This window comes from Juglans regia, chromosome 5 (genome assembly GCF_001411555.2).
Source record: "Juglans regia cultivar Chandler chromosome 5, Walnut 2.0, whole genome shotgun sequence".
Lineage (NCBI taxonomy): Eukaryota > Viridiplantae > Streptophyta > Magnoliopsida > Fagales > Juglandaceae > Juglans > Juglans regia.
The window spans coordinates 10879861-10951949 of record NC_049905.1 but is presented as its reverse complement, the minus strand read 5'-3'; the positions used below and the strand labels follow the sequence as shown (position 1 = coordinate 10951949).

Genomic DNA, 72089 nt, shown 5'->3' with positions numbered 1-72089 from the left:
AAATCGATCTAATGGTTCCTCTTTGTGTCAAGTGTCTAATACTATTTACTATGTGTGGCTAAGATCTTATCAAGTGTTCAAATAAAACTTATCTAACTTAATTTGGACATTCCACATTATGATTTTGAAAACACTGCACTGTATGCGCTAATTGAGATTACTAATTACTCTGAAAAAATGCATAATAAACTTAGTACTGAAAAATTCTAAATATTCATATTGACCTATAGTGAAAATCATTTACAAAAATTTAACCATGAAGTGCCCCTAAAAATAATTTCGCAATTTCAAACAGGTGTTTCGTCCGAAATTATAAAAATTAGTTATTACACCATAAAATCCTAAATAATCAACTAGGTTTAATGGCATAGACCAAAACACATTCTGTCACTTCTAACTACCTCAAATAATTAAATTCATATTTCTAGCACTATAGTGAGTGATAACATTGACTATATTGACAGACTAAAATCTGTATGATTGGTCGATTCGTAAAAACTTATGAGGTTTTCACGAGATTCCTAAAGTCAAAAGAAATTCTACTTGTGAATTTTAGTGGGCCGTTACAACCAAGGTCCTTAAGCTTAAGTTTATCATTAAACAAGGACTTTAAAGACTCAACAGCTTTTATATCATTACTAATTATGAGAATATCATCAATATAAACAAGAAGGGCAATAAAAGATGAACCCTCAGTCTTGGTAAAAAGAGAATAATCAGCTTTGAATTGTTGAAAACCCAAGCTGAGGATAGAAGTGGAAAACTTGGAGAACCACTACCATGAGGCCTATTTCAAACCATAGATTGATTTGTTCAACTTGCAAACTTGGGACCCCCTTTAATGTGAAAACCAAGAGGTAAAACCATATGTACTTTTTCAAATAAATCCCCATATAGAAATGCATTATTAACATCAAGCTGTGTAAGATGCCAGTCTTTCATAGCAGTAATGGCCAAAAGAGATCTAACAGTTGCCATTTTAGCAACAGGAGAAAATGTTTCAAAATAATCCAAGTCTTCAGTTTGAGTGTAACCATTGGCAACCAACATTGCCTTATATCTCTCAATGGATCCATCAGCACGATATTTAATCTTAAAAACCCATTTGCAACCAACAAGCATCCTACCAGGACGTAAAGAAGTAACAGTCCAAGTATTATTAAGTTCCAGGGCTGCAATCTCAATTGACATGGCATCTCTCCAATGAGAGTGCTTGACAGCTTGATGATAGAACTCAGGTTCAGTATCGGCAGAGATGGACATGACAAAGGATTTATGGGAAGAAGAAATGTTAACATAAGACAAAAAATTGAAGATATCATATTTAGGAGGAAAAACTGAAGGACAAGAAGAACCTGTTGAAAAGGAAAGCGTTGAAGATCTTCTCGGAAGGTCAAAAGGTATAAGGACAAAAACTGGGGTGGAAGGTGTTTGAACAATTGGATCAATTGTAGGGGAAGATGAAGTGGAGTTGAGAGGTAAAGTAGTAGAAAGAGAAGAATCTAAAGTTGAAGGTACAGTTAAAAAATCTAAAGTTGAATAGTCAACAGGGAACAAGGAAGAAAATTCATGTTTATGTTGAGATGTAAAAGGAAAAATATGTTCATGAAAAATAAGATTTCTTGATATGAAGGTTTGATTAGTTTTTAAATCAAGAAGTTTGTAGCCTTTGATTCCAAAAGGATAACCAAGAAAAACCGAGGTTCAAGCTTTAGGATCAAACTTAGTTCTAGATCTTTGTAATGTGGAAGTAAAACAAAGACAACCAAAAGTTCTAAAATGATCATAAGAAGGAACAGCGTGAAACAAAAGCTCAAAATGAGATTTTTGGTTTAAAAGAGGAGTATGAAGCCTATTAATGAGATAAGTTGCTATTAAAAAAACATCGCCCCAAAAATTAATAGGCATCATTGTTCGAGCCACATTAAGGATATGTTAATGCTTTCTCTCCACAACAGAATTCTATTTAGGAGTTTCAACACAACTATATTGATGCAACATGCCTTTAGAATGCAAAAAAGAATCAAAATAGAATTTTGTGCCATGATGAGTGCGAATTGATTTTATTTTTGAGGAAAATTGTGTTTTAATCATTTTGTAAAAAACTATAAAGATATTTGACACTTCATATTTATGTTTAAAAAGATAAAGCCATGTAGCACGAGTCGAATCATCAACAATAATAAAAAAATATGTGTAACCTTCAATAGTAGGTACTGAATATGGACCCCAATTAACATCACAATGAACTCGGTCAAATGGCAGCAGACAAATGAGCATTATTAGGAAATGGTAATTTTTCTTGTTTAGCTAAAGGACAGATCATGCAAGGATGGCATAGAGCAGTCAATTTAGAAACAAAATTATTCACAAACAACATCCTAGAATTAGAAGGATGACCAAGTCTATTATGTCAAAGCTCATAATTGGAGCATTTGGAGGTATTAGAACAAACAAATGTATAAATTGTTTAAGGTAAACAGGCAATACGTGAAGTAGAAATAGAATTAGAAAGGTCTGACTGTTGCAGTATGTAAAGACCTCCATGCAATCTACCCACTTCAATCAACCTCCAATGAATCAGGTCTTATATGAGACAAATGTCAGAGGAAAATAAGAAGGAACAAGTCAGTGAATGTGTTAACTTGATAATAGAAATTAATTGAAATGAAAAGTTGGAACGCATAGAACATCTTGTAGAACAAGATGCTTAGAGATAGAAACAAAGCCAATATGCGTAACAAGTACAGATTGACCATTAGGAAGCTTCACATAAGCATTAATAGAGCGAGCAGAAGAAGTAAAACAATCAATAGATGGAACCATATGATCAGTGGCCCCAGTATCCAAAATCCATGAATTAGAATCAAAAGGAATACACTGAGTAGTAGAAATAATAGAATGAGTATTATTAGAAGGAAAAATAATACCAGAAAAATTATTTGAAACAACTGTATTGACAGCAAAAGTAGTTCGATTAACAGATTTAGGAGAAGGTAGCATGGACAAAAGCTGCTGATACTGAGCCTCAATCAATGAAAAAGGAGAAACAGCCGAGGGTTTACTATCACTTTGGATAGTAGTATTAGCCATGGACTATTGCCTCTGTTTTGGCTTGTAGCCAAGGGAAATCCATGCAATTTGAAACACTTTTCAATCATGTGACCAATAATTTCACAATGTTTACAAACTGGTCTATCCTTCCTTAAAAATGATTTAATAGATCTGGTGTTATCAATATGAGAAGAAAATACATGAGAATCAACATAAGGCAAAGAGACAGAGGAAATCTCGTGTTGCTGTTCCTCTTGTAAAACAAGAGAAAAAACTTTATTCAAAGGAGGCAAAGGCTCCATTAGTAAAATTTGTGCACAAGCAGGTGCAAAGGACTCATTTAATCCAACCAAAAACTATAAAACGCATTCCTGTTGAACATAGGAGTTCAACGTTCGTACAACACCACAAGAACAAGCAGGAATAGGCTTGTAATTAGAGAGTTCATCCCAAAGGCCCTTAAAATGAGTAAAATAGTTACTCACTGAAAGAAAACCCTGAGTAAGAGAGGAAATTGATTTCTGTAAATGAAAAATGCGAGATCCATTTTTCTGAGAAAATCGATCCTTAAGGTCTAACCAAATCTCATAAGCAGTTGAATATACAAGATACTAGAAGAAATTTCAGTAGAAACTGAGATTAAAAGCCAAGATATCACCATATTGTTGCATCGGAGCCACAGATTGAAATGAAAATTCGCCGAATCTGAAGGCTTAGGGAGAGATCTATCGACAAAACCTAGCTTATTATTTGCAGAAAGAGCCATGGACATCGATCAAGACCATGCATGGTAATGTTCTCCAAGAAGGGGCTGAGTGACCAAAATGACGATTTTTCTTTTGACAAAGAATAAAAGGAGAACAAACTTAATTGGGTAAAATTTGTGTTGTTGATGAAAGTTGAAAATTCAATAAAATATTATTAGAATATTATTTTTTAATATTATTTTTGTTTTAAAATTTGAAAAAGTTAAATTATTTATTTTATATTGTGTAAGAATTTAAAAAATTTATAATAATTAGATGAAATGAAATGAAATGATTTGACGTGTCTCTCAATCCAAACAACCCAATTGTTTTTGGGAAATTATAATATTTCATATATGAAACTACCGTAGAATTAATATATTGTAAGAGTTTTAAAAAATTGTAATAATTAGATGAGAAAATGATTTGACGAGTCTCTCAATCCAAACAACCAAATTCTTTTTGGGAAATTATAATATTTTGTATAGGAAACTACCGTAGCATTAATATATGGTCTTAATTTAATGCCCCGTCCCCGAAGGTCCAGAGAGTTATCTCTTGTAACCTAACTCCATCTTGCATACCAATATTTCCAAAAAGTACAAATCAATTTATTCAAACAAAAAAATATATGTTACTCTACCAGGACACCAAATAAATACCTCAATGAAATAATTTAAAAACTCCATAAATATTTAGAAATATCCATGACTCCAAATATCAAATAACATAAAATCATAAACCTACTAAATAAGACTCTCCAATAAACTTGTACCATCTGGCACTTATTCCTCTATGATCATCAAACCTTACTCTTGACTTCCAGCTAAGGCATCAAAATTATCTGAAAAATATTGTGGAGATAAGGGGTGAGTTATCAACAACTCAGTAAGCAGAAAACATATACTAACATGTAAACATGAGCATTTACAGAACTCAGATGTAGAGCAAAATATTTACTTTTAAAATGCATAATTAGAAACATTTGATTTCAGAATGCAAAAACAGAAACTTGTTATAAAAAATAACAAAGCGAAACTTGTAGAAAACAGTCTTATTCAAAAATCATTTGGCATATCAAAATCTGAGATCTCATCTTCATCATATCGGAGCATTACATCAAGACATATACTATGTTTAACCCTTGTGGTAACAATTATAACCCGTGGAAGGGCTGTATCTATCACTCGTGGTTGGGCCGTATACCATATTTAGCCCCGTGGAAGGGTCGTATTCACTATTAAAACCTGTGATTGGGCCGTATCTAGTATTATCACCCGTGGTTGGGCCATATCCACAATTATTACCTGTGGTTGGGTTGTATCCATTATTATCACCTGTGGTTGGGCCGTATGCCACTATTGTTACCCGTGGTTGGGCCGTATCCACTATTATCACCCGTGGTTGGACCTTATCAGAACAGAACAGAACCATCAGAATCAGACTTTAATTAGAATACAGAATCAGAATCTCATGCCAAGGTTTCAGATGCCACATCATATCAAAACCCAAATACCGAACAGTTTCAGATAATTTCACATGTCCGAAATAAACATAATCAAAACATCTTCATTTATTCACAACAAAACTTTTAGATCTCATGCATTAGCACATCTTTATTTCATCAAAACAAAAATTTCATACAAAATTTCATATTCGCTCTCTTTTGCACAGTTCAGAAACATAATACACAAAACAAAAAAAAAGTTCATGTTTATACCAGTAATGACAAAAATAATTTTATCTTTCTTGCGGATTTCATGAGTAATGCAGAGCAAATAACTGAGATTATTTTCACATTTCTTTTCAAAAACAAAAATTTAATGCACATTTTCATAAATCAACCTCCGTTTATTTTCTTTTTATGCAAAGTCTAGCATAAAAACCCTGCTTACCTAAACCATTTAGCTTTTTGAAATTTCTCCACAATGGTATTGAATGAAAATCAATTGTCACCTATAAAATAGCCAAGTACTCCCATAAATTTTCAATCGAACACGTATATCAATGTTTAAACCTGAAATACTAAGTAATCTATTTTTCCTTAAAAATGATCTACAATTCTCGTAACTCTAAAATATCGTCACTTCCCAAATTCATCAATGTTCACTTAATATTCACTTAACCTAATTCCCACTTATTCCCAAGTTTATATAACAAAAATCAAAACCTAACCAATTTAAAAAAGAAAAGTTGCTAAAATAAAAATATTACTCTGACTCAATAATTTAGAATCCGAACTCAAAATAATTTAGAAACCAAGACCGACCCAAAACATTTAACTTCTAAATAACTTAGCAACACACACTCAAAAACAAAAAGAACACCGGTAGAAAACAAGCCCAAGTGGCCCAAAGGGCAAAGTTGTAATTTATTAAAACTAAGCCTCTCTACCTTCTACGAAAAGGGCTTACGTGAAAAACATAAACCAAAGCTTCTTGCAAGGAGATACTTGCTAGACCTAGGGTAGTCATGCGATGGAGACTCACCAAAGAGCAGCTGCGAGGTGGTCGAGACACGGGCGGAGCTGGTGGCTTAGGGTAGCATGAGGTTGCCGACCAAACTCTTTGCGCAAGTGGCGTCGAAGTGGAGGGGGCTCGTGCCGTGGGGTGGCTGGGTTAACTCACAGTGGGAAATAATTTCCTTGTTTCAGTGTGGCAGATCAGGGCAGCACTTGTAGTGGTTTTATTTTTGATAGTTGGGCAATGGTCAGAGGGTGGAGCTGTGACGTGGGTGGCTGGCGACGCCGCTAGACTTCCATCATGTAGCGGGCTGAGAGCAGAACAATGTGCTCTGTGTTCTTGCTTAAAACAGGGGTCTTCGGTGGTTATTAACTTGCCATGCAACCCGTGTGCTTGACGTTTCACGTGGTGAAAAACGTGGTGGTGATAGTTTATGGTGGAGGGAGTCATGGTGGATGAGCTTACGGTGGCTTGGGCTGTTCTATAACTACTGCTGCTCGGTGATGCAGAAATAGAGGTGGTACCAAATGGCTGAGCAGGTTGGGGCTGTGACTGACTAGGTGGTGGGTTTGCATTGCTTACGGTGGGGAAGAATGAGGGGTGGGTGCTCTGTTTCAGGAAACAAAAAAAGGGGATTCACATGGTGGCTGAGCAGAGGGGCTACGAGTTGTGTGAGTGGGGCATTGAGCTTGTGGAGGTGATCACCATGGCTTGCAAAGGTGCAGTAGACTAACCTTTGGGCAATGGCTAGTGGCGACTTCTTTGAGAGAAAAAATGTGTATTTATAGGGGTGATTGAAAACCTAGATGAGAACAAAAAAGGAAGGGGGACGTGCATAAGAGATGTGCATGGCATGGGGACAGGTGTGGAGATGTGCATTGTTTGGAGTCTGGATATTGATTTTCATGGGATTGGGTTTTGGCGCAAGGTTTGGGCCTTTGGGTGATCGTCTAGGCACATTTATTAAAAACATTTGGGCCCACGGTTTGAATAGTGAAGGAAATCTATAAAAGGCTATTCCCTAAATTTTGGACCCCGACTCAAATAAAAAAAATCCAACTTGTTTAAAAATTATCTCCGCCCATAAAAAGGATTTTTAACCTAAATATCAAATTCAAAGAAAATCATAATACACAAAAACAGAGATTTTAGACCCTCGGCCTACTTAAAAAAAAATACATATTTGAAAACTTAAAAGGACTTTTCGCACATATAAATCCAAAATGTTTTTTAAAACAGCTTGGCACTAGGCCTGGGTGTTAAGCTTAAACTATCAAAATTATCAATCTCAACAGCAAGAAATTTGTGATTAGAATAATATTAGATACAGTTTTAAAATACGTAAATTCTACGTATTTTTTCTTTTTAAAAAAAAAGTAGAGTCCACGAATCTCAAATAAAGATAGTTCAACAAATAAAACTGAGGACTTCTTTCCATCTCTAAATCGTTCAAGAACTCCTTTTATATTTGATTTCTTAAAGGTTTAGAGAAGCAGTGATCTCGTGCATTTGCACTCATCGGTACACTTTATTCGGTTAAGAGTTAGTTTACTTACAGTCTCCATTTGGGGACTGCTGGGACTACTCATGCAAGTCTATACAGTTATGTTTAAAAAAAATTAAAATTGCAATAATATCCTTTTTAAAATGATGTTTTTCCCCCTTTTACCCTTATTGTGTGCAATCCCTCACTCATGACTGCAAATAAAATTTCTTTTTGGTTAAATATCAGTCCCAGTAGCACTGTCCATACAATTTTCCCAATTTTCCAAATAAAATACAAAAAACAATACAATTTTTTTCAAATCTCAAAACAAAAATTATATTAAAAAATTATATTCAAACCATATTATAACTTTATAATACTTTTATTCAACTTTTTCTATCTCATTTTTCAAAACTCAATAAAACATTTTAACTCAAACAATTTTACTAATATTCATAAAATTCTCATCTCATTTTATTATCCAAACAGCATGACCTTTGTAGTTTGTTCTTTCATTAGACTGGATGAATGGCTGAAATTTGTCAAATTTTAAACCTAGGCTAGCGGCAGATTCTTTGACTATTTTCTTGGAAGCTTCTTTTGAAATTTATGGGTAGCATATTAGCTGGGACTTGCCGCAACCTCCTGTCACTCGGGCAAGAAATTAGAGCAGCAACTTGGAATATCCAAGTTGCTTGTCTTAAGGTGTACGCATGCATTCCCTGGTTTAAGGCAACTACAACAAATCATGTCATTTGGGACAAAAATCTTCGTCCTAAAAGATTGAGTTTTTACATTTTAGGACAAGACTAAAACTTCTCAAGGTCATCCCAATATCATTGCCCTAAAAGATATTTTGAGACAAAAATTACAATTTCGTCCCAAAAAATATCTTTTGCGACGAACATTTGCTGGACCGTTTGAACGTGTTCGAACAGACATTTTTTTCTGGGCGGCTGAATTTCGTCTCAGAAAAGAGTTTGAACGCCAACAAAAAAACGTTCGAATGTATATGTATGTTCGAATGTATCCTACATGGGTGATCGATCGATATAGTCTGTTCGACAAAATAGACAAGAGAGAACGCTTCTTGTTGTTCTTCTTGTTGTTTCATACGCATCTTCATGTAAGCTTGTTTTGCCAATTGAGCCTTTAATTCATGCTATCTTGCAATCAATTCTTCGATCCTGGAATTCGCATTCTTTAACGCTATAGATGTACTTGATGTTGAGAAAGAGATAGATGGTTTTACGCAGCGACCCAAACCCCTCAAATATCATGAACATTGACCCAGAACTTGTGTAAAAATTTTAACATCACTTGTTGAAGAATTTTAATCTGACATAATTGCTTCAACACGTAGGACAACCATCTGCTACATGCTGGGGTCCTGCTAGATATTGCCGAGCATGTCTAACAGCTGATGTGACTGATCAACAACTCCATCCTATAACAAAGCACTAGAATCTCGAGACTTTGTCTCTGTGGTCCTACTCCAGACCCGATCGATACTCAGAGAGATGGACACTAGGGAGATCATGGAGTATCGGCCGGTAAGACATCCGCGTAGGTTGAGGCATCACGCATATATACTCGAAAGGAGATGACTGATGAAATTACCCAAGTACCCCTGTATATTTACGAGGCAAAAATATCTACCAATTCACTCAACAAATTTGTTAGATCTCAATATTGTAATTATTTAATCAAATGAACATATAAAGTAAATAAATAAATTGCATGACACAACCATTGGTATCGAAGGGAAACCCTTTATAGAACTCTAAAGATAAAACCCTACGAGGCAACCAATCCCAGAAAAATCAATTTTTTTTATTTAAAAATCAATTACAAGTGAAGTTCAATTACAAAACTTTTGTCAATTGATACTCTTACTTGACCAGACAAATGACCCATTTGTCTTCTACCACAGTAGCAGTCAGAACCTCTGACGATTTTCAAACATTGACTTTTCTCCTGGAACTCTAGTGGCTGAAACACTACCAATCAATTCGCCAGCATGGAGCACGATAACACATTGAGAGAAACAATATGAAAATTCTCTAATGAATTTTCTCACTATAATATGCACTTGAAAGTACTATAGAAAATATCTATATTTGAATCTCTACGGATCCTAACTAATAGGATCCCTTAAATAAATAATCTGAAAATCAATTCCAATTGCAGTAGGATTCTGCTGATGGAACAAATCTTATAGAAGTTTGATCTGTAGTAAGATTTTGCTGACGAGCTCAGTCTGTTAGGACTTTCAGGTGTAGTAGGAATCTTCTGCCAGAAGAACTCTGTTGGGAAACGATTATGCTGACACTTGGCGCTGATTCTTCTTATTAGATATATTTTCATTCAACTGGATAATTTCAGACTTATTGAAACTCGATTTTCCTACTTGTAATTTGGTGGGTAATTCTTAAAATCAATCTGTCGCAAAGACATCTCTTGACGGAATGTTGACACCCGAGATAATTCTTCTCTGCAGTAACAGATTTCAGATCAGCCTCTTTTCTGGATAAGTGCATATTCCTTGGGACTCAATTTTCTCACTTATGACTTATCTAAACAATTTCTAATACCTCTTAGATAAACTTAATATTGTTATAGATAAAGTTAATAAATAATTTACATTCATCCAAAATTACCAACTTAATGATAGGATAAACTCTATCATTTTAGTCACATAATCTTATACAAATTTATCAACTTAGACACCTAATCCTAGCGAAACTTTTTCATCTACAAGTGATATATTGCGTGCAGAGATCAGCGGACAAACATCAGCAGTGCGTACGGAGATCCGTATTGCCATGTTTGACTTACGTACATAGATTGATCTCATGTTTGCAACTCAGGTCACAATTAGTACTCGACTGACACAGCTAGAGACATGCCTAGCTGTAGTCGAGCCTAGTTGCAGTCGAGGATATGTGCAGGGAGTTGAGATCTTAGTAGTTTCTATTTTTTATTTACATTTTTTTTTTTTTTGCTTTTGGTATGAACAATATTTGGTGTTGTAAATTTAATTTAATTATGAATTAAATCTTTTTTGTCTTTTCTAAATTAATTATTGATTTCTATTATTTCTATTATTTAATTGCTAACTTTTATATCAATTAAATACTTATTGATAATTAAGTAAGGTATTTTGTTTCAATCAATAATTGTAAAAATTTTGTAACCATTCGAACGAAATATTTCATGTTTGAATCTTTCTAGTTTCCGTTTTAACACTTTAATATACGTTCGAACATTGATAACTTATTAGATCGAACGGTATATTAATATGTTCGAACGGTAAGTCAATGTCCTACTAAATATATTGACTTCAACTGCCAATTACCCGTTCGATCATATATAATATTTGTTCGAACATTGATTAACTTTGATGTTCGAACGTGTTTTATGATGTTCAAACGGTAAGTCAATGTCTCACTAAATTTTGGGCACCGTGCAAGTTGACGCCACAAGTCTGGTGCTTGGCTAGACAACAAGCTTCCTAAGAGGTTCTAGACTTCTCGACCTCTGGTGGCACTTCATGAAATGAAGAGGCCTTATTCTAATTTCTAACCATTTAGCCCATATAAAATAACTAAAATTTTAATATACAATTTAGTCCAAAAAGAAAAATCTGACCCACAGGCCCTAGTTGAAGTTCATCCTCAACTTAGGGTCGGGTCCACACTTGTTTAGGAAGTGAGATGATCTCATCTCAAAAGATTTCATAATTTCATTTTCAAATATTACTAAACACAAATACTTTTAAATTTAAATTTTTAACTTTTTCATTTAGACTTGGTTTGGAAAGTAAACTCATCTCAACTCATCATTACAATTTTTTTAAATTTCAATATAAAATATAATAAACAATTCAACTTTTTCAAATCCTTAAATAATAATAATAATAAAAAATAATATTCTAACAATATTTTATCATTTCAACTCAACTCAACTCAGTTTAACATCCAAACACACTCTTAATCATTACAATTTTCTCAAACTTTCAAACAAAACATAAAAAATAATATTACTTTTTCAAATCTCAAAACAAAAATGATATTAAAAAAATAAAAATTTAACAATATTTTAACTTTTAACTTTTTCTCTATCCTTTCTAAAAACTTAATAAAACATCTTAACTCAAATCATTTCACTATTATTTACAAATCATTTCATTAATAATATTCACAGAATTCCCCTTTCATCTCACTTCCCAAACTAGGTCTTAGAGGCCACAAAATGACACATCAATATGTTTTGAAATAAAAATGAAAGATTGGGATTGACCAATGTGGTATTGACACGTGTTAGTGCCTCCTCGGTTTCTATTTAAACCAAATGTGGTAGACATAAAGATAAGTCGAATTAACATGATCTACATTAGTTTTTGGAGGCCACATATTAAATATAAGAAAAATTCTATTTATAAGTCGGGTGGAGGATACATCTTCGTTTGACTTGACATAACTTGATTTACAAAAATATTTTAAAAATTTAAATTTTATATATCAAATATTGTCATATTGTAAAATAGATGGTGTTTCCTTCTAACCGGCTTTCAAGTAAGACTCCAAATATAATAGATAGTCTGGACTTTCTGAAGAAATTATCATGGGTTGGGAGGGCATTATTACATCATTAGTTTAACTACACGATGCAAGTATAGTTTGCAAACTCATTTCCATATCCAACTAAATACTTTACTCTGAAAAGATGCTATCACTTGCCTTCTCATTAATTTTGGTTGCAAGTGTATTCCCTCTTACACCAAAAATCTTTTAAAAAAATCCCACTTTAAGTGAATGGTCCTTTTCATTTTAAGAACTGATTCTAGATTTTAGACAGATTTTAGTCTAAGGCTGCGTTTGGATAACAAAAATATCTCAGCACTTTTCAAGTATTCTCGTACTATTAAAATACTCAACATGCCAAACAACTTAAAATACTTTCAATGAGACTCACAAACTCACTTCAATCTCTACTCATAACTATTCACAAATATTTTATAATATTTATTATTATTATATATAAATAAAAATAAAATCACTATAATATTTATCACTATTATATATAAATAAAAAATAAAATCAATAATATTTATCACTATTAAATAAAAATAAAAAATAAAATCAATAATATTTATCGCTATTATATATAAATAAAAAATAAAATCACTATAATATTTATCACTATTAAATATAAATTAAAATTAAAATCACTATAATATTTATCACTATAATATATAAATAAAAAATAAAATCACTATAATATATAAATAAAAAATAAAATCAAAATAACATTACTATAATATTTATCACTATTATATATATGAAAATAAAATTATTATAATATTTATCACTATTATATATAAATTAAAAATAAAATCATTATAATATTTATCATTATTATATATAAAAATAAAATAAAATCACTACAATATTTATTAATATTAAAAAATCACTATAATAAAATCACAGTAATATTTATTACTAAAAATAAAATTACTATAATATTTATGAGACCTACACATTTTTCAACTATCTATCTAAAAGTCAATAACTTAACATACTTCACACATCCAAACAACTCAAAATACTCTCAATGTGATCCACAAACTTACTCCAATTTCTACTCATAACTATTCACAAACATTCTCAACAATTATCAAGTATTCTCACTACCCAAACGTACCATAAGACTATTTACTTGGGTACGGATCCGGGTACCTAGCTATACTCAAACTCGGACTCGGGCGAGTAATATGGCCTGGATTAACCCGGGTCACAATCCAAGCTGGTATGCAAAAGAATCTAAGTTTTTGAATGAAAGGTGGAACTTGAGTATCTGAGTATAACAAGTTTTGCAAAAAAAAAAAATAAATAAATCCACTCTTTTTTATTAATCCGAATACTCGGAAATCTAGCTACCAGAGTTGTACCCGAGTTGGGCATAACTTGAATTTTATAAAATAAACGGGTTATCCACCTCATGTACCAGCCTTTGAAATCTGATTATTTAGGTTCTTGACCGAGCGGAGAAAAAAAGGGGCCAAACGAACAATGCTATTTAAGTTAGGAGTGAAAAATGAAGGTTCGGTTTCGGTCCAAAACTGAAATCGCACCGATATCTTGAAATTGTGTGAATCTTGACCGAAATCGGCCGGTGAAGGGGGAGAAAATTGTCTACATCGGTCTCGATGTAACTCCGATTGGTTCGTCGGCGTCTTTAGTGGCGACGGAGGTGGCTGCGATTTGAGAGAGATGATGCCGCGAGGTGCAATTTGAGAGAGAGAGATGGCGACAGAGGTGGCGGCGACTAGGTGCGCCGTTAGACACTAAGAGAGACGGCTGCGTGTGTTTAAACCCTAGAGTGAAACGGCGCCGTTTCCTTTATATTTTTTTCAAACACTAAGCTTAGTTTGGATCTTCAACTCCTCTCAACTCATCTCAACTCATCATTACAATTTTTTCAAATTTCAACACAAAATATAATAAACAATTCAACTTTTTCAAATCCCAAAATAATAATAAAATTAAAAAATAATATTCTAACAATATTTTATCATCTTAACTCAACTCATTTCAACATCCAAACATACCATAAGTCTCAAAACAACGCCGTTTCACTCACTGAAGTGAAACGACGTTGTTTCATATATGTATAATTTAAAAAAAAACATTTGAAGTAGCAGTCGGTTCAACGGTCTGGTCCAGGCTCAAACCTGGATCGAACTGCTGGACATCGGTTTTGGCCAAATTCAACCGCCGGCCGATCGGTTCTACGCCGGTTTCGAGCTCCGGCGGCCAGTCTGAGTCGGTCTCGGTCGGTTTTACTGTTTCTTGTACAACCCTTATTTAAGTCATGTTTATCAATTAGGAGTTTTTTGAAAATTCTTTACTTTGAATCTAAACATATTTGTACCAAAACAATTTTAAAAATAATTTTCATGAAAGCATCTAACAAATAAAAACCAAAACGGCTTTCTCAAAAACAATTATGAAATAGATCTCACAAAAATTTACTTTCATAACATAGTTTAAAGGATAAAGTTTTCATCCAAACTGCGTTGGACGATATTTCTTCAACTCAATTTAAAGAAAGACTTTATCCTAATTTAAAAAGAATCTATCACCTTTTCAAATCCACTCTTAAACTTATTTTTTTTCTAATTGAGACGTATCTTTAATGGGTCCTATTAGGTATAAAATCAACAATTAAGAATCGACTTTAGAGATAAGGCCAATAAGAAATAAGACAAGTTTATATTAGACACCTATAATGAAAAAGTTTCGTAAGCAAATATGCCTCAATTACTCCAAGGAAAGAAAGACCTCTATAGAGAAAATCTCCTTAGACTTAGAAGGACTCCACTACGAATAAAGACTATTAAAACCTTCTCTCTTCATGAGGATGACATCTTCTTCAACCTCAAGAAACCCTAATTTTTTCCATTGTATTAAGAGATATGTGAACCTATAAGAGATTGTAAAATCACCATCATAGTGAACTTCACCCCCAAACCACCCGTGGACGTTGGCTTTTACGTCAAACTACGTAAATTCGTGTATCTCTCTCTTTATTTATATTTTATATATTTATTTAATATTTATTCTCATGGATGAACGCTCAAGCACCACATCAACGTCCAAACCACCATTGCGGGTTGGGGATGACTCTTTTCTCTCGTTCAAATTTATGCTTTAACAGTTAGTGTTGTTTGTGAGATTGACTAATTCTCTCCATAGGAAATTGGAGAAAGATGATTCCTTAGCGCATGAGATCATCTTCGAAGAAGCAGATAAGATCTCTTGACTTCTCAAATGTTATTTTATTTTGTTAATACTGATAGAATGAGAAAAAAAATAGAAGAAGAACCCAGGAGGTGAATGGCGTGCACTACACACGTGCAGGATGCTATGGGTGGCAATTCGTGTTTGCGGGTCATATTCGTGTTGTGTCAACTTATGCACATTCGACTATATGAGTCAACTCAAACCTAACCCATTAAGCTAAACGGGTCAGACCTTCAAACCATAACACGATCCATTTAAATAACGGGTCATGACATGTCACTCGTTTTGATTCGTTTAATAATTAATTAGAAATTGACCAGCATGACGCAAGTCATTTCAACTTATAATCCACATAACTCATTTGACCTGATTAACATAATCTCACATAAAAATTAAAATTTATATTTATTAATAACCACAATATCTTAAAAAAATAATAAGACTACCCACTAACAATATTTTTTAGATTCTAATATATAATAAAATCAATTTTAGAATATTGGTTTTATTAATATTATAAATTTAATAATAATAAATATGAGCATACGTCCAGAATTAAAATTCCAACAATAAGACATAAATATATTGAGAAATACTAATATTACAACCAACAATAATAAAATTATAAATTTGAAATAAAATTTAAACGAGTTATTGCAGTTTGATTTTCAGGTTAAGCGGGTTGACCTGTCATTGACCATTTTATTATCTTGTCTTAATGGGTCAACCCACTTTGACCTGAACCCATTATCTTGAATCAAAACATGCTAATTTCGTATCATGTTTATATTGGATTAACATATTGTCACCCCTAGCATGCACCATACTGTGCAGTAAAGATGCACGAGATCGAGCTTGTAGCCACCACCCCCATATCACGGCGTGGTTCAAGGCCAGCTACCCAGCCGAATATCTAGATGGTGAAGACAACGCCTTCCCTTGATTCCTAGGTGCCATGGTGTGCTGTGCATATCGTGCACACTGCATGCGGAAGGTGCACGTTGCCATGCACCGTAGAGACCCACAAGCCAAGCGTCTGTGAGCTGGCGTGGCTGCCGCCACCTTACCCGCTAGCTTGGTGGTCCTTGGCCAAGGAGGCTTTGCTCGCCATCGTTCTTTGCCACCATCACCGACACTCGCCACATGAGTCACCCGACAGCAACACTGTTGCTCATCGCGAAAACCACCAGCCACCACTTGAACCTCTGGCACTTCTTGTCATCGGCAATGTGGTCCTCACCCTTGGGAACCTTGCACACAATGCATGGTCTGAGCAAATAGCAACAAGTTTTTGGAGATCCACACACAGGTGTTCGTGGTCTGGCAAGGCCATTGCTGGCTCTATCTATTGCCGACAAGGTGGTCCTCAACCATAAAGCTGAGCACGTCACAATCCCCCACCCATGGAGACCTTGCAAGCCATGGAAGCTTCCTCGCCCACAGAGACAACCCCAAGCAGCTCACACGGCGGGCAACGACTCATGGCAGGCAACCTCACATGGTGCAAATCCCCTCTCACCGTGAAGTTTAGCCAATCTTGCTGCAACCCTTCCTATGCACAACTTTTGCTCTTCACAATTACATAAGCATCGTAGCCATTAAACACACCACTGGAGACGATTGATGAGCAAACTAGTTTGGTTCCAACACCATCCCCCTCCTCCATAGCAACAACACTAGCTCATGCCGAGAGAAAGGAGACCAACCCTAGGCCGCTGCTAGCAAAGACAGAACCACCTCACATTCACACTTGGCTATCAATACTAGTGCGGTTGAGTGTCTTCTTCAACAAAACCCCGATTGTTGACACTTGTGTTATAGCCACCTCGCACGGGTTACCTCCGGTAACGAGCCTCTAAGCTCAGCAACTACCTCACGTAGGTTACCTCCAGGAACGAGCTTCTGAGCTCTACAATCGACTCACACGGGTTACTTTCGGGAACAAGTCAATAGGCTCGATAGCAGTCTAGAATGGACTCAGAGAGCCAACGGGCTTGCTGACCATCTAAGTCTAGGTTATGACGAACACATCCTAACCTCCAAATGACAAATTGCCTCAAGGGGCAAAAAATTCACTAGCACCAACGAAAAACAAAAACAGTCGCTAAATATGTTGTCTTTGCTCACGATAAACAATCACACACAACCATATGAACACTCGATTATCAAAAAAACATCCACGCATGAGGATGACATTTTCTTCAACCTTCAAAAATCTTAATTTTTTCTATTGTATTGAAAAATATATGATGCCACGAGAGATTGTAAAATCACCATTATAGTATATTCACCCCAACAACCTAGAGATGTAGACTTTTACATCGAATCACATAAATCCTAAATCTACGTGTCTCTCTCTTTATTTTATATTTTATATATTTATGTATTATTTATTTCTATAGATGAATGTTCAAGCACCATATCGGCATCCAACCATGAGTTGAGAATGATTCATTCTTTCCGTTTGGATTTGCTGCGAAAATTTATGTTTAAACAACCCCCTCCCTTTATAAAAGATTTCAAAAATTTTCATAAAATGTTATCTAAAATCAAAACACCCGCTAGAATTTGTTCACAATCACCGTTACCAAAGTAATCTTAGCCATTTCAAAGTTCACACCTGTCAATTTAGTAGAAGGCTACACTTGAGGCTCAGGTTCATTAAACCGGACATTTGCTACATGACTAATGCTGTTTGAACAGATGAGATGATCGATGTTTGACCGATTATTGTTTTGTTTTGTTTTGTTTTTTTAGATTTTTTTAGTGATTAGGTAAGTGAATATTATTGAATATATATATATTTTAAAAAAATATTTAAAATGTGTAAAAGATGGATAAAAGAAAAAAAAATAATAATATGACGTATGAGTTTATGTCTTTATTTTAATCGCTTATATATTTAATTTTTTTTATTAATTTTAATATATTAGTAGATTTTTTATTTTTTAAAAATATTTAAAAAATAAAAAAATAGAAAAAAATATAAAATTTATACCCATGGACACGTGACAGTTGAAGCTAGCGGAACATTAATATCACTTTAAATCTCGATTTGAATTAAAAATTCATTTCAATTAAATTCATCTAATTATTATAAATTTTTTAAATTTTTATATAAAATATAATAAATAATTTAATTTTTTTAATTTTAAAATAATAATAATATTAAAAAATAATATTTTATTCAATTAATTTAAAACCATCTCAATTTAACCATGAGTTTAAATAAAATAAAACAAAAAAATTGGAAATGCCCTTGTCGGTACTTATCGGTTGGATTCTAGGTAAGGACATGGTCAAGTAGTATCTACGTGGCAGACGACTTTTGGCTGTCCAAATAGTTGGTAACAAGCAACGCTGTAGCAGTATCATGTGTGTCTGTCCGAGGTGGAGGCATGGCAGTTTGGTCACATACAACGGTATGGAACCCATTTTATACTTCTTTATTTATTCAATTACTTTTACCTCTCTTGATCTCGATCCCTTCGCTCGCTCCCCAACTCTCTTTCTCTCGCTCGGTGAGTTCAACGCTAGAAATTCGTTTGATGTTTTAATTCAATCAGACGATAGAATGCACTTCATTGGTTTTTCGCACAGCTGCAACGCCACAGCATTCTTCTCCAGTTTTGTATTCTTCTATTGTGAATTTTTTCAGTCAGATCAAGATTCTGATTATTATTGTTTTTTTTTTTTTTTTTTCTCCTCAAGCATATATGATATGGTGGAATTTTAAATAACTTACTGAAATCGCAGAGAAAGAATGCCAAAAATAGGTCAATGAATTAATGTATGTGTCGGTTGGAATGGGATTCTAATTCTCAGGTTTTTCATGTATGTAAGGGTAGTAAATTCGAATTCCATTTGTGAAACTGTCAGGTTTGATAATTTCTGGATCCCATGTTTGCTTCGGAAGTTCCTTGAGGAAATGATTGGAATGTGAACCATTAAGTTAAAAAAGTTTTCAGCTTGTACCAAAATGGGGAACCTACACCGTAGGTATGAATTGGTGTATCATTCTTGCTTGATGTTCTGATAATCAGAAGAATAAAGTTTTCTTGGTTTTCATTATGCATGGCAGTGGAGTTTTTAGGAAATCAAGCAACGATGGCGCTAGGCTTATAATAATGACAATTATTGGAATCGTCTTAGGATTTTTTATTGGTGCTTCCATTCCATCTGTTTCTCTAACCAAGGTACCGCAGCTAACGCTGATTTTAATCAGTTTCTTTAAATACTTTCGTGTACCATTGCATCAAGTAGCTACTTTCATTTGATTGGTGCTTTAAAATTCACAGATCAACTTACCTTCAAGCCTTCTATCATCTCTTGACGTAGCCATCATTGACTTTCATAGATCCACTGGAAGCAAATCTCTTGAAAGTGTTGGATCTGGCAATTTACCCAAGGTAAGTTTTATACGTGGTCTCTTTGTATTTAGGATTAGGCAAGAGAAATGATTTGTGCCTGAACGGTAACTTGCCTGAACGGTAACTAACATTTTGCCTTTGTCTGTGCATGGTTTCTATCAGGGGGTTCTTTAGGCAATTTGCCTTCCATTTATAGGTTTGGTGTCAAATTGTTGGTTCTTATTTGCGTGTCTTGTAGGATATACTGACAAGACACGCAATCAGGGTTTTTTTTTTTTCTTTTTTGATAAGTTCTCGTTGCCAACTACTTTGCCCCTAAGTTACTTAGCAAGGCTCTGTAGTCTACAATTCAGCTAATATATTCACAGTGAGAATTGTATGGTTCTGTTTTATTGAATTTCATGATTCTTGATTCATTTTTTAATTATGTGGCTGAGTTTATTTAAAGATAATATGGTAATGGAAATCTATGTTTACTTAAGTACTTAATCCTATGAATATGGCAAGGGAATGGGAAGACTTCTTATTTAAACATGTCATGCCTGTAAGTTGGTACCTTAGCTGAAGGATCACCCCAGTTGCATGTTTAGTGAGAACTGATAATTTGCTGTTTCTCTACGGATCGTTTTGGATAATAAGAATTGCCTTTGTGATCCTTAAACGTAAAATTCTTGAAGCTGTGTACTTCATTGGTTGAATTTTTGAAATGGACCTTACATATTATCTTTATGGAAAAACCATTCCTCGAATATATATTTCTTGTGTGTCTGCAAATTAACTTTGAGAAAGAGTGAGGTCATCATAGACTTTTGGTCTGGTCTGTTATTTCCTGATTTGTCTGGAGGTTCTTGATGCATTGTGTAGCAATAACTCAACTTGGGATTAAATTTAAGGACTAATTACTAAAAATGGTAAAAAAAAAATATAGATTTCAAGATTAGGTTGCTTTTATGTATTCCTTTGCAGTTGAAGGTTTTGTAGTGTGGTTTATATTAAGCAAAAGTAAGTGATGAGCTCTTGTATTTTTTAGACTGATGATTTTGTTGTGACTGGGTTATTTGCTCTCAGATATATGTGCCAACAAATCCTCGCGGGGCAGAGTCATTACCTCCAGGAATTATTGTACCAGAGTCTGATCTTTTTCCACGAAGATTATGGGGCAAACCCAGTGAGGTACAATGTTAAAGGAGGAGGGCGAGGACCTTTTTTTGTCAGAAATTCACATGTCTGCATATGTATCTTAATAGAATACCAAGATTTCGATAAAAATCCACCTTTGAGGCTTTTATTGATGGTGCATGTGAACCAGCTGCCTAGTTTATGGGAATTATCTTGAAATAAAATTACTGAAATCTGCAGGATCTGAAGAAAAAGCCAAAATATTTGGTAACATTTACTGTTGGTCTTAACCAGAGAAAGAACATTGATGCAGCAGTAAAAAAGGTTATTAAAGGGACCAGAAATTCTTCTTTATTTGATTGTTTTGATCTTTTCAGCATGCTGACTGTTGAGGTTCATTTTTTTTTTTTTTTAAATTTTTTTTATTATAGTTTTCTGGGGATTTCATGATTATGCTCTTTCATTATGATGGCCGGACAAGTGAATGGGATCAATTTGAGTGGTCCAAGAGTGCAATCCATGTCAGCGTGAGGAGACAAACAAAATGGCAAGTTTTTATCTCTGTGCATTGCTTTCACTTCCTACCTTTCCTATATTTTGAATTCGAACTTCATTAATTCTTGCATTCTATTGCATGCTTTGGTTAGGTAGTTTCAACAATGGCATTTTTTAATTTTACAATTCCCGAAACTTATGGCCCAAATTTTTTAATTTTACAATTCCTGAGACTTATGGCCCAAATGGGTGAATCTATTACTTGTTTTCACAGTGTATGTTTTGCAGGTGGTACGCGAAACGATTTTTGCATCCTGATGTTGTTTCAGCCTTTGAATATATTTTTATATGGGATGAAGATCTTGGAGTGGAACACTTTAATGGAGATAAGTAAGTACTTGTTTATCAGTCTTTTCTCTCCTCAGATCCGCATGTTACATTCTTGCCTTTATGTTTCTCCATACCATTTACCAGGTACATTGAGTTGGTTAAGAAACATGGCTTGGAGATTTCTCAACCTGGTCTTGAGCCCAATAACGGACTAACATGGGAAATGACAAAGAGGAGAGGTAACAGTGAAGTTCACATGTAAGCTCTTCCCCGCTCTCTAGTGATATTGCTATATTTGTATTGTTGTAATGTGCAATTGGAACTTGGTGCTAAAGTTCTTTCTGTCTGGATTGGTGAAGGGTTACAGATGAGAAGCCAGGCTGGTGTAATGACCCACACTTGCCTCCTTGTGCTGCGTATTCTCTCTCTCTCTCTCTCTCTTGTTTGTGTGTGTGTGTGTGTGTGCATGCAAGTCCTTCAAAGTCAATAGAAACACAAAGTTTCTAGTCATGTACCAAATGCTTGTAGAATTGGTGCTATTTCTTTCTTGGCACTTTACTAGTTATCTTGGACAATTTACCCGCCCACCACCCACCCCAACACACTCCAAGAAACTACGTAATATAACTGGTTTAATAAGCATGCTGAATAATTCTAGGTTGGCTCGAGTGGTAAAGACCTTGGTCTGGTAGTATTCTTCCTCCAAGGTCCAAGGTTTGAATCCCATTGGGTGCAAACAATCTCTAGGGGTCATCAGACTAGGTGAATTTTTCCCTTAAATTATCCGAGGTGCACTTGTAGGAAACTCTTTGCCGAGGGTCCGTGCACCCCCGGGATTAGTGACGACGCTGTTCTTGAACACCTGGTGCCAATAAAAAAAAATGTCTTCCAGAATAGTATGACATCCGAATAAAGATATGTTTGGAAAAATAATCAATTTTGTAACCAAGAGAACAAGTTGGCTAAAGCTGTTTAGAAGATTTGCTTCAAATTTTGAACATTTTTGCTTAAAATTAATGTAAGATGAATTATCATGCTTGGATGAAGATTCACTAAGTAAAGGATGAGGTGTTTGTTGCATAATTCTTGATAAATGATTTCTGTGCCAAAAGTCTGGTTAATAAAAAATGTCTATATAGAATGGTTGTTTTTTTTGTGTCCAATACGACATTTTTTATTTATTTGATTTTTTCAGGTTTGTAGAAATTATGGCCCCTGCCTTTTCTCGGGAAGCTTGGCGTTGCGTGTGGCATATGATTCAGGTACATTGTGTACCAAGGATTTTGTAGTTAAGTTATTTGTAAATAAATGAGAAATGTGGTTTTCATCTTGAAATTTATCATCCTCAGTCACACCAGCTCATTTTTCACAATTCAAGTTGATTTCTATTTACGTGGTTTGCCTATAAAGCCACTTAAAATGTCATATCTGCTAGTGTGACTGAAAATTTTAAGGAATGATAAAATCTGGGTGAAGAGTAACATTGCTCTAGAAATAAAGAAAAAAATGATGTGTGCCTCGGGTATGGAAGCCCTGTGCAGGCCATTTGAAAAAAACCCACTTTTTCATGGCGGACTCAACTTTTTTTCAAAGGGCCTACGCATGCTTTAGGCCTGTATCATCACTCATTTATTACGTTGATTGTGCTTTGAGTACTGTCTAGTAACATTTATTCTAATGAACGCTCTAACATCTGCATGTAGAATGATTTAGTACATGGATGGGGATTAGATTTTGCTCTCAGAAGATGCGTAGAGGTCAGTGGCTTTTATTTAGTCACTTTTTTCCTTTGCCCTTTCATTTGCTACATTGACTGCCTGGTCATATCATTTTTTTCCTGCATATTTTTTCTTTTATCGTTGCTTGTTGATGTTATATATCATTCAATAGAAAATAGAAAATGCCAGTTAACTACTAATTATTTGTTGGTGGTACTGCAGATCTGATTCTCCTTTTAGGTTTATCACTGTGACCATTGCTACTTTTTATTCCCCATTTACCTATCGGAAAAAGGAGCTGCAAAAAAATAATGCCTATGCCAATAGTTGTAAAGTGATTTCATTGATTACAAAGCATAGTTTTTATAAAACTCAGGGCATTCACTTCTTCAGAATAGTATAAGACATTGAGGTTTACTTGTCAATGAAAAAAATACTGACTTATCAAAAAATAAAAGATTTACTTATCGGACTAAACACGTCAAGGTTTAGGTAGGCAATGATCATGTTGAGTCAGGTCTGTGTGGAGATTAAGAAATTTGGAGATGATTGCCAACCAATTGCAATTATTATAAACAATTAAACATTCAAAGTTAAGGCTTATAGAAAAAACATTCATTGTTTGGTTACACAGATGAGATGAAAAATATGTAAATAGTAGTGAGATAATTTGTGAATAGTAGTGAAATTGTTTGAGTTAAGATGTTTTATAGAGTTTTAGAAAAGGAGTGAGAAAAAATTAAAATAAAAATATTATAAAGTTAAAATATTGTTAGAATGTAACTTTTTAATATAATTTTTGTTTTGGGATTTGAACAAGTTAAATTGTTTTTTGTGTTTTTTTGGAAGTTTGGAAAAGTTATAATGATTAGGTAATGATTAGATGAAAAAGTTGAAAATTTGGTGATTGGATGTTGAGATGAGATGAGATATGATGAATGAGTTGAGACCATTTGTGAAACCAAACGGGGCCTCAAAGTAAAAGCATTGCCTGTTCATCGACCTGGATGACACACCTGAACCATGTAATGGCAGGATAACTTTGGGACTTGTTGATCTTCTGTTAGTATGCATGTCTGAAACTTTCTTTTCATCATAATCATATATAACAAGGACTAATTTTTTGATCGAAAACTGATCAATCTTAGATTAATTATGACCAAGCTTATGTGCATTATGATCTTGTATTCATCATGGAATCAATCAAGTAGGTTTGGGTTGTCCTATTCTATTAATTTGCTTTTGATAGAATAATGAAGTACCTTTCTCGGCAAATCCTAATCAGTTTTATTTTCTTTACACAGCCTGCACATGAAAAAATTGGGGTCGTTGATTCGCAATGGATTGTACATCAAGTAATACCTTCTCTTGGAAGTCAGGTCAGCTGCCAATAAGTTTGTGAGATATTTCCATTTGTGTTTAGTTGCTTGCATGATTTATGTTAGAACCCCTGTTTCTCTGGTAAATATATTCCATGCAAAATGGGAAAGCTTCAGGTTTTTCCTTCTCAGTCGGGTTTTTATTCTTAATTTGCAATAAACTTTCAGGGCCAGTCCGAGAATGGGAAAGCTCCATGGGAAGGGGTATGTAAAATTTATCATTTTTATGTAACACCATTTTGAAAAGATGTAATTTGCCACAACCAAATATAGAACCCATTACTTTGATGCTTTCATTTTGTAGCTTCCTGTCTGACTATTTATTTTATTTAGAATAATTCTTCTCATTAGTCACTATTCACTATCCCACACCCTATGAAAAAAAAAAAAAAAAGAGGAGAAAAGACTGTAAGTGTGGGCTGTGGAGGTGAATAGTGACTGATATATAGCAAAACCCGTCGAAAGAAAGTTTGTCAATTGAGTTTTAATTTCTCATGTCTGGTTGTTTTCTGCTGCAGGTGAGAGCAAGATGTAGAAATGAGTGGGCTGAGTTTCAGTCTCGCCTCTCCAATGCAGATAAAGCATACCTTGCTGAGAGTGGGAAGGATTAATTTTTTTATATTTTTGTACATGTTTTCCTTTTGCCTTAGCCCTTGTGTGGTGGTGTTTATGACCTTAGTGCTGCATACCACGATTTCTTTTCTTTTCATTTCCTTTAATTTTTTTAAAAAATGTCCTTTTGCACACTATCAATTTGCATCCTCTGTTAAATCATATAAAACTCTAAGCTAAGCATGTGTCGGGCAAATGCTTTTTTGCATGAAATGTCTGAAATGCTCGCGATTTTGAATAATTCTCAAGTGAATGTTTTATCCTCCCTAATTATAAAAAAACACCAATATGCGCTTAATTACGAAAAACCAAAGGGACAGCCGAGCTCAACCGACACATGGGGTGGTCGGCCCTCACGCTAACCGGTCTTCCCACGTCGAAGAATGAGTGGTCATGCTAGTGGGTCTAGTGTTTGTGTGAAGGTTTTAATTGCCAAACCACAAGTTGAATATCATTGACAAGAAATTGAACCGTTCTCTAGACTGATATTTGCATACGTTGTTTGAGGAAACACGTCTGGTCTTCTAAGCATTATTGTTTTGGTGTGATTACTTGTGGGAACAAACTGGGATGTCCAGATAAACCATCCTTGTCATGGGGTTTGGATGGTATTGCAATTTCGAATGTCTGTTTAATTTATAAAGCAAAGTGTCCCATTGAGTAGTATTCTTTACAAAGGAAAAGGGGTGGGCAGGAACATTCCACTTTTGTTCTCAAATACTTAATTGGTAAGAGCGGCATTAGCCTAGTCAAATGTTAGTGTTTAGCCGAATTTTGGCTAAGTAGTTCAAAAGTGGTCTGTATTAGAGTGGTCAAAACTTCAGGCTTCACTTTTGAACTACAGTAAATTCATCAATTTTTTCAAATTTGTTTTATATTGTTATGCCGGATCAATGAGAGGGAAGTTGAAGAAGCAAAGTGTGACCCTTGCAAGGGAAGTTCTTTTTTGGTCCAATGACAAGTCATAGGATGGCCAAGTCCTTAAAAGGATAGAATTCCACCTCCAAAAGCAAAACACAAACAATAGAAAAATATTCGCTTAAGTTCTTATCTGAAATTGCGGATCTCAAATGGGAGCGAGATAGACATATCGAGTGGATCTTATAAATATTAGATATTTAATAGATCCTAAAAGTAGACCTTACAATATTTATTGCTACGACAATATTAAAGATTGTATAATTTTTTTATAGCTAGAACATTTCTGTTCTAATTAACATCAACCTGTAAAGCTTTGCCCATTGAATTTCTCAATTACAGAAGATGCATTCCCACGTTTGCATTCATGCATCCAAAAGGCTTCATAATCAAACGATACCTCTATAGGTGAAACAAACCCATCAAAATCCTTTCGACAGAGAAGATGCATGCCAAACAGCCATGGTTGCCCCTGTTTAACTCTCCAAATATCATGTGCCCTCTCAAATTCAAAAAAGAACGATGTTTTCTCCAACTTCAGTGAAGGCAATAAAACCATCTGGTTTCCACACTTTCAGCATGGTGTTCTTGAATAAGTAGTCATCGGGGGAATCGGGGATGGTCATTTTTTTTTAGAAATTATTTTACGGAAAATAACGTTTCTATGACAGAAATTAATAAAAGATCAAAATTCTTTACGGGGCGTTGCTACTTGGCCGCCTCCATGTTACTGCTCATGTTACCACTCGAGCCATGTGGCTAATTATTAAAAAATAAACAAAACACAAATCGAAACTGAGCAAGGGAAAATTGCAATTGAAACCCTAGACAGACAGATTTTTGCTTGAATTTTGTTTAATTCTCTCTCATCTTTTAACACTTTTCTTAAAAGTCGTGCTAGCGTGCCGCCCAGCTTTGACCGCTGTGCATGCTCGCTAACACAGTTATTTTTTAACTTTTATCTTCTTTTATTTTTTATATTTTTTAATATATTTTAATATTTTTAAAAAATAAAAAGAAGATAAATACACTAAAAATTATTTTCTTAATTATTAAATAAAAAAATTAAAAATAAATGAATATATGAGCAGTAGGCTAACATTTTCCTTTTCTTAATCTATTCATTGAGTTTCATGGCTGCTGAAAAAAGGAAGAAAAAACCCCTAAGATTGGAACTCACTTCAATTATTGATCTTGTTTCCTGATTGTCGCAATTCAAGATCCCTCAAGTCCAAATTCTCAGCATCGTTCAAGCTTTTTTCAACTGGAATTTCAGTCGTTACAGCAAAGATATGCATTTTGAAGCCTTTAGGAATGGGGATGTGAAAGTTGAATCTTTAGGCTCTTTCTGGTTTTATTGATGTGGGTTTTTGTTTATTTTGTGAAATAAAATGAATTAAATTTTAAATAATTCTATATATAATTTTAAAGTGTATAAATATTGTGTAATCATTTTTTTTTAAAAAAAGTGAAATTTATTATTAAAAATTTAATTTTTTTATATAAATTTTATATTTTATTTATTTTTTTCAAAACGATTATACCACATTCGCATAAATCATAATTGTAAATATATTTTCTCGAAATAAAATTAGACCGTTTTATTCATTGAGATGAGATAATATATTCAATAGAAATGATTTATACAAATTTTAAATAAATAAATCTCGTACAAATCTTTATAAAAAAATAAACCTTATTTTAAAAAATATAAAAAAATTATTATTTATTAATAAGACTCATTATTTTATAAAAGATTTATATAAAATTTATCTATTTTAAACTTATATTTAATATTACTATGTGTCCAAACGATCATTTACGTAAGAGATTTGCTACACAACCTCCACCACACTCCACACTCCACACTTTTTAAAATTTTTTAAATTTTTAATATTTTTTTTAAATTTTTTTTTGAGTTTATTCTTTTTAAATTATTTTAAATTTTTTATTTATTATTTATATAATAAATATTTAATAAAAGAAAAAGATAATAAAAATTAAAAATAATGTGGAGTGTAGAGATTGTATGAATAGTAAGAAGTTGAGTAGATTTTTTATTTACGTAAAATCAGATCTGTTTGTTTCAAAATTTTCGAATACTGTTTACCGATATGACCATTCACAGACAAAACAGTGTCTGTTGTCCCCCTCCTCTGATCGTACCCTTCCTCCTCCACACATTGCTTTGGTTTTCCACTTTCAAACACCATGTTCTCCCGGACATTGTTATATACATTATAATATAAATAAAAACAAATTTTTGAATTAATAATGCTTGGCAATAAATGATTTTCCGGTTTTTTTTTTAAATAAATATATACATTAAAATAAATCCCAATTTTGTTTTTCAAATTTAACGTTTCAGAATAAATTATGCTAGTAATTTTGAAATTAATATATGCATTATAATATAAATAATAAAAATTCTCGATTTAATAATGTTTGGGAATAAATGATTTTTTTGAAAATTTGAAATTAATATATACATTAAAATATAAATAAAATAATTTATTGATTTAATAATGTCATTTATAAATTATTTTTATATAATTTTAGAAATTATTTTATACATTAAAATATAAATAATTTTTTTTTTCTAATTAATAATATAATTTCCAAATTATATTCCTTTATGAACCAAATTAATTTATATATTATTATATAAATCAATCATGCCTTTGAATTAATAATGTAATTTCTAAATTATTTTTTTGAATTTTCGAAATTAATTATACATTAAAATATAAATTCATCATTGCATAAACTTTTCACCCACTACATTTTGATATTTTTGATATTCACAAAAATATCAAAATTCTCATCTTATCTCACTTCCCAAATGAACCCTAAGTTTGTTTCAAAAGAGCCATAGGTTTGTTTGCCCGTACATCCCATTTCCTCGATTTCTTGGACTTCAAAGCTCCCAATTTTTTTTTATATATAATTTGATTTGAAAAATAAATTTTAAAATTTGATCTTACAAATCAAATCTTATCATTCAAGTGATGTGGATGATGTACTGTACATAATGACTTAAAAATAGAATAACTTATTAAAAATATTAATGCTAGATACAGTTCTAAAGTGTGCAAGCCTTGCCTACTCATTTTGAAAAAAAGTAGGGTCCATTATTAAAAATTGAGTTTTTTCATATAGGTCCTAGACTTACCCAATTTGTTTTTTCCAAAAATGTGAGACTTATTATTAAAAAATGAGTTTTTTATATAGGTCTGACACTTGCCCACCCTTTTTCAAAAGGAGTGCGCTAGACTTGTATACTCTAAAATTGCATAAATAATTTTCCTTATGGAAAGAGCATCGCGCGGTTTATGATTTCCAAGAATGTTTGAATGCATCAAAGGAAACTTTCTTCTTGTTTTTGCTTTGGCCTTTCTGGTTTTGGGATGCAACTTTCTCGGCCATGAAACATCGTTCTTTCTAAGAGGTCTAAAGACTCTCGACTTAACCGATTTTTATACAAATACTGATCTCCGTTTTAGATTATTAACCACAAAATCTACTCGAAGATGAAACAAAGACGAAAGATATCTACTAGAAGTCGTAATCAAATTTGGCAAAGTATTATTTTTTTATTCAGTGAATCGCCAGCTTGTCTGATAAGAGTCTTCCTCCAACTAAACATGGTTTAATTACCCCGTTGAATGGTATCCTGGACATCTTGCTTTGAAAGAACAACCCCCTTCAATTCATCATCAGTCAATGATAGAGTATGCCAACCTATGGAAATAATTAATAGTTCCAAGATCTTTCGCTTCAAACTTATGATTGAGATGGATACAGAGCATATAATATATGAATATCTTGCATGTCATCATCATGGATAATTATGTCATCCACATATTGTTAGGGGAGAATGATCAGTATATGTGTTGTTTGTGGATGATATGATAATTTTTAATAAAGCCACCCCCCAATCAGCACTTTCCTTACTCAACTGTCTCAATACTTACTCCAAATGGCCTGGCCAAAAAATCCACAGCAACAAATCCATCAATTCAATTAAGTGCCAATCCCAGCCCCCATACAACTTCATCCATAACTTCCATCCTTCCCTTTATTGCGAAGAACACCAAACCCACAAAAAACGATAATGAGACAGACAATGAAACAAATACGACAACACATGAATCAATCACACGCAATCACATGTAGAATTTAATGTGGTTCGACAAAGTGTCTATGTCCATAGAGTTGAAAAGGGTTTTCTTATAGAGAAGATTACAAACACATAGTGAGGTACAAGAGATTCCCTCTACTCTCAAATCTCAAATCTCTCTCTCTCTCTCTCTCTCTCTCTCTCTCTCTCTCTCTCTCTCTCGGGCTTCTTTCTCTCACAAGAATGCTCACAAGACACCTTTTGTCTCTCTGTCGTTTTCACAGTTCAATCTTACATATTCTGAACATAAACATAACATATATATATTGCATGGCATCAGAAACCCTAAGGCGGCAAAATAGGATTATTCACTCGAGAGGAGTGTCGAGAGCGCATCGAGTGAACAACCTATCCAACATTGGCTCAGGTTAACCATCGAGCGCACCTTGAGCAAACACTAGGGTTGTGCTTCGCTTGAACTCACTGTCGCGTGCGCCTTGAATGAACAATCTATCTAAACTTCGCTTGAGCCGACTGTTGAGCGCACCTTGAGCGAACTCTCTGCCTAATGTCTTCTTAGGTCTAGACCAGACTTCCATAACCCTACAATCTCCCACTTGGAGATTGGTTCTCCACATGCTGGCCATTGTCTTTAGCTTAAGCCCTACCCTATCACCTCTGCAGCTAATAACTCCCGTCTTCATGCCAAAAGAAGCACTAAAGTCGAGCTCAACTTTAGTCTCTCACATACATCACCCTCACTTAGCATATCTACTGCGTGACTCACAACTCCCATTGCACTGGGAATATTCGATCTCAAACTGACCCTGGCATACATCAAATAACCTGTTGTTGACGTCTCTTTGTCTAATCTAGGTGACTGATCCCACCTCCTACTGGTAACATGTTGTCTTTAGTCGACGTTCCAATCTCTTATGTAGTCTCTGCTTCCTTCCTTGGAAGTCCAATCAACTTCCTCTTAGCTAACTTCCACTTGCTGGATCTCGCGTCTTGCAAGATTTTACCTTTGTATCGTTGTTCACCACCTTCAGCTAGCAGGACATGGTTCAAGGTAGGTGACCACTGTGGAGGTCTGGTCGTCCTGGCAGCTTTGCGAGCTTCAGTTGTAGGTGTAGATGCCTTTGGAACACTAGATGCTCTGTTTCCGTCTCTCACACCTCTGCTCCGTACCGTGGTCTTGGGAGATTTCACTAGGCTTACATAAGGAATAAATAACAAAACTGACTTTCTTTTGCTTCCCTATCTAATTTGCATGACCAAGCTTGCTCTGCTGCAATCCTGTATTTTCCTGCATATCACTAGACTCTGATGTCAAATACAAAGTGTCAGTTCTCTTACCACGCGCCAAGACCAGTCCACCCTTTGTGACCTTCCATGCTCCTTCAAAAACTGCTACTGTATGACCGTTGTCGTCAAGCTATCCCACGAAGATCAGGCTTTTCTTTAGATTTGGAATGTGTCTGTCTTGCTGAAAAGTCAACACGCTTCTGTTCAGGAGTATGATGCACACATTGCCCACTCCACTACATCAAGTGCCTCTCTATCAGTGGTGTACATCTTTCCAAAATCACCAGCAATATAATTTTGCATGATCTCTCGATGTGAGGTGCTATAGAATGAAACCCTTGAATCCAGCACCTAATCGTTAATCGGACTATGCATTGCAAGAAATACAACGTCTTGTATTTCTTCAAAAACAGTGTTCATTGCCTCATCCTTAGTCTATTTTTTTTATTTTATTTTATTTTTTATTTTGGCAGTCTATTTTAATGTAGCCAGACTTGCCACAATTCCAGCAAGTGATCTGCTTCCCAGATCTCGACTTGCTCCAGCCCTTGTTCCTAGACCTATCATGTCCCCTACCTCGATCGTCAACACTTATGGCCAAACTGTACCAGAAAACTCCCCAGAGTCTTTCATGCGTACCTCCTCAATGAGAATCATATCATGTACATCATCATAATTCAAATTTATCTTGCTGTTTGAATTACTTAACCTCCATTCTCATGGCCTCCCAACTATTTCGCAATGAAGCCAATAAAATCAATGCTCCAATCTCATCATCAAACTCAATTTCCATAGATGACAAATGATTTTGATCGTATTAAAGTCATTGAAATGTTGGGCAACAGTCGTACCTTTGACCATTCTCATATTGAACCATTTCTTCATCAGATGCATCTTATTATTTACCGATGATTTTTCTTACATACCTGTAAAGCAGCCATAAGATCCGTCGTAGTTCTCTCCTTAATAACGTTGTGGGCCACTGATCTAGATAGGGTGAGCCGAATAACCCTAGAACCTGCCGATCCAACAAATTCCAATCAGCATCATCCATGCTCTTTGGCATCTGTCCCAACAGAGGAATGTGGAGCCTATTCCCATAAAGATAATACTCGATCTGCATCCTCCAATAACCAAAATATGTGTCATTGAACTTCACAATTCCAACTTTCACTTCTTCTTCAGCCATCGTTTAGCCCCGAACTCCAACCTTGGAGGCTGGATACCAGTTGTTGTGAAAATCACCACACTCACAAACAACGATAACGAGTTAAACAGTGAAATAAATGTGGAAACATAGGAACCAATCACACACAATTTAATGTGGTTTGGTAATGTACCTACGTCTACAGAGCTGCAGGGTATTTTATTCCAGAAGAGATTACAAACACACAGTGAGTTACAAGAGATTCTCTCTACTCACAAATCTCAACTCTCGCTCTAGGGCTTCTTTCTCTCACAAGAATGCTCACAAGACGCCTTTTGCCTTTCTGTAGAAAAAAAGCTCAATCATACATATTTTAAACATAAACATAACATATATATATAGTGCACGACGTCAGAAATCCTAAGGCAACAAAACATGGATATTCTCTCAAGTGGAGTGTCGAGCTTGCATCGAGCACACAACCTATCCAACATTGGCTCGAGCCAACCATCCAGCATACCTCGAGCAAACAATAGGGTTGTGATTCACTTGAGCTCAATGTCACGTGCACCTCAAGCAAACTCTTTGCCTGGATTTCGCTCGAGCGCCCTATCAAGCGAGAGTCGAGTGAACTCTCGACTTGACATCTTCTCAACTCAAGACTAGGCACCATAACCCAACACCCTTAAAAAGAAAAAGAACCAACTCCTCAATCAAACACCTTGGCGTCCCTAGTACAATTGGAAGATCGAAAAATACTTTGTTTGTTAAAATCATTGAGATAGTTCAGACCAAACTAAGTGGTTGGAGCTCAAGGCTTCATTTGGTTACACAAATGAGGAGATGAGATGAGATGAAAGTAAAAAGTTGAATAAAATATTGTTAGAATATAAATTTTTAATATAATTTTTTTTTATTTAAAAAAGTTGAATTATTTTTTATATTTTGTTTGGGAGTTTGGGAAATTTGTAATGAATAGATGAGATAAGATTAGATAGTTTGTGAAAAAAATCATACCTAAAACTTCTATCTAAAGCAGGGCGTACCACCTTGATCAAGTCATGGCATGTTCAATTCCATCCTACACCATATCTAGATTCTCATAAAAAAACATTCTAGTGGAGATTTCATCCAATAAAAAAATCAAACTTCACTCCAAAAGCATGGCGCTCCATCTGGCTACCAAAATCCAAAGGAGGTTTGGGTATAAGGCTTTCCTCTAACTTCAACTTAGCTCTCATCTCCAAGAGTGGTTGTAATCTCACTACAAAAGAACCAAGGCTATGCCACCAGTTTATCTTCTCAAAGTACTTGAAAGCATAATCTTTTCTAGAAGTCACACCAAGAATATCTAACTCTTAGTTTTGAAAATGTGTGTTAAAAACCAAACCTCTCATTCAAGCCAACTTTTGTCACCAGATAGTTAATGGCTTCAACACAAATGACTAGAAGGACCCCTGGATACCCTCGTTGCAAACCTTTTAGGCCATTACCCAGAGATAATTCCATCCCACTAGATCTTGAATTAATTGTCTTAGATCTAATGTTGGAACAACCCCATAGATGGAATGATATCCTTCTTGCAGCTTTGTTCAAACCTGAAAGTGTTTGAGAAATTCTTAAAATCCATTTACCCCAAGTTGTTCATGCCCATATGGCAGACAAACCAATTTCGACAAATCATCACCAGAGAAAAGTTTTGGTGAAGTTAGCCTATGACTACATCATCTCCCAACAAAATGTTCAAACTGCCCAAACCTCTCCTTTCTCAAAATCAGATTGGAAGAAGTTTTGGAAAATCAAGATTCAAGACAGACTCAAGCTGTTCCTTTGGAAGGTTATTTCCAACATCCTTCTAACAAGGTCTAGACTAAAATCTCCTCTATCCTTTTTAGAAAAAGACTCCCTTTATCATTTATGTCGAACAAAAGAAGAAACTACTGATAATTTATTCCTAAGGTGTCCTCATTCACAAATACTTTGGAGAAATTCTCCTTAAACATCTCTTCTTTTGCTACACAACCTCTGCAAAACTGGTTAAAAATGATCCTGGATCCTTCCAAGCTACTCAATTTCGATAAAGAGATGTCTAAAAAATTCAATCTCTTCGCTATCATTGCAATGGACTCCATTTGGTTTCTTAGAAATCAAGTCACTCACCATCACCCTTGAAAACTCCTATCCATTTTACATAATCAGTGATCAAGATTTTCAAAGAACACCAACTCATGTGGAAAGCAAAGACCCAAATGAAAACCATTCTACCTAAATGGATCCCTCCCCCAATAGGTCAATTTTCACTATGTCATGATGTAGCTGTTAGAAACAATAGGTCAACCGTAGTTGCCATCAGTAGATCAAACCCGGGAGAAATCATTTTTGCAAAAACCCAACCTATAGACTCGATTAATCCTAACTTTAGGGAAACCACGCGGCAAAGTTGGCAATTGAGGAAGCAACTCATCAACATTTAACCAACATCATTAATGAAGGTGACAGTCAAGTGGTTACATATGCTATAATCAAAATTTTAACATATCCAATTTGGTCCATCCTCAATATTCTCACTGCATCTCAAGCATACTAAAGTCATTTCAAAGCTTGCCTATCCAAAAAATTCATCCGCATCAAAACCGATGGGTGCATCACTTGGCACAATGGGCTGCAACAAACAATGCATTTGGCTGCAAACCCATTATTAGATTACAACAACGCTTATTACACTTTCATAGTGGGAAAGATCCACTTAGTTCTAGTATAGCTAGTTGAGTATTGGACTGTACAAATATCTTTATATTTCCCTATCAAATATGCTGCTTGCTTAGAAAAAAAAGGTGAGTTATGGTGGAAGTTGGAGGTGAAACCAATTTATGCAATGGTGAACGAGTCAGTTCAAGCTTGAGGTTTAGCCAATAGAGTGCTTGAAAGAACAACCCCCTTCAATTCATCATTACTCAATGACTAAGTATGCCAACGCCACATCGAATCATCTACCATATATACTTCCATGAAACCTTGCAATTTCATAAGAATCTTAGGGAAGTTACTTGCCTAAAGCAAATTATAAATCCCACCTTTAGAGAAAGAGAGGTGAAGCATTTTAAAAATAGTTATTCCTAGCAATACACAGAACACTAACACACCAGTTTGAGGGGACCTTGGTCCCACATACAATACACAAACGCGCACACACATACATATATATAGAGTTAGGGGTGTAACAGGTCCGATTTTAAATATATTTTAGAACTGAACTGGTATACACCGGTTTTGAGATTTGAAGAGTCGATACCACACCGGTTACACCCCTAAATCGGTACTTCCGGTTTTATCAATTTCAGTCCGGTTCGGTCCGATTTTTCTAGCATATCATATATAGCATACATGATATGCTCTATATATTATAGTATATAATAATATAGTGATAATATCTTATAGATATTATAATAGATATTATAATTTTATTATAGATTATAGCTATATATTATAATATATAATATAGTGATATGTTATATTATATTATAATAAATAGTGATATCGTATTAGTATAACTACTAATACTATAAACTATAGTAATAACATATAGTTATTTATATAGGATTTTAAATTTAAATTTTATTTTAATTAGTAATTTATCATATAATACAAGATTATTTTATATATAATTATATATATTAGATATCAAAATTATATATAATATAAAAAATTAAATATATATATATATATATATTTATATGAACCTGTTCGGTCCGATGTTAGAAAAAAGAAAATCGAAACTGGATCGATTTCGACCTATTTTGAAAAAAATGAAACCGGTACCGGACCAAACTCACCCGTTCGGTCTGGTTTACCCATTCCCTGGCTTTTGTTTTCACCCCTACATATAGTACCTTCAAGATAGACGTTAAGGAGTGGGGCATTAACGACATCAGTCAATGTACAAAACGAATGATTTCTTAGAGGGAAGAAAAAACAAGCATTTGTCAATGCCATGAAAATAATTAATAGCCTCAAGATCTTTTGCTTCAAACTACTAATTGAGATAGATATGGAGCATTACAAATACCATATTACCTTGCATATGATCATCATGGATACTTATGTTATCCAAATGTTGTTAGATCAGGAGAATGATCAGTATCTAAGTGTTTGACAAACAAGGCGGAGTCAGAGGAACCAGAGGTGAAACCAATTTATGCAATGGTACTAAACGAGTCAATTCAAGCTTGAGTTTTAGCCAATAGATCAGTGCTTGAAACAATTAGTAAACCTTTAGTTGTTACTACAAGTACAATATATTTTTGAGGCTCCTATGTACTTCAAAGTAGTATAAACAACTTATATATATATATTTGTTGGTAATATCATATACTTGATACTAACATGTAACATGTAACATGTAACAAGGTTGTAGGTTTTGCCTAGTGGTATGATCCCTGACTAGACTCTGCGCTGCTAAGCACACAAACTCTACTTGATCATTGGGTTTATCCCAGGCATATTCTACACACCACATGACCATTGGGTATGTATCACTAAACATATAAACAGTACTGTGAGGGGGTAAAATATCTAGACCCAAGACTAGGCCCAAGCAACAACTAAGGGATAAGAGGGAGGTGTCAGGAGGCATGGAGGGTCAGGAGGCATGGGGATTAGGAGTCAAGGAGTGTCAGGAGACAAGGGGGGTCAGGAGGCATGGGGGATGAGGAGCCAGAGAGTGTCAAGAGTCAGGGGGTGTCAGGAGGCAAGGGGGGTCAAGAGTCAGGGAGTGTCAGGAGGCATGGGGGGTCTGGTGTCAGGGGAAAAATAGGAAAGGGAAATGGGGTTAGACACGCGAAGCCAACTGTCATCCCTCACCAACTATCGAGGGGCATGTAGGAAGAGGATCATATAAAAGGGGATGTCCAGACAGCCTCAAGCTCTCTCTCAATGAGATCTTCTTATTCTTCTTCAGCAACCTCCCAAGGAAGACATCTTCTCCAACAAAAAGAGCTCTACATTTTTTTGTACAGTGAGAAATAAGAGGCCATGAGAGACTGTAAACAAGTATATTATAGTAGATTTTCCCTCCCCAAACTCCTGTGGACGTAGACAACAAGCTGAACCACGTAAATCTATGTGTCCCTTACTTTTACTTTCTCTGCACTTATTTTTCATTCATCGCTATGGACGTATGCATCGCCACCATATAGCCACACTGGAACACTGTTGGGGGCTCCAAACAACACCGATCAAGGTCCGAGTCGATCCAGTGGGCCGGGAATGACTCTTTCTCTCCTTCCGGCCTGTTGTTCAATTTTTACTGCATCAACTATGACGTCGTTTGTGGAATTTGATTTCCTCTCTTTGTCAGAGGTGGGAGAAGGAAAATTTTCTGGCATGCTGAATAATTACCGGACGAACAGATAACATCCTCCCATATAAGTATTCTTAGTTTTTAATTTTTACATTTACAAAAAATACTACTGCAGAAAATGGGTGAGGAAATCTATTCTTGCCCAGGAGAGGAACTATGCTCCTTACCACTGTTGCAGCTCAAGGGATTGGGCTACTCACCTTTCCGATCCCAGAAATTTATATCTTGTCAAGATTACATGCACGCAATGCATATACTAGCAGACAAATATTGGGCACTTAAGTGCGTAGATTTACACGAGACATTGTGCACCCACGTGCACAGAACCATGCACAAACACAAGCCATGCATGTTGGCACCGTGCATGCATGGTCCACAATGGGTTCACAATGCCATCCACCCAGAAGCCTTATTGCAGCGAGCTGTGAGGTAAAGTGACCCGCTAGCGGTCCACATGGTTTCTATCCAATGCACAGTGGCCCCCACCGGCGGGGCCACGCCCATCGGATGCTCAGTGCACCACTGGACGAGCTGTCGTGCACCCAGAAGGTTGCTGCAACTAGCCGCGAGGTCAAGTGAACCATCGGCGGTTTCTGTACAATGCACAGTGGCCCCCACTGGTAGAGCCACACCCATCGGTTGGTCCATGCACCATGGTGCAAAGCAACGTGTGCACAGATGAGCCACGGCCCCGCTATGGCCTAGCAAGGGGGCTACGTCGACTGTTGCCATGTGAACCGCCACCGCCGTCTGTCTCCTCGGAGATGGTCCACGATCGCCTGGCCATGACGGAGGCCTTTCCGCAGGCCACGTGCATGAGAATGCATGTGGTAAAAATCTCCTCTGCCCAGTCCTATAGCGGCACTGCAAAGCCAATGACGGCCACCCATTGGACCGCCAGCGTTGTTCGCCCCCTCCAGGTCTGGTTCTCGACCACCACAGTCACGAACGATGACAGTGAGCCACATGCACAGTGCACGAAGCGTGCATCAATGCACACGACAAGCTCATGGCACTACCATGAGCCCCATGTCCTCGCCTACAGTCAACCCTTGAACCACCGGCATCTTTTGCCAACCTCGAGGTGGTCCCCAACCATCGCAGTGGGCAGAGGTGGCCCACGACCACGCAAGTCCCATGCACTAAACTACACTGCACAGGGGCCTCCTCTGCTCACGACCCTTCATGGCCACCCCGTGGCGGGCAACCACCTTAGCCGCACGGGAGCAACCTGCACCGAGCTCTCCTTAGCTTGGGCAACCATCTCAACCATCGAGACTGACTTGCATTGAGCCCTTCTCAGGTCAAGCAACCACTTCAACTGCATGGGACTTGAATGCCACTACATAGGACTAGGATGCCACTATATAGTGCTCGAACACAGTCCCCACATGCATGGGACTCATATGCCACTACACTGGGCTAGGACACAGTCCCCACTTGCCTGGGACTTGGACGCATTACACAAGGCTCCAAGCAAGCAAAGGAGAAGCGACTAAAAACTTCCCAGTATTGTCTCTCTCAAAATTTGTGTGAATTTATTTCTACTGACAAAACTGCTTCTTGCGATGTGGAAGACTAGCCACGTAGCCCGACACGGGAGCGGCCCAGACATCCCAATATAACTATAAGGGAAAAATGTTTTGGCACTAATGTGCATGCGAACACGGTCACCTCACTTGGTGGGAAACTTCTCGACAGCTGACAACCAGTGTTTTAAGTGTGTGCCACGCATGTGAAATGTGCACCATGCATGAGCCACGCACAACCCTGCCCCCAGTGCATGTTGCATGGCCCATGCAACTTGCTCCACCAACTTGCTCGCCCAAGTCTGCTCGACCGATTTCATTCAAGCCTCAACAGTTACAAATCTCCGACCTTCGTCGTGCTCCGATAGAGCAATTCAACACGACAAGTGCCTCGTGCCAGCAAGGCCGAGTCACTAGACTCGCCGTGACCCAACAGTCGAACATAAGTCCTTCGATTTGTCGACTCTTGCACTACAAGCCGAGTCACTAGACTCACCGTGACCCAACAGTCAAACACAGGTCCCTCGACTTGTCAACCCTCGCACTACAAGTCAAGTCACTGGACTTGCTACGACCTAGAGGTCGAACACAAGTTCCTCGACTTGTCGATCCTCGCACTACAAGCTGACTCTCTGAATTCGCCATGATGCATTGGCTAGGGCTAAGGTCTTTTGAGCTCTGCCCCATTAATAGCAATTTGGACACAAATCCCTTGACTTGCCAACCTTCATGCTACAAGCCAAATCTCTGGATTCTCCACGATGCATTGGCTAGGGCCAGAGCCTTCTGAGCTCTGCCCCATCAATAGCCAGTCAGACACAGTCCCTTGACTTTCCGACCTTCGTGCTACAAGCTAAGTCTTTGGATTTGCCACTATGCATTCACTAGGGCTAGGGCCTTCCGATCTCTGCCCCATCGATAGCTAGTCAGACACAAGTCCCTTAACTTGCCAACTTTCGTGCTACAAGTCAAGTCTCTAGATTCCTCACAATGCATTAGGGTCATGGCCTTCCAAGCTCTGCCCCATCGCTGCTAGTGAGTTACCTACGGGAACAAGCCTTCAGAGTTAACCCGTGTTACCTTTGGGAATGAGCCGACGGGCTCAGCAACCACCTAAAGTGGATCTAGGGGTCATTGGGCCCTCTGATCGCTTTCCGTGGGTTACTTAACACAAACTCCGACACCAACAAAATTGAAAACAAAAAACATCGGGCAAACATATACTTTCCAATAATAAGAAGCATACATATAGACACACCACCGAACTACGCATCCAACGCGGTCGAGTACACCTCTCGCCACAGTCAAGCTCCTTGCTCGCATCTTCCATGGTTGAGTACACCTCCCACCACAGCCGAGCTCTGTGCTCGCATCTTCCGCGGTCAAGTACACCTCCCGCCATAGCTGAGCTCTGCACTTACATCTTACGGTTGAGTACATCTCCTGCCACGCCCGAGCTCCGTGCTCATGAGTAATGCAGTCGAGCCTCGCGCTTACACTTCACGCAGTCGAGCCTATCTCCCACTTGCCTTGCCAAGACAAACCCCGCACTCACACTTCACGTGGTCAAGCCCATCTCTCGCCTAATCCAACACTTAGAAATCTTTACGAACGAATGAACAGGAGCTAGCTCCCAAAATTTATTTCTTTATGGACTGCGGCGGATCAATTCAAATGCATATTTTACTTCTGAAGATTCTCAAGGTCTTTGTTAAGACAAATTGCCTTTAAGAATCGAGGGCAACTATGAGGGCGTAAAATATCTAGGCCTAAGACCAAGCCCAACCCACCAAGCCACCATTAAGGGATAAGAGGGAGGGTGTTAAGAGGCATGGGGGGTCAGGAGTTATGGACTGTCAGGAGGCATGGGGGGTGTGTCAGGAGTCAATGGGTGTAAGGAGGCATAGGGGGTCAGGAGTTAGGAAGAGTCAGGAGGCATGAGGGGTTTGCACTCAGGGGTGTTAGAGGGAAAATGGGAAAGGGAAATGGGGTCAAACACGCAAAGCTAACAGTCATCCCTCACAACTACCGAGGGGCATGTAGGAAGAGGATCATATAAAAGGGGATGTCCAAATGACTTCTAGCTCTCTCTCAATGAGCTCTTCTTCTTCTCCAGCAACCTTTAGAGGAAGACATCGTCTCTAGTAGGAAGAGCTCCAGTTTTCTTTGTACAATAAGAAATGAGAGGCCATGAGAAACTGTAAAAAAATATATTATAGTGGATTTTTCCTACCCAAACCCCGTGGACATAGGCAACATGCCGAACCATGTAAATTTGTGTGTCCCTTATCCTTACTTTCTCTGCACTTGTTTTCCATTTACCGACATAGATGTACACATTGCCACCGTACAACAGCATCGGAACACTGTCGAGAACTCCAAACAACACCGATCAAGATCAGAGTCGACCTAGTGGGCCGGGAATGACTATTTCTCTCCATCTAGCTTTTTGTGCAATTTTCACCACATCAACAAGTACTATACTTAACCATTAGGTTTTTCCCAAGTGTATTATACACCATATATAGTTGACCATTGGATGTCACTAAGCATATAAACCTCGATCACTTAACCACACTACAAAAAAAGGGCAATTTGATGGCATTTATATTAATGGCATTTATGTAAATGCCGATAAAAATAGTGATTTGCCTACATATTGTTTATGCGTCGATAATTAGCGGCGCCTATGCCTATACGCCTGTACTTAAATATACATTTGCCGGCGTTTGCATAAACGCCGGCACCTTAGAGTTGATTTGGCGGCATTTATATTACCGACGGTTATAGATATGTTGGGACAATAGTCTTTTATCGACATTTCATTTTCACGCCATTAATTAAATATACATTTACCGACATTTGCGTAAATATCGATAAAAGTATATAGGATTTAGCGGCATTTAAAGTAGCGGCATTTATTGATATGCCTCGAGAATAGATATTTAACGATGTTTAATTTTTACGCCGGTAATTTAATATACATTTTTCAGCGTTTGCATAAACGTCAATAAAATAGAAAGGATTTAACGGCATTTAAATTAGCAGCGTTTATTGATATGATGCGAAAATAGATATTTAACAACGTTTAATTTTTACTTCGGTAATTTAATATACATTTGTCGGCGTTTGCATAAACCTCAATAAAGTATATAGGATTTAGTGGTATTTAAAGTAGCGGCGTTTATTGATATGCCACGAAAATAGATATTTGACGACGTTTAAGTTTTACACTGGGCCAAGCACCAAGCCCTGATCTATAATTTTTTATTAAGTTATTATATATGGGAAATCTATTTGATATTTATTGGGTAAATTTTGAATAGGTCACGGGCCAAATATTTTATTATGACGGGATATGAATTTTTATTGAACTTGATCATTAAGTTATACAGTTATTTAAATGAATAAATGAGATCTTTTTATGTTGGAATTAACCCGAAAAATTTACAAGACGGGATTTGGTTAATTTAGAATTTCAGTCAAGGTCTATTAATATTTATTAAATACTTAGATTTAGAAAATTTCTGACAAGCCGAATAAATTATAATATGTGGTAACGGACTAATCGATTTATTAATTCTATACAATATACGTAGGCTCAAACACTTTGAAATGGACTCAAAAAGCCCAGCCCATGAGAATTAAGGGTTGGACTCCATGCCATGTATGTCTCCACGTTCATGCATGCACGTTTCGACTCTCTTCTGTTTTTTTCTCTAGGGTTTTTATAAAGTCTTTTTTTTTTTCCTTCCGTTACATGAGTATCACACATAGTTATACCCTCCCGTAAATCACCTTCAACCTAAGGGCCACCTGTTGCCCCCTGAGTTGCATTGAGCCTCCAAGCACTACCCAAGCCCCACCGCGAGCCACCCTATACAGCGAGCAACGTCTCAATCGAATCCCGCTATCCAACCGTCCCCCACGTCCAAACTCTGGCCCAGTTGCACCGCAGCCTCTGCCTCGCACTACCGTAAACCCACGCCACCCCAGCACATCCTAACACCACCCCAGAACCGCCCAACACCACCCCAGCACCGCCCAACACTCCTCCTCTGTTTCACTCACCAAAAACAGAGTGTGTCCACAATACCGTGAGACACAAACCAGCCACCCCACACCGCCAGCCTCCTCCACAACGTTTCCACCTACACAGAGATCACCGCTGGTCACCTTCACGCCACCCCTAAGCCGCCGTGTTCCTCTCAGTAAGCCACGACATCCTCGCTGTCTCTCTCTTTCTCCCACCACGTTCTCTCTCTCTCTCTCTCTCTCTCATCACTCTCTTTCTCTCTCACCCCCACAGTGCGCTTCCGCCGCTCCCAGTCGTGCCGACGTCGAAATTCACTTGTCGTCACTCGTGGTCCTCGCGGTAAGCCTCTTGCGTAACCTGTGCTTAAACACGAAATTACATTAATTAATTAGCATGTTTTAAATAAAAAGTCAGCTTGTTTCCGTAAAGCATACATAAACCAAAAATGCATGATATTAAGTGAATTCAAAAATTATAGATAAGTCTGTTTGGCGTTTTAGAAAGGGAAATGTCTCGTTCTAGAGATATAAGTGGTTGAAGTTTGGTGTATTGGTTGAGGTGCCCCTATTAATGGTTGTCCGAAATTGTTAGTAAAATGTTAGTTTGGCCCCATCAGTATTTTCTAGTACTTTCCCTTCAAACTATACACAAGAAAAACTTTGATTTAGACTGAATGGCATTCCCATGCAAGCACAAGTATTTGTATATGTTTAAGGGCATGATTATTACATTTATAACATCCTATTTAAAAGCTGCATATATAATCGTTCTGATTCTACTTTCGAACGTGTGGTTTTGGTTGGGCTTCATTTAATGATGGGTCTTGTTTATTTTGATTGGGCTTGATGCTAAGATCAGCTAATCATTTATGTGGGCCTTTGTGGTTGTGATGCGCACATTTTTCCTAAGATGCAGCGATTCATTTGCAATAATTTCAATACAAATAGTATACATTGTAGGTCTTTTAGCTAGATCAGTTATAGTTAATAATTTTTTCAAACCCAATTAACTTTCTTTTTTCTTAACAGGTCCATCTTAATCCTAAAATAACTTTATTTCTTAGCTTCCCAACTATACTATCATTAGACTCAATAGCAATATGGACAAGACCAGTTGAATGACAATGCGTTGAAATACGAAAGAATATGTTGATGGTGTTAATGAGTTTTTAAATTTTGCAAGTGACAACATGGGTATTAATGGGCTAATCTGTTGCCCATGTAAAAAGTGTTGTTTGTCAAGTATTGATGGTGCACGACCACTTGATTTACTATGGAATTTGTCAGGGTTACACAATTTGGCACGCTCATGGTGAGAAGGTAAATTCTACGCCTAATGTTGGTACTAATACCCCCGTCAATGATGAGCAAAGCCAAGAATGACCTAGTGAGATGCATACAATGTTGCAAGATGTTTTTCTTATATTTGTACCTGGAGTGGTTGGAGGTGGGCTTGAAATGGGTATGGAAGCTGAAGCGATAGATGAAAATTCTCAAGGTCCCAATGAGGGTGTTCAAAAGTTTTATAACATGTTGAAAGATGCCGATGAGCCATTATGTTAAGAGTGTACAAGACATAGTAGGTTTAGTGCTATTGTACGTTTGTGGAATATGGAATGTTTAGGCGGATGGAGTAACAATATCTTTGTAGAGCTTCTTGAATTTCTAAATGAGTTACTTCCATCGGGAGCATCGTTACCTAAAAATACATATGAGGCTAAAAAGTACATGAGTGACTTAGGGGTTGAATGCGTAAAAATCCTAGTATGTCCTAACGGTTGTATGTAGTTTTGGAAGAATAATGAAAATAGAGAAACATGTATGTTTTGCCAAACTTAAAAATGGAAGCAAAATGCTGATACAAATGGAAGGAATAAAATAAGCCCAGCAAAGGTTTTGCGTTGATTTCCTTCGAAGTCAAGATTGTAAAGACTTTTTTGTCATCGAAAACTGCTTCACACATGAAGTGGCATGCTGAAGGTCGAATAGATGATGGTGTATTACGACATCCGGCTGATGGGATGGCTTGGAATACGTATGACTCATAACACAATGATTTTGCATCTGACCCACGCAATGTCAGACTTGGATTAGCCACTGATGGATTTAATCATTTTGGTAACATGAGCATTTCTCACAGTACTTGGCCAGTTATTATCATACCTTATAATTTGCCTCCTTGGATGTGCATGAAACAATCGACTTTATGTTATCATTGATAATCCTAGGCTCATCTTCACCTTCTATGAAAATTGATGTGTACCTCGAGCCTTTAATAACAAAACTAAAGGAATTATGAGAGGTCGGATCACCGACCTACGATGCCTGCTCTAAAAGAATGTTTACGATGCGTGCAACCTTGATGTGGACAATCAATGACTTTCCTGCATATGGTGATTTGTTTGGATGGAGTACGAAAGGTCGATTTGCGTGTCCTTGTTGTATGGATAATACGTGGTCTAAGTGGTTAAAACATGAAAAAAAGTTTTCATATATGGGACATAGAAGATTCTTACCGATGGATCATAGGTGGAGAAAGCAAGCTAGTGCATTTGATGGTATAAAAGAAATTAATCATCCGCCTGTTGTGCCAAATGGAGATGACATTCTGAGACAATTAGAGAATGTTGAATATGTTGCTGACATGCAGAAAAGAAAAAGGACTAGTGAACACAATCATGACATGCAATCCATATGGAAGAAGCGCAGTATTTTCTTTGACCTACTATATTGGAAAGGAAATTTGTTACGACACAATCTTGATGTAATGCACATAGAGAAGAATATTGTTGATAATATAATTGGCACATTGTTAAACATTGATAGTAAATCAAAAGATAATTTGCAGGCACGCCTTGACTTAAAAGAGATGGGTTTGCAACCAGAACTTCATCCTATTCGCAAAGCTTCTAACAAGACATATTTACCTTCAGCTTCTTTCACAATGAGTAATGTGGAGAAATATGATTTATTAAGGATTATTAAAAACGTAAAGATGCCAGATGGTTACGCTTCAAACTTTTCACGTTGTGTTAAACCTCGAAAACGTACTATAAAGGGTATGAAGAGTCATGATGGTCATATACTAATGCAGCAACTACTACCAATTGCATTGTGCAAGTCCATATCCATATCTAAGAAGGTTGCATAATCATTAACAGAGTTGTCTGCATTTTTTAGGGAAATTTGTTCCAAGACGTTGCGAGTAGAAGATTTAAACCGATTGGAGTCTAGAATACCCTACATACTATGCCAATTGGAGATGATCTTTCCACTTGGATTCTTTACTATTATGGTGCATTTGACTATGCATTTAGTTGCTGAATGTAAGCTTGGTGGGCCAGTTCATTATTGATGGATTTATCCTGTAAATAGCTATGTTATAATTAGTATATCTAATATTAATGATTTGTACACAACTATGGCACAATTTCTTTGAAAATGATACTAGATTTGTTATCATGTTAGGTATTTACATCAACTTAAATTTCATATATGTAACAAAACTGCACCGGAATGCTCCATTTCCGAAGGATACTTATTGGAGGAATTGTTGACGTTTTGTTCTCGTTATTTGGAATCCGCACAAACAGTATTTAATAGACCATCTAGAAACCCTGATGATTCTAGGGGGGAGGTTGTTGATATTCATCTTGATATGAAGTCATGGACTCAGGCACATCGATATATCCTATTCAATGTCAACGATTTTATTCCATTTCGCAAGTGAGTATTCCATTAATAAATTTTTAATATGTACTACTCGATTTTTTTTAAATTTGTTGGTGTAATTATAAGATTCATTTCTAATACCGTGTAAGTATATAGGATGCATATGGAAATGATAAGGATGACATTCAACCAAAATGAATTATCGGAACACAATCTACAAAAGAAGCATTGAGACGAATTTTGTGAATAGTTGCAGAACCATGTAAGTTCTACATTGTATCTACTAGTACATCACACATACATATAACGTTTGTTTTAGTCACTCTCATAGATTTTGCTATAAATAAATTCTCAGGTTGTGAATATGGATGATACTCGAAGAAATGAGTTAGGTAAAAAAATTGAATTACATTCTAAAGGGCTTGTACAGATAGCAAGAGATTTTAAACGAATTATTATAAATGGCACCAAGTTTCGCACAAACAATTCTGAAAATGGGAGGACAACTCAAAATAGTGGGGTCAGTGTATGTATAGAAGATGGATCTACTTGGTACGGCGTGCTAACACTCTTAATTGAGGTGCAATATTATGATGGATCTCGATACATACTATTTAAGTGTGACTGGCAGATATGTCTCATGGTAGAGGTTACAAGGAGGACAACTTTGGTTTTAGTCTTGTGAATTTCTCGCGTCTAATACATACTGGGGAGCGGATTACTATGATCCATTCGTATTGTCGTCGCAAATTTCTCAAGTGTTTTATGTTGCCAATGAAAGATAACCAAACTGGGTTGTTGTTGTCAAGACAAAACCAAGAGATACATATGACATCAGTCAAGAAGAAATGACAGATGATGAAGATGAATACATACTCAATGAGCGAAATAACCCCATAATTGATGATATTATTGATGTAGCCACTGATGATGTTGTGTGGGTTCGGAATGACATAGAAGGAATAACAGTCGATCTCACTTGATCATTAAAAATGGAAATCCAAACTTGATGCATTAATATTAATGCATCCACTGGTATATGTTTTGTCACTAAGTTTGCATTTGTAATATTGAATTGCAACAATGCTAATTTTTTTTTTATATTTCTGTTGCATTTTTTTTTTTATCTCTGAAGCATTAATTTTTTGGACAGGTAGAATGGCACCAAAAAAAGAAGACAGAGACTCTAAAATCACTCTTGAACAACAATTCATCAACAACTTTACCACCGAAAACTCGACCGCTCCAATCGGCATCAAGTTGGATGGTTCCAACTATGTTCTTTAGTCCCAGATTGTCGAGATGTACATCTCCAATAAAGACAAACTGGGCTATATCAATGGTGATTGTCCACCACCGCCACTGATAGATCCATCCTTTCGAAAATGGCATACTGATAATGCCATTGTCAAAGGATGGTTGACAAACTCTATGGATCCAACACTCGTTGGCAATTTCATCCGATTTCCCACTGCAAAATTGGTCTGAGATGCCATTGCTACAACTTATTTCGATGGCAGCGATACTTCTCAAGTCTACAAACTCCACCGACGTGTGGCTCGCCTGCGACAAGCCGGCAGCTCCCTTGAGAAGTTCTACACCTAACTACAAGGACTTTGGCTGGAAATCGATTTCCGCCGTAAGAAGGACTCGGCTAGTGCGGATGCGAACACGGGCAAGGTGATTGTAGTGTCATCTAAACCCCACCTTTCCTTGATTCCTCAGGCTGAGTCTTCCCAGGATGCTGGACCCATATCCAATATAGGTAACTGTGGTTCTGGTTTAGTTACCTCCTCCTGTGATATTGATCGTGGTGCCTGGCTCCTTGACTCTGGAGCCACAGACCACATGACTTTTGCAGCTACCGATTTTACTATGACATCTCCACCGCGACGCACCAGTGTTGCAAATGCTAATGGGGTTATCTCTTCGGTCACAGGGGCTGGACCTATGTATTTGTCTCCTTCTCTCCAATTGTCAAATACATTACTTGTACCATCGCTCTCGCATAAATTTCTGTCTGTTAGTCAAGTTACTACATAACTAAATTGTGTTGTCCTAATTTATCCTACATTTTGTCTTCTTCAGGATATTCTCACCAAGGAGATAATTGGGCGTGGTATTAGAACGGGGACCTATACTACATGGAAGACGTCAGCGTGGGTCATACTCATCACATACAGAGTGATGGGAGGGAACGATAAATCTGGCTATGGCATTGACGTTTGGGGCATCCAAATTTTGGTTATCTGAAACATCTACTACCTGATCTTTTTTCTAATATGGTGCTATCTGACCTTAAATGTAATATCTGCATTTTAGCTAAAAGTCACTAAACTTCCTATCCACTAAGTATGAATAAAAGCACTATTCCCTTTGGTTTAGTTCACTCTAATGTTTGGGGTCCCTCCCCTATCTCTATTAGTTTTGGTGTTCGTTGGTTCGTCATTTTTGTTGACGACTATACTCGTATGACTTGGCTTTACTTGATGAAACATAAAGATGAAACTTTACACGTGTTTCAATCATTCCATGCGATGATCCGAACTCAGTTTTCACCCAAGCTACGAGTTCTACGCTCTGATAATGGCGGCGAATATGTTAATCAGCGCTTCCGCACCTATTTCGAACACCATGGACTCGTTCATTTGACATCGTGTCCTCAGAACCCTCAGCAAAATGGTGTAGCTGAGTGGAAGAACCGCCATATTCTCGAAACTGCACGAGCTTTACTACATGGAACTCATGTCCCGACTCAATACTGGTCTAATGCGGTGTCCACCGTCGTGCATTTACTCAACAGACTACCCTCCAAAGTCTTAGATTTTAAGACTCCGCTCCAGGTTCTGGCGTCCCATGTCTCCCTACCCACAGCCCTAATGCTCCCTCCCCGAGTATTTGGGTGTGTAGCTTATGTGTATCTTCACAAAAATCAACGAACCAAACTGGATTCGTGTGCTCTTTGCTGCCTCTTCTTGGGCTATGCCGTGCACCAGAAGGGCTATCGGTGCTATGATCCCTCTACCCAACGCACCTATGTGATTATGGATGTCACCTTCCTAGAGTCCGACACCTTTTTCCCCTCTCCCAACTCTTCACTTCAGGGGGAGACACGAGATGAAGAGCAGAATTGGTTGCACTTTGAAGCACCAAGCCCAGGGTCGGCTAAGCCCATAGGGTCGGATGGGCCTACAGAGCAGAATACACCTTCAGGAAATGATACGCCTTAAAAAATTGAACCAAGCTCCCCCCCTTCCTCAGTACTTGCAGACCCATCTCTTGAGAATATCCTTGAGGTAAGCACTCTCGACATGCCTTCAAATATAAGTGACTTGAATACATTACCTTTCAGGGAAAATTGTGGCAAGCCACCAAATAGATACTCTCGTGATATTGAAGAGCGAAGATCAAAATATCCAATTGCCAACTACGTGTCTACCAAGAGATTATTTGAACCCCTCAGAGCATTTGCACATGTACTTTCCTCAAGTCAAGTTCCAACTGGAGTTCAAGAAGCATTGTCTGATCCGAAATGGACTCAGGCAATAAAGGAAGAAATGGAGGCACTACTAAAGAATGACACATGGAACATAGTTTCGTTACCTAAAGGGAAGAAAGCAGTAGGATGCAAATGGGTATTTTCCATCAAACACAAGTCAAATGGATCAATCGAAAGGTACAAAGCAAGACTGGTGGCAAAAGGCTATACACAGACATATGGGGTAGACTACCAAGAAACTTTTTCACCAGTTGCAAAATTGAGCACTGTAAGGATATTGTTATCTCTTGCAGCTAACCTTGATTGGTCATTACATCAATTTGATGTAAAAAAAAGCATTTCTACACAGCGAACTTGAAGAAGAAGTGTACATGGACCTTCCTCCAGACTACATGGCATCCACTGAAACCAAAAATGTGTGCAAACTGCAACGAGCACTATATGGATTGAAACAATCACCTCGAGCGTGGTTTGGGCAGTTTCGTCTGGAAATGAGGAAAAACGGGTTCAAGCAAAGCAACTCAGACCATACACTGTTCCTGAAGCACAAAATGGGCAAGGTAACCGTGTTGATAGTCTATGTAGATGACATGATTATCACAGAGAGATGATGAAGAAGAAATATCTAGACTACAGAAGGAGTTGGCCACCGAATTTGAAATGAAGAACTTGGTAGGACTCAAGTACTTTCTGGGAATTGAAGTTGCCAGGTCCAGACAAGGAATATTTATTTACCAAAGGAAGTATGTGTTGGATGTATTAACTGAGGTAGGAATGTTGGAGTGCAAACCAGTGGATACTCCAATTGTTCAAAACCACAGATTTGGAGAATACTCAGATCAAGCACCAATGGATAAAGGGAGGCACCAAAGGTTGGCAAACTTACATACCTTTCACATACTCGTCCAGACATTGCATATGCTTTAAGCGTAGTTAGCCAAATCATGCATAATCCCAGTGAAGATCACATGGATGCTATAACCCGGATACTAAGATACTTGAAGTCCTTGCCTGGGAAGGGACTTATGTTTTCAAAGAATAGTCATTCAAGAATTAATGGCTATATAGATGCAGACTGGGCTGGAAATATCTCAGATAGAATATCTACTTCTGGTTATTTTATGTTTGTTGGTGGGAATCTTGTTACATAGAGAAGCAATAAGCAAAGGGTGGTAGCACTTTCCAGTGCCGAAGCAGAATTCCGTGGAATGGCAAAAGGGCTTTGTGAACTACTCTGGATTAAAAGGCTACTTTCTGAACTAGGCTTCGCCTCTACTTCAGAAATGGATCTCTTTAGTGACAACAAAGCTACTATTGCAATATCTCATGACCCAGACCAACATGACCGTACAAAACATGTGGAAGTCGATTGGCATTTTATCAAGGAAAACCTGGAAGCAAAAATAATTCAATTTCCATTTGTGAAGTCTGAAGACCAACTAGCAGACATACTCACAAAGGCGGTATCAAGCAAAGAGTTTCATAACTCACTTAACAAATTGTGCATCCGAGACTTGTATGCATCAACTTGAGGGGGAGTGTTGGCATGAGCTGTTAGAAACCAACTTAGGAAAGATAAGTGTAGACGTAAATATAGTAAAGCTGTTAGAAACCAATTGAGGAAAGAGATAGTTGTACATGTAAATATAAAAGCAGCCCAGACAAGTATGACATGATCTTTGGTCATATATCTGTATAGCCAAAAGTAGAATTGCAAGTTTCTACATATTTGTATTCTCTCAATGTAAAGCATATATTGTGAAATATGAAAGAAAAGAAAAGTGAAGTTTATCATATATAGCCCTGAACTTTTCTTGCTTGGCATTACCATGCAATTCTTAAATTAGCAAATCCACAAACCAAACACCAGGCTAAATAAACTCAGCTTTGTCTGACGACTTGCTTTCCCTCAATAGCATGAGCAAGACGGGACTAATTAGATGGGCCAAGTGGTGGGTGGTACAATCTTTTAAATCTATATAAGTTGTATACAACGACAAAGTAGTCATTAGGCTTGCATAAGTTTTATACATCTCATCTCCTTTTGCTTATAACTCTCTCTCTCATTAAAACCTTCTCTTTATTTCTAGAGCAGGTAGGATGGGTCGAAGGCCAGCAAGATGTAACCTCCAGTTTAAAAATATGTCGTATCCCCTTTTTGGAGTGGAACGTGTAAAGAGTTGCAAGTTGGTCAGACCCAACGGCAAGGTCTCCCTTTTTTGGAGATTGTGGTATTCTATTTGGATTACTAGAGTATGAATCATTCTTTTGTATTACATTTTGGAAATTAGATAGTTTCATTGTATATAGGAAATTTATAGTTTATGTATTACTTGGAGAATCACCTGTTTAGGCCATACTTTTTTTAAAAGTTGTTTATTTTTTCTTGACAACAAAAGGAGAGGCCGATAATACTTTTTATTAGTTTAGAAAGAGTTTTTTTTTTTTTTTTCACAAAGAGGTGAAATAAATAAAATTATTTTTGTTTGTGGGTGCCTATTTTTGTGCATTTTTAAATTTTGTAGATGATATATTGTAAATTTAAATCGGTCAATTACCAAAATTCATAAGTGCTGATAATACAATATCTAAAATGTTGGGATTGTAATTTATCGACATTTGAAAAAGTCGGTAAAATAATGCTTAATTACTGGCATTTGTAAGCGTCGATAATACAGTCTCCAAATGTTGGGACCAAAGAAATTTATTGGCACATGTAGACGTCAGTAAAATAAAACTACATTTATTCATGGGTATCGAAAAAGAAATAATCGACTAACTACTTCTTTTTCGACATTTGTAAGCGCCAGTAAAACATTCTAGAACGTCGGGAGTATAAACATTTGCTGACGCTTGTAGACGTCGATAAAATAAACTACCACGGTTGGTGGGTGCCTATTTTGGTGCTAACAAAATAACTACCCAATTATTGGCATTTGTAAATGCCGATAACATTCTTCAAAATGTCAATACCAAAATAATTTACATGTGCTTATAGACGTCAGTAAAATAAAGAATGATTATTGGCATTTGTAAGCGTCGGTAACATTATCTACAAAATGCAAGTACAAAAAAAAATTTACCAACGTTTATAGACGTCAGTAAAATAAAAAATGATTATTGACATTTGTCCACAAAACGTTGGGTGAAACAAATATTAACGGCACTTATAGACACCAGTGAAAATAAGTGATGGGGAGGAACTGGTTGATTGCCGGCATTTGAAAATATCAGCAACATAATAAACAAAACGCCGGTTACCAAAAATGGAATGGTGTCGTTTACATAAACGTTGGCAAATAATATTCCCGACCCTTGCCGATGCTTGGGTTGTGCCAGTAAACAAATGCCGGTAAAAACATTAACGGCAGTTATTGTCCAATTGCCTGCGTTTACTCGGCAAACTGCCCTTTTTTTATAGTGCTGCTAACGTTTGCCAAGCGATATAAGATATGTGAATATAGTAGAGTAAGGAATGTATGTTTTCCAAATCACAGAAAGGCTATTGATCGTATGGGAAAAAAAAAAAAAGCTTGCGTTTATTTAGCATGTGAAACAAAATATTTTGCTGGCTGGTCGGTAAGTAATCACTTACACCTAGCTAGGATTTCCTTAATCATTGGTCATCTACTGAGTTTAGTTGGAGATTTGCTAGTGTTTACATGTTTTTGTTAGTTTAAATGTTTATAGACACTAAGGGCACGTTTCGGCAATAATGATATGAGAAGAAAAATTCTCAAAAGTACTTCTCATAATTTTTTCTTCTGGATATTATTTAATATAAAATACTTTTAAATTTTAAATTTTAAATTTTTTCATTTAATTATTTCAACTTTTACAAACTTCAAAATAAAATATAAAAATCAATATAACTTTTCCAAACTTTAAAATAAAAATTATATTAAAAAATTATATTTAAACAATTTTTTATAAACCTTATAATATTTTTTTTAACATTTTCTCTCTCATTTTCTAAAACCTAATAAAATATCTTAATTTAAACTATTTTATTACAATTTATAAACTATTTTACTATTATTTACATTATTGTAAAATACTCCCATAATCGTATTGTGTTTCTAGGGGTCTTTTCTTCCTCAAAATATATAGGATTTCTGTTCAGTTTGGACAGTCCATTCAGACCATGCTCCGTTCGGAATAATTTGTTTGGACTTCGTTGGTAACATCGATCTGACGGACATGATGGGCGTCTGATCGGTCATAACAGGAGACTCTTGCTCAAGTCTCGATTTTGGCGCCTATTGGGTTTCTACATCAATCCAAACGAACTCTTCACATTCAATGTTTTCTATGGTCAATGTGGGCAGAAACATCATGTTTTTACATAAGTTTGGTCATTTAGAGAGAACATGCATTATCTATACGTAACTAGCATGAAGGTTTGGTCCATGGCGCTGAAATGAAAGCTATTCTGGATGGTATTAGATTGTGTAAAAGGCTCCATTTGATTAATGTGATTATTGAAAGTGATTCTCATATTGTTGTTGATTGGCTTTGTAAGGGTAAATGCTCTATGTGGTATCTTTGGAATTTTTGGGAGGCTTTGCGCAAGGAACTCGAGGGGCTTAATTTTGTTGTGGTTCATCAATTGCGGGAAGGTAACAGTACAGCGGATTTTCTTGCTAGAGAAGGTGAAATGGGTTTGAATGTCACGTATAACGGCAATCAAGATTTTCCCAGGTATTTAAAAGGTATTGTGCGGCTGGATTTTCTTGGCATTCCGTACTTGCGTTGTTAGTCTGAGGTCCAGGTTTGTTTTTGTTGTTTCTGGTTATTTAGTTTTTATTTGTTAGGCTTGTTTAGATGCTTTTTTGTTTTGTTATAGGCCTGTTTAGTTTTATTTTCGTATTTTTTTAGGCCTGTTAGTTTCTGTTTTGTTGTTTTTCCGTCTTGCCGTTTTTGGTTCTTAGGTTGGTTTGTATTTGGGAGGTTTTTGTTTTCTTTTCTGTAAACTCCCTCATACTTGGCTTGTAACCATGGTATTCCTCCGCCATAAGTGAGGGCTTATTAATAAACTTGGGACGGGGCCACTTCCATTTGGCTACCGGCTCTTTTTAAATAAAAAAAAAAAAAAAAACTAGCATGAAGGTTCTTAGGACAAGGAGTGATGACCCGTATAAGCCTAAGGGAGTTCTGGCCGGAGGAGGCGAAGTTTCTCGATCACGTGATATTCCATGAAGGCGTCATGATTGACTTGAGTAAAGTATATTTTTTAGACATTAATTAATAAAATTTAATATATCGTAAAAATTAAGAACAATTCTCTTAAATTTTAATCACTTGTCAGATTGAACTTTGTAAAGGACGAGTTTCACACCACCAACCGCATAGAAAACCTGTAGTAACGAAGAGCCGGCGCTGGTTGCCTTCAGTAAACTCCGATACTTAAGTCAATAATAATGTGAGAATAAGAGTATGTAAAATAAAGATGAAATGTTTGTTACCTCTCATAAATTATTTATAGATGGACATAGACGTTGTATATCCTTCGTGATCCCTTATGAACCGAGGGAAGGTATCTCCTGCTTTGTAGGAGTTATCTTCCCTAGGATGATTGTATAACCGTAGGTCAGATCTCAAACTCTATGAGAGTTATCTACCATGTAGCCACCGTGACGAGCTTAACTTTAGGATTGCTTCTTAGTCGTGGGCCTAGGCAGCTAGGGAGATCTAGATCCCCTCCAAAATCAATAGTGTTTTTCGTTGGTTATAGTGTGCTTATGGGCACATGCCCTCTTATAAATTTTATTATTATTACAAAATAAACTTAACTTACCACGTAATCAAGTCATAGTGTGGACTATATCAAGTTTAGGGGATCTTAATGCCACATGGAAGTGTGGTGGATGACTTTCATATTTCATAAATATAGTTGTACATGCCTTTGTGAAATAATTTGGTGCCGACCCTGTTCACCAAATTATGCAGAAATATCTTAATGTTGTGAGCATGCAGTACCTGTTCAATTATGCAGCCTGGTGGGTGATGCCCAAAGGGGAACTATATATGAAATGGGCAATTTTAGGAGTGAGATTGAAGCTTCTTCACCAAACTCTAAGTACTGAGGGTGGCAAGGCAACCCTTTTGCTTGAATTGACAGATACCTAACTCAGCAGAGAAAATGGCCGCCTCACCTTCCAAGTTTGTATGCCAAGTCTAATTTGATATTTTCTTAGTAAAAATAGCTTTCCAATTGGAGTACAAAACCCTTCTTAATTATCAAGAACAATTTGAACATGAAAACTTTTAGGTACTAGATGTATTCCATGAAAATACATTTTACCTTAATTCAACCATAACCGTTCTTATGTCTTGGTTTGGCAGTAGCTTTCCACCACTACGACTTGGTTTGATTACATAAAATTAAACTGTCTCATCACATATAATCATTATAATTTTCACAAACTCTCACACAAAATATAATAAACAATTCAACTTTTTCAAATTTTAAAATAAAAATTATATTATAATAATATTTTATTCAACTTTTAACAAAAATATTGTCTCATCTCATCTAAATTGCGTGATCAAACGAGGCCTTAAAAGGACGGAATGATCATCTTCTACCAAAATGAAAATTTGGAAGATTAATCACGAGATTTTTTCATCATTGATTTAGTAGAGGCTGAATAGGATGATCATGTGACAAAAAGCATGATCATTTTGTCACATAATGCTTACCATAGGACTATTTAATTTTCGAATTTGTTATTCTTTAGTACCATAAAGATCAGTCTATGATTTGATCAAACGCCCATAGATGTACAAATAAAATTTTCCTCTTTTTTCCACTCACAGGCAAACAGTGTACAGATATTCTTGGCTGTCCCTTTCTTTACCTCTCTTCTCACCTTCGAGACCATGAACCTTTTGCTATGATATCTACATACAAAGCCAACAGATGAATACAAAGCTATCAATGCATGCCTTTAATTATGATTCAATTTTCCATTCAATCAAAAAGGAAAAACAGTTTCTATAGTTTTCTACAACACCATATACTTGAAAACTCCTTAAAATACTGCAACTAATTACAGGTTTCATTACCTAAACGGCCATTCAAAGTGACAGATCGAGTCTCTTTGCTTGCAATAGCCGTAAACTCCCTTCTGGAAGCAAAACACGTGAAAACAAAAGCCAGACTTTAGCCAAACAAAACGGTGTTGGGCACCAACCACAAAGGCATCAAAAATAAAAAGGCCTCCCTTTACACTCAATTCTCTCTCAGTCTTTAGCTCTAAGCCATCCCAATACATTCTCTCATCATCCACTTCTCACCATTGATAATAAAATATCCCCATCTGTGCTGCATGGTTTGCAGAAAACTTGCCGCAGACGTGCCTGCATGGAGTTGTAGGAGCCCTTTTAGTTTGTAAATCCATTTGTTCATTTTTTTTTAAAAGGTATTTTAAACTCATCATGATTTGCTTGATTTATAGGCTCTATGTTTTGTTTTTGTGTAAAATTAGTAATGGGTCCTTTGTTTGATCTGTTTCCTTCTGTGAATTTGCAGGGCTCCTAACCCTCAAAGGCTTTCTCATCCCTTGCAAAGGTACGTTGGCATTCTCATTTGTTCGTCATTCTAATTAGTAGAAAAGCTGTTCTCCAAGCTCCATCAAGATTACATCAGTTATTTATAACTGCCGCATCTGAAACAAGCAAGAGGCTGGTCTGGTTTATTCGATCAGCACTGTGCAGATCAATGATCCCTCGCGCAAAAAAGTTGTTTTCAGTGCCTTTCTTTATGTTATTTTATTTTATATCACTTTGCATCAACCATTTCCAGTTTGAATTCCGTATGGTTCAATTGATATGAAATTAAACTTCAATCATGATTCTCAGTTACCAAAAGTACATTTCCAATCTGTTACAATTTAATTTTGCAGTTAATTCCTAGTCACTTAGATTTATCAATATCTTCAGAATGGTATCAGTTTGCCTTCAAATCTAATGTCTATTATATTATAATCATCATCTCATGGGATAGACAGAAAGATTAATGACATGGTCAGAATTTGTCTCCACTATATTAAAATTATTAATCCTCTCTTATTGTCAAACTTTGTCTGTTTTTTTCATTTTCCTTTTTTGTTACCTGTAAATAACGTTCCAAATATGGTAAAGGGTTCGCCTCACCTAACCTTTCAATGATCGAGAAATTTGACTCTGGTATGATCGAGAATGGCTTTCCTATTATCCAAAGTCCTAAGCAGCTGTAGTGTTGATGAATAATTTTACATTATCCGTGAATAAGATCTTGGGCATGTTTATAAAGAATGAACAATCATCTTTTGTAGAATCAATTTTATGAGATGAGTTAAGATCATAAATTTCTTCATGATATCAGAGTTTATTACAGAATGAATGAGGGCCTACACTACTTATCCCGTGACAAGGAGTAGAAAAAAATATTGGCCTACACGTGAGAGAGGGTGTTAAGAAATAATCTCACATCGCATGTAGACAGGTCTTAAGATCTTGAATATGTTTATAAAAAATACGTAATCCTCCCTTATAGAATCGATTTATGAAATAAATTAGACCATGAATTTATAGTAGCTAATATTCTTGTGAAAGTCAAAAAACAATACCTTTTGTGCTAAATGACGTGACAAGTTTTCGCATCAGTCACACATCTAGTATATAATAAGAAGCACATAGATTTTTTTATCGACAGAAAAATGTTATCATTCCAATTACTCAGTCATTTGAAATCGAATCTTTGATACATTCTTTTGTCTCTTGCTCATCAAAGATGGGAGAAATGTCGATCCTGCAGTTTGGAGTTATTGGCGCGCTGTCCCTTTCAGTGGCATCATCCGTCTCCATTGTCATCTGCAACAAAGCTTTGATGAGTAATCTTGGCTTCCCTTTCGGTAACTAGCCCATCCTTCTCCTGTCCTGGGTTGTAGTTGATAATTAACAAAGGTGTTGAACATAACAAGAGTAGTCCCCTTGTGATTTCAAAAGCTCTGACAAACTACTAACAAAATTTTAGTTTCACAGTAATTCTAATTCCTATAAACTGATCTACTTTTCTTCCCCATTGCTATCGTATTTTGACAACATTTTCCTTTGCTTCTCCCAATGTTTTCCTTGCTTTTGTTCTTGTTGCAGCTACTACGCTCACTAGTTGGCATCTCATGGTGACATTCTGCACCCTACATGCGGCGCAACGCTTGAATTTTTTCGAGTCGAAGTCAACTGACACAAGGACTGTAATACTCTTTGGCCTTCTAAATGGGGTTTCAATTGGACTTCTCAACTTGAGTCTTGGTTTCAACTCCATTGGATTTTATCAGGTTAAGTTCAATTATTCTATTTAGAATCTCATATATGTATATAGGATCATAGAGCTCTTATTTCTGGTCCCAAGATTACTAGTTAATTAAGTTGGGTCTGAAAGACTCAAATTACAAGATGAATCCTAGTTTCTTTCTGCATGTTGTCAAATATCAAAATGAGAAACTGAAAAACTTTATTGTATATATATTGTATAGCATGGTGTTAATGGCCTGGTTTACAAATTACAGAATTGGATAAAAGGGTAACATTAGAAGATATCTTAGGACATGTAGCTTTCTACAACAGCAATAATAATAGGCTTTAAGCAGCAGATTAAACTGCCCTCTTCAAGAAATGAAATAGAACCTACTTTAGAATATGGAAACTCAACCTTAAAGTGTGATTTATCCATCATCTTACTATTGTATAAAAGTCAGGGGATTCACATGCTTTTTGTTGGTTTACCTGTTGGCAGATGACAAAACTTGCAATCATACCTTTCACTGTATTATTGGAAACTATTTTCTTGAAAAAGCAATTCAGGTAATCTTAAGACTTTGGGGACCTGTTCCTTACAATTTTCAAACAGGATTCTCAAAGCTGACAGTAACCTTTCCCATTCTAATTTGCAGCCAGAAGATAAAGTTCTCTCTCTTCCTCTTACTGATAGGAGTAGGGATTGCCTCTGTGACTGATCTTCAGCTCAATTTAGTGGGGACTGTTATCTCTCTTTTAGCCATCATAACAACCTGTGTTGGGCAAATTGTATCCTTTTGCTTCCACTATTCTATATATGGTTTTGTGGTATTTTAACTTTTAGTGGTTTGCATTTGCATATTGAAATATATGGGCATTCTTAACCTCAAAATTAGCTGACAAACACAATACAAAAGAGGCTGAATGTCTCTTCAACTCAGCTGCTCTACCAGTCAGCTCCATTTCAGGCAGCCATTCTCTTTGTCTCTGGCCCTGTGGTTGATCAGTTCCTCACCAAGCAAAGTGTCTTTGCCCACAAATATTCTCCTCTAGTTTTGGTAAATTAATGCCTTTCTTCCTCTTTCTTCATGTCTGCCATGCCTAACATACTATAGATATATCAGCAAATGCTACTTTTTATCCTTAATTTTGTCCTTCCCTTCCCGGTCATACCTGCTGATGTAGCTATCATTTGTTAACCAACCAAAATGGGCCACATCAACATTTATGACTAGAGATGACAAAATTTAGGATGAAGAACAGAAATTTTCAGTATCATAATATGGCTGACTTCGAAGTGAACATGTGTGCAGTTATTCATTGCTCTTTCGTGCCTCATAGCTGTGGCTGTGAACTTCAGCACCTTTCTGGTTATTGGCAAGACTTCCCCGGTTACGTACCAAGTGCTAGGCCACCTAAAGACATGCCTTGTTCTTGGCTTTGGGTATACACTACTCCATGATCCGTTCACAGAGAGGAACATCATTGGAATCTTAATTGCAGTTTGGGGCATGGGATTATATTCATATTTTTGCACCCAGGAGAGTAAAAAGAAACAATTAGCTGATGCTTCAATGGTGTCTCAGGTACCCACCATCTCTCCCTTTCTTTCTCATCATTCGGCAAGTTTTTTACGAGAACTGGAATTGAAGGATTAATCTTTCTGTTTTGTTTTGTTTTGTTTGTTTTTTGTGTTCTTATTTTCCAGATTAGAGATAAAGATACAACACCACTTTTGTCTGGAAAGAGCATGGGTCACCAAGATAAGGAAAGTCAAGAGACTAAGATATCAACCAAGGACTCTGCTGTTTAAATGATAGGCAAATATTGTTACCAAAGTTTCTATGTATTATGGTTCTTTCCATATTCAAGACATTTTTTCCCCAGATAAACTCCAGACATTTTGCTGAGTGTAAATGGTTTTGATTCTTTGAATAAATTCTCTCTTTCAGTATCTCTCTTCTTTTTTGCATTATTTCCAAATTGCAAACTTTCTGAGCAAGCATTTCATCTTATTCCCTATTTCTTCAACTTTCTGAGCTATTTTTCTCAAATTTTCTTTCTGAAATCTAGGAACTAGAGTAAAAAGAAAGATAATGATACGTTTTTTATTGAACATTTAATATTGTCCAAAAAACTATACACGGTGTTATAATTGATGTGGATAATGTGCTCTACATATTGGCTTGTTACAAATCGCATTCCAGCAATCATGAAAATCAAGTGTGATCTCAGCACCGCAAATGCAGCCCAAAATGAATCTGCAGAAGATATGACTCAAGACTCCCAAAATCGACGGCATTACTTTACTGCATTATGCCATTATTCACTGCTGTAGTTTTCCTTTTTTTCCTTTAACTGTTGCATTATTTTAGCATTATTGTACAGTCCCAGCAATTGGGTTGAATATATTATATATCCTCGTAATATTAAAATAAAGCAAATGCAAAACGTACACCACAAAATATAAATAAATAATTATTCCAGAAAAGATAAAATATTTAATTTATAACTAAAGCAAATTATCAAAACACTATATATACTGTCCATAACTATAACAAAAAAAATATAAATAAAAAATAAAAATTATTGTGATGTGAGATCTCTGCACACATCCTCGACTGCAGCTAATCGTGTCTCTACCTGTGTCAGTCGAGTATTGAGCGTGATTTGAGTTGCATTACTGGCATTAATCTTTGTATATAACTTATTAATCTCTGTACGTAACTTAGAGGCGCTAGCAGTAATTTCTGTATGCAATTCAGACATGGCAGTATGCACTGCATCGATCACCGCTGATGTGTGTATGCCGATCTCTGCACGCAGTATATCGGTCATCTCCTCATGAGGAGATGTGAGTGATGCATCGGCCAATGTAGATGCCTCACCATATGATACTCTGGTATCTCTTGGCTGTGCATCTCTTTGAATATCAACCCTGTCAGGAACAGGTCCACGAGAACGAAGTTTCGAGTGTCCCGTGCTATGTGACAGGGTGGTGATGTTGATCGGTCCCATCGGCTCCCATGCACGCTCGACAACTTCTGGCATGACCCCGAAATGTAGCAAAAATAGAGTGATCAGGATCCCAAACGACAATATATCTATCGTAATGTACCGAGCCTCTGATCGGATCCTCTCAAATATATACCCCACGAGGTCGATCGCAATGCCACGAGCAACCCGTATAATAAATTTCACTCGATTCATGCCAACAACGGTCTTGTGTTGCCGAGGTTCAATATTGTTGGTGATGATCAAATTCATGATCTTGAAAAAGGAAGATAAATCTGCCTGCCTAATGCTCTTCGTTCCATCGTACACTGGAGCATCTGGACCAATAATCAAGTCTATGACCTCATGATCAGCAAGTGTATCGACCTCATCTGTGTAAACTGGTCCCTCGTCCTGAGCCATCTCTACATCACCTGAAGGATTAGACTCTCTAGGCGGTAGGTTCGGATAGACATCGGCCAGCCTAGGAATACCGAGATATGCGGCGAGTCCATCCTCTGAAAATATAACAAGAGCTCCTTGGATACAGATCCTGTATGCCCCTCCATCGTCTGAGCTGTCACCACCGAACTCTTTATAGAACTCAACAACGATGTCAATGTAGGAAATGAGCTTCATTCCTTCTTATCGTTGATCTAAAATTGGTGTTCAACCACGATCATTGAATATTGATTCGAGGGAATGACCCTCTCATATAAGAGTCACAAAATCATACAGTTTTACCTGCTACTCAAGTAAAACAGTCCGCTCTTGAACTATTTGGATGGAAGGTTCCCCTGATCTACCATGTTTATAACCCCTATAAGACATTATTATGTACTGAAATTTAAAAAATAAAATATATATTCAATATTAGTGATAAAATCTAATATGAGAAAATATTCACAAAATTATATACTAATAACAATTTAATAAATTAATTGATAGAATAATTTAATAAAATGATGAAAATAATTTAATAAGCTAATATAGAGTAAATGGTTCGAACGAAATATATAGTGGTCAAACGGAAATTATAACATTCGAACGAAAAAAAGTGGTCGAACGGAAAACAATTTGTTTGGTTCAAACCGTTCGAACATCTAAAAAAGTGTTCGATCGAAAATGTTAAACTCGTTCGAACGCATTTGAACAAAAAACAGATCGAGCTCGCCCATGGCTGAGTCAACTCAGCAGCCATGAAAATACTTAAAAATACATCGATTTCGTGAGTTTCTTCGACTAAACACATACTACTCTTTATTTCTAAGCATCTTACGGAGGATTTGTGGTGTTCTACGGTGATATTGATGGAAAAATACAATTCTTCTAGAGAAAACCAAAAAAGGATAAAACTCTAAAAATAAACAGTAAAATAACTTATGAAGACCATACATTTACTTTAGGTGGAAGAGTGTTCGCATAGGTGGTGATTACGATGCCGATTGATAAGCGTTCAAACGTTTTCTCTCGTTTTCAAACGGTGGGGACGGCGGTGTTCAAGAAAGCTCTGCCGCGATAGCTTATATGTGCAAAACGTTTGAATGTTATATTTAATCATTCGAACAGTTTTAAATGACTGTTCGAACGGTATTTGTTTCAAATTTAGTAAAAATGTATATTATAGTATATTATATTTATAATACTATAATTTAGTATAATATATATACTATTATAGTAGATTATATACATTGTAATATATATGTAATATTATAGTATATTATAATATATATTATGATTGTTTAATACTTTAAATGAAAACATAATAACTTATATATACATTTTATTATAGTATGATAGTAATATATTATAATACTTTACTATCAAAGTATTATATATGATAGTATATAGTACTATATATATGAGTTTATACTTGACTAATATATATCAAACTTTATAATGGATCTTTATTACATTATTTTTCTCCAGCACCATCTAGTTATAATACATTCAGATATGTTCTTACATCAATCTCTCGAAATAGATATCAAAATTTTGACACTAGATCTTTTGACACTAAATCCTATAATCTTGACACACAGAGTCGGGTAATTATTCCCGAAAATATTATTGATATGCCCGTATATATTGTTAACCATCCAGATAAGGCATTCACCTCTCATAATCCTGAAAATAAACTTTTTTTCTCCAACATATTCATTAGTTGGAGATGATGTTCAAATATATACCCTGAATAAAGAAGAATTTAAAATTAATAAAGAATATCTCAAACAAGATTATATAAAAGAAGAAAATAGTCATAAAAAATTAGTATTTTTCTCAACTTTTACAAAAATAGAAAGAGATTATATTCAAGAAAAATATTATTAGTATTTAGAGAAAATACAAATTAATATACCTTTCTTTACATGGTTTAAGATTTATAAATCAAATCAATTGTTTACCATAAATAAGACTACTAGCCAACGGATTAAAAAAAAGAATAATCAAATTATTTATGAAGAATACCCCCATTTTGAAGTCATCAAGTTCAATCAAAGAAATATTCAAATTTTGGCTTCACCAATAAAAAAGCATAATAATACAAACACTGGTAAAAATATTGATAATATAATCCAACAAAACAATTACACCAATTTATATATAAAAGCCATGGGTAAACAATTAGAAAGAATTGAAGCCAAAATATCTCCTATAAAACCCACTATTAAAGAAGTAAAAGAAACATTTTTATTTGTTCCCCATGAAATTCCTTCTCATTTGAAAACTATTTTTTCCAAAAACAAAAATGACTTATTGGAACAAATCTCTAGTAAATTAGAAAAATTAACTATTAGTAATACTGCATCTACCTCAAAATAACTTCATATTAATGTATTAAGCAAAACAAACTCACATATATTATCTGACTCTGAAATTAGTAATATTGAAAACCAATTTAGAAATTTAGAAATAAATAAGATTAGAGAAGATCATGTTAATAATTTTTCAGCTAGAGAATCTAAACATCTTGTTTCTATTTCTCGTAATTGGTATCTGAGGCATACGCCACCGGATATACAATTTGAAAAAAGAGAATATATAGTAAGATCTGCTTTTACACCAAATGTATTATATGAATGAAATATAGATGGATTATCTGAGTATGAAATATTAAATCATTTTCAAGAAATGATTATGGTTGTTAACGTCTATAAATGTAATAGAAAAACTGATCACTAAGTAGCACATATTATTGTTACAGGGTTTACTGGCCAATTAAAAAGCCTAGTGGGATCACTATCTTTCACATGAACAGAGGACACAAATATTAACTACATATAAATATGATGAAAACATGCCAGTGATTAAAACTGAAAATGGTTTGCCATTGGAAGATGTTGTAAATACTTTAATATATGCATTAACTAAACACATTGTTGATGATCCTGTTCAACTCAAGGAAAGAACTAGTGATTTATTGATTAATTTAAAATGCCCTTAATTATCTAATTTTCGTTCGTATAAAGATATATTTCTAACTAAAGTTATGATCAGAAAAGACTGCCAACAACAATACTGGAAAGAAAAATTCATAGCCGGACTTCCATATTGCTTCGCCCAAAAGGTACGAAAATTATTTGTAAAATCAGATAGTACTATTGACTTTCATAATCTCACATTTGGTGATATAATAAGTAATATTAATAGAATTGGTTTAACTATTTGCAACGATTTAAGATTAAAAAAGTAAATGGAGAAAGAAAAGAAATTTGCTAAAAAAGAATTAGATACCTTTTGTGAACAGTTTCGTTATACCACATTATTAGCTCCTTCAAGAAGACACAAAAAAGGAAAAAGAATTTATAAGAATTATTCTAACAAAAAACGAAGATACAAAAAACCCTATAAAAAAAAAGATAAACAAATATATAATAAACCAATAAAAAATCCTAAAAAGACTAATAAAAAGAAAAAACAAATTGTTTGTTATAAATGCGAAAAAGTTGGATATTATAATTCAAATTGTAAAGTTTAACAACAGATTAATGAACTAGATATATCTGAAACATTAAAAGAAAAATTATTAGACATTTTTATAATACATTCAAGTGAAGATAAAGAAAGCTCTTTTGAAGAAGACGAAATCTATTAATTAAAAGAATCAATTTTTCAGAGTAATCTTCTGATAGTGAATCTGAAGAAGATGAAGTACATATTTGTAATTTTCTAGATAAAGATAATTGTATTTGTAATAAAACCATTAATGTACTTTCAAAATAAGAAGATATTATATTAGAATTAATAGGCAAAATCAGTGACCCTCAAGAAAGAAAAGATTACTTAGAAAAGTTAAAAGATACTTTTAATAATCAAAATATTTCGATAACCTCATCCTCTACACCTCACAATTTTTTAGAAATAATTGGTAGATTTAAAACGGAAAAATAAAAAAATTAAGATACAAAACAAAAAATTAATGAGATAAAACAAGAAATTTGAAATTTGAAAACATATAATCTTAAATTAGAAGTTTCAAATAAATAATTATTACAAGAAATTATATTATTAAAAATAGAGAAAAACGAAAATAATTTTTATGATAAAGAACATAATAAAGATGAAACAGACAATTTTATTAATATCCTTGATAAGATAAATTTTAAAAAATGGTATGTTGAAGTAACAATTTCAATTATTCAAGAATTTTCTTTCACTACAATTGTCCAATTAGATACTGGAGCAAATTTAAATTGTATACAAGAGGGATTAATACCTTACAAATATTTTAAAAAAATAAAAGAAATATTGTCCCAAGCTAATGGAACAAAATTAAATATAAATTATAAATTATCTAATGCACATATTTGTAATAATGGAATTTGTTTTAAAACAACATTTATTTTAGTAAAAAACATTAATACTAAAGTAATATTAGGAAATCTTTTTTTTGCCCTACTTTACCCTTTCCCTGTAACAGAAAAATGAATTTTTACTAAAATACTTGAACAAGAAATTCAATTTAAATTATTGTTTCCTCATGTATCAAAAGAAATTAACTCTTTAAATGTAGTTTCATTAACGAGATAAATTAATTCTTTAACAAAAAAACATAATTAAAAGAAAGGAGAAATATATAAGCTTCTTAAAACAAGAATTAAAATATAAAATAATTAAAGAACAATTAAAAGACTCATTATTAACTCAAAAAATTGATAATTTTAAAACTATAATTGAAAATGAAGTAATGTCAAACCTATCCAATGCTTTATGGAATAGAAACCAACATATAGTTGAATTACCCTATGAAAAAAAAATTCCTGAGAAAAATATTCCAACTAAAGTTAGACCAATTCAAATGAATAATGAATTATTAGAATTTTATAAAAAAGAAGTTAATGACTTACTAACAAAAGGATTAATTAGGAAAAATAAATCACCATGGAGTTGTGCTGCCTTTTATGTTAAAAAAAGGCAGAATTAAAAAGGGGAGTTCCTCGTCTAGTCATCAATTATAAACTTTTGAATAAAGTACTATAATGGATTAGATACCCAATTCCAAATAAAAAAGATTTATTATCCCGATTATATAATGTCACAATATTTTCAAAATTTGACATGAAAAGTAGATTTTGACAAATCCAAATTTGTGAAAAAAAACCGTTATAAAAAGGCATTCACAGTACCCCTTTGGACATTATAAATGAAACGTTATGACATTTGGGTTAAAAAATGCTCCTAGTTAATTTCAAAATATTATGAATGAAATATTTACCCCTTTCCCTCATTTTTCAAAAGTTTATATAGATGATGTATTAATATTTTTCTCATTTATTGAACAACATTGGAAACATTTATATACTTTTGTCTAAATCATTAAACAAAATGAGTTAGTCGTTTTATCACAAAAAATAAAATTATTTCAAGACAAAATTAGATTTTTTGGACATGAAATTTATCAAGGAACTATTACACCAATTAGTAGAGTAATAGAATTTGCTGATAAATTTTCAGATGAAATAAAAGATAAGCATCGTCTACAAAATTTTTTAGGGAGTCTCAATTATGTTGTAGATTTTTATCAATCATTCAGGCCATTATGTAAACCATTATTTAAAAGATTAAAAGAGAATCCACCTTCATGGATAGAATAGCATACCAATATTATAAAACAAATTAAGGCTCATGTGAAGAAGTTTCCATGCTTGGGACTCCCATCTTCTCATACTTTTAAAACTGTTGAAACAGATACTTCTGATATTAGATATAGAGGAATTATGAAACAAAAATTATCAACTGATTTGGAACAAATTTTTCGATTCTATTCAAGATGTTGGAATCCTGCCCAAAAGAATTATAGTACTATTAAAATAGAAATTTTAGCTATTGTATTATGTATTTCCAGATTTCAAGATGATTTATTGAATCAAAATTTTTTACTTAGAATTGATTGTAAATCAGCCAAGGAAATTTTGATTAAAGATGTAAAAAACCTAGCTGCTAAGCAAATATTTGCTAGATAGAAAGTTATATTAGGTAGTTTTGATTTTGAAATTGAACATATTAAAGGAGAATCTAATTCTCTTCCTGATTTTCTATCCCGAAAATTCTTATAGGAAAAATCATGTCAACCTCAAAGTCGAAAGTAAAATCCAGATCTTCCTATGCACGGCCACCATCTCCTCCCTATCCTTCACATTGTCCTTCTGCAACTCCAAGACCATATACGGTATTAGAGTCATTACCACAAAACATGAGACTATCTTACAATTTATTCTCACTATTAGCTCCTCCAAAATTACCAACTTACTCCAAAGCTAATTCCTCTCCTTCCTCTTCTCCTTCACAAATAATTAATCCTCTATTATTATCTCAGCCTTCATATCTCATATTATCATTAAATCTCATTGGCACCCAGTCTTCTCCATCAAATCTGAAATTCATCACCTATCTGACCCCCAAAAATTATTTGATACTTTTCTTTTACCAGATTGGCATTATGTTCTCCAAAATATTAAGAAAATCCAGCATTTTTATGAATTCATATTAGTAGACACCGATTCAATTATTCTTTTTGAAATCCCTTGTTCTCTTCAAACTCAACCTTCTCCACCTGCCTCCTCAATTATTGTTTTTCATAAAATTATCATTAAACAAGTTCTCACTTTGGAACAATGGAAAAAAAATCCCTATTTAACAAGAAAGTTCTCTCATTTTTATGATCCGTTGTATTATGATAACCAGCAGGTATGGACAAAAATGTTCCTAAAACAAAATAAAAATTTGAGACATTTGTGGTTCCTTCATTATAACAAATTACAATAAATCAACACACTCCCAAAATGGTTCTCACTATGGTGGGAATATTACGAACCCGAACCTCTTCTACTTCATCTTCCCCTTTAGGAGAGTTTTTGAGTTTTACTTTACAAGATGACAGTCCACTAGCATTAAACTATTGTTCACCACTTATTCTTTTCTTCCTTAAAACAAAATTAAATTTGATTATGAAATGAGAATATGTTATCAAACCTCATCCCTCTCTCAAAACCATTATGTTTCTAGCTCGCCAAGTTTCTGTCAAATGGTGGGAAAAATTAAATTATGATCATGTCTTAAAAATGTTTTCAAAAGTTACCAAGACTCCAGAAGTTCTAGTCCAACAGAGCAGATTCAAAGCGCAATTAGCATCTATTACCAACAAGAAGGAGTTGAAAAAATTAGTTGAAATAATGTTACAAATTTTAGATAGTGATGATGAAGAAGAAGTACAACATCTCGCCAAATTATGTCCATTACAGCAACCCGCAGTATCACCAACCCATCAGGCCTCTCTTTCTCAATAGGCATCTCATTCTCAGGGTAACTCAGCCGCCTCTCCTTCTCAAGATTACTCACCCTACCATCTAGCACATTAGATGGATTCTCAAGATCCATTCGATCTGGAATTAGCAAATTATGACCTTCAAATTATGTGATCTAAAAGATTATTATATTGTTCATGACAGATTACAGTCGAGAAAAATGACAAAACACTTTGTACTTACTGTTCCAATTCATGTGTTAATATTGTAATGTCTATTTATTTTTAGTATCGGTTGATACTGTTCATGTATTATTAGGATTACTATTTTCTACTGTTCTAGTATCTATATAAAGGAGTTTGCAAAGGAAGAAGAGCATCTAGAATTTCTTATCTGAAGCCTCTTCCTCTCTCGCCAAACCATTCCACTCCAGTCCTCCTCACTTCATAAATCTTCATTTTTTTTGTGTCTTCTGCTTCCAACTCCTTTGAGAATTAGTCTCTTTATAAGTATTGTGTTTTTAATGAAGAAGTTTATTTTATATATCTTTTCTATATTATTTACTTTCTCATGCATATGGTCGGTTATACCGCCTGCTCTATCTGCTATCATGCTTATGGCTGGTTTTACCGCCTATTATTCTTATTAATATTATACTATTATTAGTATCTATTTATTATTACCTGTGATTTACGCATTTATATTTTCTTTTATACTTTAGTATAGTATAATATATATGATACTATATATATGATATATAGTATATATTACTAATAGATATCATCTTACATTTACATACTATACTTTAGTATAGTATAATTTATATGATACTATATATATATAATAGTATATATTATTAATACATATGATCTTATAGTTTTCTTTAATATGTATAATGATGA

At 35.5% G+C, this 72089-nt stretch overlaps 3 protein-coding genes across 4 annotated transcripts; all 3 read left to right on the top strand.

Moving 5' to 3' along the window:
* Nucleotides 1-18946: 18946 nt before the first annotated feature.
* Nucleotides 18947-25711, top strand: LOC109008594. 2 transcript variants are annotated; one of them, XM_035689964.1, is made up of 15 exons: nt 18947-18978; nt 19436-19555; nt 19638-19752; nt 19855-19965; nt 20995-21099; nt 21286-21369; nt 21477-21592; nt 21829-21930; nt 22015-22128; nt 22230-22286; nt 23066-23132; nt 23574-23627; nt 24893-24967; nt 25136-25171; nt 25486-25711. In XM_035689964.1, exons 2-15 carry the CDS (start codon nt 19536-19538, stop codon nt 25576-25578), a joined length of 1149 nt encoding a protein of 382 aa, XP_035545857.1. In that variant the 5' UTR covers nt 18947-18978; nt 19436-19535; the 3' UTR covers nt 25579-25711. The 2 variants fall into 2 exon arrangements, with proteins under 2 accessions (XP_035545857.1, XP_035545855.1); XM_035689962.1 differs by lacking the exon at nt 18947-18978 and adding an exon at nt 18992-19077.
* Nucleotides 25712-55586: 29875 nt separating this feature from the next.
* Nucleotides 55587-55925, top strand: LOC109008589. Its single transcript, XM_018988750.1, has one exon. It carries the CDS (start codon nt 55587-55589, stop codon nt 55923-55925), a length of 339 nt encoding a protein of 112 aa, XP_018844295.1.
* Nucleotides 55926-58348: 2423 nt separating this feature from the next.
* On the top strand, nt 58349-62402 carry LOC109008596 (UDP-xylose transporter 1-like). Its single transcript, XM_035689966.1, has 9 exons — nt 58349-58590; nt 58701-58739; nt 59943-60063; nt 60305-60489; nt 60948-61015; nt 61105-61237; nt 61345-61506; nt 61762-62034; nt 62157-62402. Exons 3-9 carry the CDS (start codon nt 59943-59945, stop codon nt 62259-62261), a joined length of 1047 nt encoding a protein of 348 aa, XP_035545859.1. The 5' UTR covers nt 58349-58590; nt 58701-58739; the 3' UTR covers nt 62262-62402.
* Nucleotides 62403-72089: the final 9687 nt, after the last annotated feature.

Excerpts from the sequence above, each read along its gene's own strand:
- LOC109008594 (XM_035689964.1), top strand. The coding sequence starts at position 19,536 with ATGGGGAACCTACACCGTAG. Across the intron at positions 24,968-25,135 it reads TACCTTCTCTTGGAAGTCAG|GGCCAGTCCGAGAATGGGAA; the intron begins GTCAGCTGCCAA and ends ATAAACTTTCAG. Across the intron at positions 25,172-25,485 it reads GGAAAGCTCCATGGGAAGGG|GTGAGAGCAAGATGTAGAAA; the intron begins GTATGTAAAATT and ends TTTCTGCTGCAG.
- LOC109008589 (XM_018988750.1), top strand. The coding sequence starts at position 55,587 with ATGAAAGCTATTCTGGATGGTATTAGATTGTGTAAAAGGCTCCATTTG.
- LOC109008596 (XM_035689966.1), top strand. The coding sequence starts at position 59,943 with ATGGGAGAAATGTCGATCCTGCAGTTTGGAGTTATTGGCGCGCTGTCC. Across the intron at positions 61,016-61,104 it reads TTCTTGAAAAAGCAATTCAG|CCAGAAGATAAAGTTCTCTC; the intron begins GTAATCTTAAGA and ends TCTAATTTGCAG. Across the intron at positions 61,238-61,344 it reads CAACCTGTGTTGGGCAAATT|CTGACAAACACAATACAAAA; the intron begins GTATCCTTTTGC and ends CCTCAAAATTAG.